At 36.2% G+C, this 72,089-nt stretch overlaps 1 protein-coding gene across 2 annotated transcripts; it reads right to left on the bottom strand.

Moving 5' to 3' along the window:
* Window positions 1-33,753: 33,753 nt before the first annotated feature.
* LOC131031051 (alpha-soluble NSF attachment protein 2) lies at window positions 33,754-65,581 on the bottom strand. Of its 2 annotated transcripts, none has more exons than XM_057962065.2 (10): window positions 65,424-65,581; window positions 62,549-62,703; window positions 54,888-54,937; window positions 54,716-54,788; window positions 48,138-48,217; window positions 47,711-47,862; window positions 42,920-43,079; window positions 42,732-42,779; window positions 42,475-42,555; window positions 33,754-34,183 (listed from the first exon to the last, which is right to left on the bottom strand). In XM_057962065.2, exons 2-10 carry the CDS (start codon window positions 62,691-62,693, stop codon window positions 34,103-34,105), a joined length of 870 nt encoding a protein of 289 aa, XP_057818048.1. In that variant the 5' UTR covers window positions 62,694-62,703; window positions 65,424-65,581; the 3' UTR covers window positions 33,754-34,102. The 2 variants fall into 2 exon arrangements, with proteins under 2 accessions (XP_057818048.1, XP_057818047.1); XM_057962064.2 differs by having other exon boundaries at window positions 65,419-65,580.
* Between the last annotated feature and the right edge of the window lie 6,508 nt (window positions 65,582-72,089).

Here is a 72,089-nt window from a genome sequence, read left to right as displayed (position 1 = left end):
ATGAATACTTTGTTTTGGTTTTTTGGATTTTATGATGTTTCTTTGACAAGAAAACAAAGCAAGCACACAAACATAAGAATGTTGCCTCAAAAGGCACAAGTAAGTATGGGTCTAGATCAACCCAATCTTTTGAACTTTTTATGACCCTTTCCTTCAAATGTATTTTAGGTGTCTTCCAAAGCTTGAAGTCGGCTCAATTTGCACTGGTCTTGACTCAAAACGAAAACACTTCAAACACTTTTTATCCCTAAGGTCAAATGGCTAGTTGCGATAAGTTCAGCCCACATCTTGATATTTCTTCGACTTTGGTACTACATACCTTATGAATCCCGTCGTGGCAGGTAAGGATGTGATATACTAAGTCTTGCACGAGCATAACAAATAGATGATCCCTATGATGGGGGAGTCATCACTTTCATCAAGCCACGAGTGACTTTTCAAAAAGCTATGTTTCTACTCAAGGAAATATGTATGGTGAGTATCTTGGGAGCAAAACCATCTATGCTCTTGCACTGAATTTATCACAGATATCCTCAATCAATAGAACGGGTAGGCTTCTACTTAAAGGTGTTTAGTAATTTTCGATGTCTTTGGACATAAGTTCATTCTGTAGTGACTCACTTAAGAGCCTTGTAACTTGTGGTGGGGCCCATTTGTCCTTTCGACAAGTTACACTGTAAGAACAGCTATACCCAAGGCTACAGCTTTTGCTCTCACCTGATTTCTATAGTGGCTCGAAGGATTTACCGCGTGAGGTCGTTCCCAAGAGTGATGTGTCTCTTGGCAGGCCTCTCTTAAAAATATAAAACTTGAGTGTTACTAACACTTTTCTCTTGCACCTAGGACCACGAAAGCCAAGGGAGAGGATAGTGTGTGTTAGAAGTAGGACCACTCGACCAACTCTTTTTGCACAAGTGTGCCAAACACAAAATACACTTGTTCTTTTTAACTTATCATTGCAATGATTTTCTATCTAATTGGAGATGTTGCTCCAACAACCATGATGTTCTTTTTAACTTCAAAGGCAAAATGTTGAGTAACTAGAATTTAAAATCCTGGTCAACTTAATGAAAAAAACACGTTTTGCATGAAGTACATCATTTTTCCAAAATGAAACAAATTGATTGTTCTTTTTATTTGCCCAAAAATGAAAGTGTGGATTGTGATTTTTAAGTCCGGATTTGATGCAAGGAAATCAAATTTGTGTTTGTTTTGTTTTAAGCACCAAAATAGAGTGTATCCCTAACTTGCAATGAAAGCAAATTTGTGTTGTTGATTTTTAGAGCACCAAATGAAAATTGGAATCCTAACTTGCAAGAAATGAAATTTTGTTTTTTGTGATTTTTAAAGCACCAAAGAAGTGTTTTAGTACAAAAAGAGATTAGTTCAAACCCTGCACATGAAACGATCAGTTAGAAAAATCCGAAAACATGGTGGGCTCCCACAAGCCTAAAGAAAATTTTATTGGTTACAAGAACTGTCTTTTACAACGTTCTGTTACAATAGCGCTATTCTGTGTAAAAACAGAAGCGCTACTTAACACAAACACGCGAAAGTATAGACAAAAGCGCTAAAAAAGGATATTAATGCAGAAGGACAAAAGCGCTAAAACCTAAACAAAAGCGCTAAAACCTAAACAAAAGCGCTAGACTATAAATAAAAGTGTTGAGCTTTGGACAATAGTGCTATTGTAGAAACAAAAGCGCTATACTACTAAATGACAATAGCGCTAAAGCGCGACCTGTGTGGCAATTTAAACAAAAAAAAGTTAGTAGTTTGTAGAAAAATCTTGTGTTGGGTTCACATCGGGTTCACCAAATGATGCTTTGCAAAATGGACAAGGTTAGACTAAAACCTGTATTCGTATAACACACAAAAACAAAGAAACAAAGGCAAACATTAGTGTTAATCAACCAAAAACTAGTCTAAGCAGGCATACCAAAAGAGACAACTAAAAACAAAGTAAATCATTTAACTATGAATGTAAATGCAAGAAGACATCTCCAAATACCTTCTACCATGCTCTTAGCTCCTTCTCTCTTGTTCCTCTCCTCTCCAAGTTCCAAATTAGTGTAGCTCTCAGCAGCTTTTTGCACTATGGATGCTTATGAAGATTCAAGATTGTAGATGATTATGACTTATATTATGCAAGTGCAAATAAAAATTGAAATAAGAGATTTATCTAATTAACTAATTGATTTTGAACCAAAAGAGTGAATATGATGCTAAATGCTCTCTAGAAATGCCTATAGATTAGATGCATACAAGTTTTTCAAGATCTGGATTATGAAGAAATGGGCTCTATTTATAGGAAAAATAGAGCAATGGACGGTTGAGATTGAGTAATCTCAACAAGGGTCAGGATTGAATGATATCCAATCCATGTGAGGAATTTCAACCTAATCCCAAGATGACAAGTGTCAATGTGAGATAGGTTGAGAGGAGAGGGAATATGCATTAAATGCTTGACATGATCTGAGAGTTAACTTGGGAGTTAAGGTCAAGGTTGGGTTGAGTGAATAAATTCTTTATTCAAAGAATAAATCCTTTATCCAATGGATAAACTCTTATGCAAGGGTAAAAGGGATGACCATGGTCAAATCAATAAATGCTTGAGGAGACACATGATTCACATGAGGGTTGAGTTAGGGGTTAACCATAAATGGTCATGTAAGAGCCATAAGTGGTTTGGAAGACTTTTAGAGGTTAAATTGTTGAACACGCAAAGCATTAAATGCTTTTTAAATACTTTGAAGTCTTTGAGAAGTGACTCCAAGTTGCTTAGGAATGTGACAATAATTAGGGGATGGATTAAGTTGATTAGGAAGGGTTTAGAAGAATCTAGAAGGGGGTTTAGGAGTGCAAATGGATTTGGTGGGTGAGGGAAAATAGGATTTTAATTAAAATAAAATTAATTTATTTCAACTTGTGGTTGCAACTTGCATTTGTAGGAAAATGCAAGTGGGGGGGGGGGGGAATAATGATTTAAATAAATATTTTATTTAATTTATTTAAAAGAGGAAAGAGGATTAAATTGAATAAATAGAATTTATTCATTTAATTGATTGGGAATTTGGTTGAATTAATTAATTAAAATAAATTGAAAAATTTATTTAATTAATAGGAGAATGTTTGAAGATGAATTAATTAAATATTAATTTAATTAACTGATGGCTAGTGGGTTTTTAATCAAATAAATACGAAATATTCATTTAATTAAAATGGACAGATTTATGTGACTACAATACCCATCCTCACATTATACTTAACCGATCTCCCCAGACCCTCTGCCAGAAGGATAAATAAGTACAAGGAAAGAGGGTCCCCCTATCGAAGACCTCTGGAAGCACCAAACAACTCAGTATGATCTCTATTGATTAGCACAGAGAAAGAGATAGATGAAACACAACTCATTGCCCATTGGATCCATTCAGCAACAAAACCAAAGGCTCGAAGAATCTTCTGGAGGAAGAACCATCGAACTCTATCATAAGCCTTTGCCATGTCTAGCTTGATAAACATAGCTTTTTCTTTAGAAGCAGCCATAGAATGAATGATCTCAGTAGCAATGACCACTCCATCCAAGATTTGACGACCCTCCACAAAACCACTCTGCTCCTCAGAAATAAGTCCCCCAAGCCATTTCTTCAACCTTTCAGCTATTAGCTTGGAGATTATCTTGTAAATCACATTACAGAGAGATATAGAGCGGAATTGACTTAACCAATCAGACCCATCACACTTGGGGATGAGTGCAATGAAAGTCGCGTTCAAAGATCGAAGCATCTGTTTATCCTCTGGGACTCTTGGACCACCTCCAATAAATCTAATTTGATAATATCCCAGAATTCTTGATAGAATTTGATCGGCAAACCATCTGGTCCAAGAGTTTTCCCCTTCTTCATTTGGAAAACAATCCTCTCGAGTTCATCCAACAAAATAGGTACCATAAGATTCTCATTCATCTCCCTAGTAACTAGAGAAGGAATACACGCAAGAACCTAAGTTTCCTCTTCATATTCCCCCTCAAAATCTTCACTAAATAAGGATTGAAAGTACTGCATAGACTCCCTAGAAATCTCTTGCAAAAATAAATACTTCTCGCCTCTATCATTAACAAGAATAGGGATAGAGTTACCATGTCTTCTATCTTTTACCGAATTGAAGAAGAAAGCAGTATTCTTATCCCCTTCTTGAAGCCAATCAATCTGAGCTCTCTATTTCCAGTAGATCTCCTCCCTAAGCTCCCACTCCTCTAGATCCTTAACTACCCCAGCTTCCTCCCTAAGAAAGGCTTCCAACAACCCATACTCCCTTATCTCTCTCGTAATGCCATCCAACTCTATTTGAGCAACAACCTTAGCATGAAAAATATTACCAAAGAACTAACAATTCCATTGTTTAAGTTGAAGCTTAACAAATTGCAACTATTTGGAAAAAGTGTACATAGCAGTGTCATAGGCTAGCCTCCCTTTCTTCCACCAATCCGCAACATGTTCCTGCAAAGAAGAGTCTCGCAACCACATAAGATAGAATTTGAATGGAGGATCTCGATAAACCCGAGTAGAAGAGGACACTAATTTAATGGGTCAGTGATCCGATCCTCTCCAATCTAAGATCTTAGAGATAGTTGAGCACCCCCCACCAACCCAAAATCCAAAAACTAGAAAGCGATCTAGTCTCTCTGCAATCCAATTTTCCCCTATCCTCCAGTTGTTCCAAGTGAATAAGCCATTATTGGGCTTAATGTCAACAATATTCAAGGCTAAGATTGTATCACGTAGAAGGATGGAAGAAGGCTTCAACCACATAATACCACCCTTCTTCTCACACAGCTCCAAGATAGCATTGAAATCACCAGCCATAATCCATGGATGGAAAGGAAACAAACTACGCAAAAAAGCAATATGAGACCACAATTGTTGCTTACCATGAAGATCAATAGGGGCATAAATATTAGTAAGCAAGATATATTCCCCAGTCTCAAGACTAGAAGCAATCCTGGATAAGGATGATTTGGCGAAAACCCACCATATAAGACGAATCCTCAAGGGTTTCCATAGGCAAGCCACACCTCCAGAGGAACCATAAGCCCCAATACACTAGCCTTCGCCTCTCCCCCACAACTTTGGCAACAAACCAAACATACTCTCCATAGATAATTTAGTTTCCTGCAAGAAAATGACATCAAACGAATGACTACTTATCAACTCCCGAACAACTTTTTGTCGAGGGTCATTGTTCAAGCCCCTAACATTCCATGAGAGAATAATCATTTCAAGGGATTAGAAAAATGAGAATCCAAAGTCTACTGACCCTGACTCAACTAAATTCTCCCCCATCAAATTGATCTTATCTAAGTCCTTTCTGCCAGCCTTAGATATCTTCTCCGCTGGTCCTTTTTTTATGTCTTTCTGAAGAAGGCCCAGATGTGAAGAAATCTTATTACTTTTCACCCCAGTAGAGCCCAATTTTTGTACTGCAGGAGAAAATTCCCCATCAACCATCTTCACTTCAGCACTAGAGAGGGGCCCCTCCTGAGCCACTAACTACTGATCTGTATCCATTTGTTGGCTCCCAATCTCCTGTTGGGCCTGGGTAGTATCCAAGTTCACACTATCAGGTGCCAACCCCACCACACTTTGTTCCAAAAGAAGCATTCTCTAATTCACCTCCTATTGGCTGAGATCATCCAAAGCTTCAAATCTATTAAAGGTATCCTCCTCTTGTCTCTCCTTCAAATTCCTCTTTTGACCTTGATTCCTATTTTGTGTCTTAACTGAAACGAAACCATCTGCACCCACAACCTCTCTAGACATGGAAGTGTTTCCTTTATCATCCCCAACAAGGTTACAAGAGGACTATTGAGGGTGATGCTCAACTGGTTTAGACCTAGGGCATTTTCGTTGCAAATTACATACTCATGACATAGGCGACACCGGAAGGGTAAAGTCTCATAATCAAGTTGTTGGACCCAAGAATAACAGCCCGCACACATATCTATAGCATTTGGCAAAGACTTACTAAGATCAATTTCAACACAAATGCGGGCAAAAGTCATTACCTTTCTCCCCATGGTTTGCATCAAAGACCCAACAGGTTTCCCAAGCAATGAAGCTAGCATGCGCAGGACATCCTCCCGACACATTCCACTGGTAGCCGAGGTAACTGAACCCACACCGGAACACAGTTCAGAAGCTCTTCAAAAGGGTTAAATCCTGCATGCCAAGGCTTGATGAACAACCCCACCTGATTGTAAAAATACGGGCCACCCTCAAAAACCATGTGGTGATCAGCCATGCAGTTAAATGTAACCATGAAATAATTGTTCACCAACACCATAATATCCATTTCTCCCTCTGGCACCCAAGTCCGTCGATCCCAAGTCTCCAGAAACTGCAAAGAAACCCTCATTCCCAGAAATTTGCAATACAACGAATGCTTGGAAAAGTATTCAACGTCCTCAGTAATCATCTCCGGTGGTATATCCAATTTGGGCCTCTCTTTGCATCGCTCAAGGCACCCATTAATCTTCATAATATGTGACCCATTGAGCATATTTGCACCAGTGGGCCCCAATTCTGAAACAAATAGATCATTTTCGAAAGACTTGATACCTTGGCTCGGCGGTTTTGAACCCAAAGCTGCACAAAAATCCATAACGTGGTATACCCCCGAGGTCTCCCCTTGAGGAGATGACATCACTCGCTACTGCTAAAACCACTCCCCAAGTGGTGTAGGGCACTGAGACCCCACTCCCCAAAACCCTACCTGCCACACACTCCTCCCAAACTCTTCCAAAGAGAGATTACGGGCCTCAGCCCTCCTCACCCCACAAGCTCCTCTTGTCGTTTTTGCTAACCCTTGACTCTGTGCATGCCCCACTCCAACACTTCCACCCACACTACACCACACAGCCACCAACCACCGGTCACCCCTGCAAATACCGCCCCTCCCTGCGAAAACTACTAACAACCCCAATTTCTATATGTTTGAATCATTCATATATAATTGAGATTTTTTTCATATTTAAAAATATTTAGGCTATCACAAAATAAATCTATTGACTTCTCTATATTTCTCCAATAACATATAATTTTAAAATAACTTTAAAATAAAAAATTATTTAAAAAAAAGCTAATACCTAACATTTCAAGTTTATGAAACAGTTTCTTTAGAAATTACTTTTATTTATGTCAAATTATGTTGGTCTTACACATGCATGATATGAACCTAAAAAGGTGACTTTTGAATAAATAGAAAAAAAAAATGATACATAATAAAAAAAATATATATGTACGAAAATATCATCTTTAATATCATTGTTCAACCCAAAATATTAATTCCCCTTTCCCCATAGCTATCGACATACCCAATCTATTCATTATACCCACCATTCTACTAATAATAATTACAAAAAATATACAAGTAATTTAAAGTCGTATCCCAGAATTGCAAAGAATGTCAATTCAAATTCAAAAAATTGATAAAATGCCTACTATCCTAAGCTTTTTGCTTTTTCTTCCTTGCCTGCTCTACCTAGTAATCTCCTTTTGTGAATTTGACCTGCTCCCTAACTGGATCTTGATTAGACCATGTCTGCTCTGATCATTACTTCTCCCAGTAGTTGTACTCCTTCATAAATCTCCACTCCACTCGCGCCTTTGCTCTTCTATCCTCTTTGTCAATTCCAGCCCTCCATAGTAAAAAAAAACATTTAAAGGAGGGGTATACTTTGCCACTTGCAACCAATCTCCCCCAGGTGCTTTGAAACCCTCCCCTGCTATGACAAACGCAAGAAATGCCTCTAATCCATAACACCATTCACCTTTGACTACCACATACATAATCCAATGAGTATCTTCTTTGCTACTGAGCTTGAGACACTGTACTGGGAACAAAGAAGCAATATCCATGTTCGTGCAATATTGATATTTTGCCTCCATGTATTCCTCTCCCAACATCATCTTAACGATCTAGAAGAACATAGGGTCATCAAACAAGAAGATTTTCCTTAAGCAGTCGTCTGTTATCTTACCTAGAAACGCCAATTGTTGCTTCTTTGTTCACAAGGTAAAAGTTGGCTTCCATCTTTCTTCTTCAAACATCGAAACTCAAACCAATATTCATTCAAAATGAAATTTGTTTCAATGTAATTGCCTCCATAAAATGTGTCACATATGCTTCAGATGTCTCATAATGCACATTACATTCAATGGTATTCATTCACCTTGCTTGGTGTCTGCACTTTGTACTACAAGCTCCTCAAACTACACCTCAAAAATCCTCCCACCATATTTCATCATTCCCTACATTGAATGAGTTCACCCATTTCGATAAGGTGTATGCCACCTTATTACTCTCTCGCCTAATATGAGATATTTTGAAATCTAAAAATAAATTTTATTTTGATCTTGTGATTTTAATGAGTTTATTTAATTTCCAATTCTAAGTTTCGCCCTTGATCATTGTATTTACAATTGTTTAAGAATCTCTTTTCAAGTGTAACTTTAATACTGATAATTTGCTCACCAAATTGACAAGAAGCAAAGTTGTCTTGGCTAATGCTTCATTATTTGTCTCGTCCATCAGCTTCTGATCTCCTATAGCCAAAATATTCCTTGTCCAATCCCGGGCCACACATCTTGGTCTTGATGGACACAAAATTCCTTCATCTGGTTTGGTCCACTCTACTATCTCTTTCTACTACAAAGATGGATTAACCCACGAAGGCCCATTAACAAACATAAATAGAAAAAATGTAGAATCATAAAAAAAAATTGCATATTTGAAAAAATAGTCCTTTTTTATTATTATTGTGTTAAAATGTGCAATGTGGTTGCTATGCGAGGCTACAGATAGTAGGGTTTCTTGCAACAATTTCGTTGGAAAATCTAGGAACCATCTTCCTTCACGTTGTAGGCGACATTCGGCGCCCTTCGCTCATGATGCCTTTCCTTCCTCAACTTGAGATATGTTGTGACCTTTTTCACACATCAACCCATTGAGAATGGGTACCCTCCTTGCTTTTTCTTTTTAGGGTTTTGTTAGAGTCTTGCAACCTTCCCGCATCAATTTTATCAGTTTTGAAAGGCCTAAGTTTTGAAAAGTCATGTCAGTTTGTGCAAACCATGGTCAGATCAGAGTCTCGACGTTGTCAGTGTGCCTAGAAAGTCCAAAGGATGAAGATTGCAATTGATTTGGGTTAATTTGGACAACTTTCTATTTTTGAAAGTTTTGCTTTTGCTTTTTTTCCTATTTTTTTAGGAAGTTTCATTTTTGGAACTTTGAGCACCATCCCTAAAATGGCTATTTTTAGAAAGTTTTTCCTATTTTTTAGGGAACCTTGTTTTTCCTATTTTTTAGGGAACCTTGTTTTTCTTATTTTTTATGGAACCTTTCTTTTTCTATTTTTTGTAAAGGGGATCTAGGGTTTGTACTTATGACTCTGAGTTATATTGAAAATGATCAAGAATTTCACCCAAAATTCAAATTTTGTCTGAAAAATCCAAGTTCCTAAATTTGTGGAGACCAGAGGAATCCAAAGGCATAATGGTGTGCGGTTTCAAAATTTCAAGATGATCTAAGTAAAATTGGATAAGATATACAAGTTTCAAATCTGGCTTTCATGGAGAACAACCCTCTCCAAGTCTTCCCAGCAAGGATGGTCTCGATGCCCACATGTCAAGGTATCAATGAACTCCGTCTTGGAGAAGATTTAGCGTGGTCATGGTCCTAATCAAGTCCGCCCACCCTAGGAATACCTTCTATGAAGTCCACTTGGCATGGTGCATAACTTTGATCAAGTTCGATTGAGAAGAAATTCTATGAAGTTCGCTCCCATGGCATGAGAAGAGGGAGGGAAGCAAGTGAAGTCTGCCTTAAAGAGATATACATGGTGCAAGGGTGACATCAAGTCTAGCCAAGGGCTAAGAAAATAACAAGCAAAGAAGTGCAAAGTGTTAATGAAGCCCGCCCTACAATAGCACTTCATCAACTTGGCACAAGGAATGAAATCTATGAAGTCCACCCTCATTAGGGAGTGAATGTGACCAAATCCGCTCTCTCACTTGTAATATGGAATGAAAAGCATAAAGTCCACTCAAGTTACAAGGGAATGAGAACTACGAAGTCTGCCCAATGAAACATACTAAAGTTTGAAGTGAAAGAATATTCTCATGAAATATGCCTTGTTGTCAAAAGATTTGTCCAAGTTCAAACTAGGAAATCATCTTAGAAAGTTTTCAAATTGGAAGAAATTGAAGATTGAGTTTGATTCATGAATCAAATTAGAAACTTTCTGATTAGACTAAAATTCATTATCAGAACTTTCCTAAAGGATTTCAACTCAACTAAAACTGAAAATAGTAACTTTCTTTTGGAATTTGAAGACTGAAGCAAAATTGGAAACAAAACAAGTTCAAACTTGGAATGATTTACTATGTTTCTAAATTGAAAATTCGAACTTCTTGAGGTTTTGTACAAATAATCTTTCATTCTCTCATTTTATTCATAATGAAGTTCGAACTTGAGAGAGAATTTGGAGAAGTTTTGAAGAGTTTTATACAGGTTTTAAAGGTTTTCAACAAGGTTTTGAAGAGTTTCACACAAATTTGAATAGGATTTTGAAGGTTTTGAAGAGTATTTCAACAATATTTCAAGTACAATCACAAATTTTCTAAGACAAACAACACCTTCTTTCTTCGTTCTTGTCTTATTTTTGAAGATTTGGATGACCTCGGGAGTCGGATCATCAAGAAAAGTTCAGATGAAGTTCCAAGTAGACAAGGATTCCCCTCTGGAATCCAAGATGAGCTCAAAGTGGAAGCAGGTTGGAGACACCACCAGCCTTGGACATATCAACCTCCATGAATTCAAGAAGAGAATGCATGGTAGAGACTCACAATTACCCACTTCAATTACTCGAAGAATGATGAGGAACAAAATTGTGCAAGATGTTGGTTTTCTTCCAACAATCCAGTGTAATGAGTTGATCGCTCAGTGTTCCAAACACTACAACTCCGTGGAGAGAGAGATCGTAGCTCCTGATGGAAGAGTGTTGGATAATATAGGAGAAGTAGCAATAAGAGAAGCCTTATATATCCCCAAGTACCACAACATAGTCTATATGACTATAATGTCCCCTACCTAATCTATTAAAATATATTAAAATTGATAGATTTTCTTCAATAAGTTATAAACAAGTGCTTGTCTATTTTTGTAATAACCCACCAAAATTGATTCCACAAAAATTGAGTATTTTTTTTTTTCATTATGTTTTATTCAATTGCATACTCTGGGCATCCATCCAATTAGGATTAGGCATTCATCCATCCGGGATGAGCTTCCAACCATACGGGTTAGGCAATTGTCCATACGAGACGTAAAATTCCATCTATCCAATACGGGATAGGCATCTACCCATACGGGGTAGGCATCCATCCAAACGGGATAGGAGATGCTCTGGCTAGAGACTTAGACTCATCGGGACCGTTCGGGTCCTGAGCCACTCACTAAGTACTACACTCTTCTAACAAGAATGCACCGAGGTCGCCGTCCTTAGGAGTAATTAAAAAATAATACAAGCTTGAATTCCGCCTATATATATATATATATATATATATATATATATATATATATATATATATATATATATATATATATATATATATATATATATACAGAGTGTTTAAAAACCATCGCATGAGAAATTATGATTGCAACGCAGTACGTAGAAGTACCGTGACTGGTTGCATGGGACTTCGGCCGCAGGCGGAGTTAATAGCTCTGCAGGGGGGAGCGGTACCGTTACGGTACCCTCCACTAACCTGCGGTCACTGCTACGGCAGTGGCCGCAGGGTAGTGGAGGGGACCGTGGGGTCCCCCCCTCCCACTAAATGCTCTGGGCACACAATACCACGACCTTCATATTTCAAATCCCTTTTTTTTTTTATGGAATTTAATTGTTAATAGTTGGTAATAAAGTTTTAGTTGTTAATAATTGATAAACTTTAGATCATTTTTTTTATATAGTTATTAATTAGTAATAATTATTAATAACTTATTAATAATTATTATTAATGTAATTGGTAATAATTATTAATAAATTATTGATAATTATTATTAATAGTGAAGTAAATTTGGAAAAATTGAATAATTAATAGAGATTATCGTATGGTAGATTATTGTAAAAGAATGGGACCTCCCAATCCATTGAGGATCTAATTGATTCTTGGGCGATAAATTTAAGCTTACTTAAATCTTTAAGTCTTATGATTAATCCCAAAAGTGTAAACTAATTGCTAGTAACTCTATATTTAATTGTTCTTACAATAAGAGTAAACACTTCTTCATTTTGTATGCAATGACATTATTTTACCTTGCTTTTATTCCGCATTCATTATCTACATGCAATTGCTCATAAGTTCACAATTATCATGCCAATTGTAGAATAACGATATTTCTCTTTTTTCAATAGTATTTAAAGTTTAAATTGTGTACATCCATTTCATAATTATATTTTCAAGCATGATGTTAGTTTAGAAAACTAAACAAAGGAAGTTGGAAAACCAAAACTAGCAGCGTTCGGTATATACGGTGCCTCTAGGTCACACTTACGGGTAATGCCGTCGTGTTGAACTACTGCACTTAACGCCTAATAAAGCTGCATTAACGACGTCTGTGGCATCGTCCCTATAAATCGTCGGGGAGTAATAAGGGACATTTGGAAGTTAAAATCCAAGGGGCGGGTAATCCCCCTTGGATCGATAATTTAATAAGATAACTTTTAAATGATTTTCACATCCATTGAGATAAACCATAGTAAACCCCTTTTTAGGGATGGTCAAGTTAAAAGCTCTCATGAAATTGATTTCTTTTTTTGAAGGGATATTGGCGTTTTGCAATTGGGTGACGTTCATGATAAGTATTAGGATCTAGTTATTTTCTTTTTTTTTAGGCCACAAGCAATAGGCCATCTTGAGCCTTCGCTTAAGTGCTACCATCGTGGGTAGCAACCGCAGAGAAACTGTCTGGGACACTGACCCTAGAAAGGGTTGCGTACCCACAAATCAGTTTACATCAAACCATAGATTAGAAAATAGAACTACATACTTTACGCCTTGATCTCGTGCCGAAGCGGGTATGTAGGCAGTCTTGGGACGGAGTTGTCCCTCGCACTCAGGCATTCGTGGGTGGGGTCTAGGCTTGGTTGAGTAAGAATCCTAATTGAAAGATAAGATAATCAATTTAATTCAATGCATACTCGGAAGGAATCCCGTATGGATTCGCTTGACTTCCCGAGGCTTTAAGCCAAATTCCGAGGCGGAATTCAAGCTTGTATTATTTTTTAATTACTCCTAAGGACGGCAACCTCGGTGCATTCTTGTTAGAAGAGTGTAGTACTTAGTGAGTGGCTCAGGACCCGAACGGTCCCGATGAGTCTAAGTCTCTGGCCAGAGCATCTCCTATCCCGTTTGGATGGATGCCTACCCCGTATGGGTAGATGCCTATCCCGTATTGGATAGATGGAATTTTACGTCCCGTATGGACAATTGCCTAACCCGTATGGTTGGAAGCTCATCCTGGATGGATGAATGCCTAATCCTAATTGGATGGATGCCCAAAGTATGCAATTGAATAAAACATAATGAAAAAAAAAATAATACTCAATTTTTGTGGAATCAATTTTGGTGGGTTATTACAATTTTCCTCATTAGCTGATTAATTTTATTATTCATAGTTCTTAATATAGATATCAAACCCTGCTACTACTTCATTTTAAGGAGAGAAGGGTTTACATATGTTACCAAAGCGCTTAGAGACCAACTACACTTGGTTCCCTCAAAGTTTACAGATCCAAGCCCTTACCTATCTTGGGTCTATACCCTCAAAGCTTATGGGTCGCTGATCCCCACCCTATCTTGGGACTTAACCTATTGCTTGGATTTAGACTGCCCCTCTTTGGAACATCCCAATCCCATCTTCTTAAATATGGAAAGTAATAACACGATTTAGACTATAAGTATATATGTTTCTTATGTATTATGAATATATATATGAAATTAAGTATGACTGACATACATATTGCAGTCCATATTAGTATTACTATTAATTATGCATAAGAACATTATTGGGCTTCATATATTAAGCATACTTATTAAACACATCTCCATGCATACCACCAAGAACAAGGATGTTACTGCATGTAACTTAATAACAGTTCTAATCTTATATGATCCATGGTGATCTTACTAGATGCTTTTGATTCCTTTCCTTTATATCTCTCAATGTGAGGGAGAGGTCACACCTCTTCATCATGTATGTCCTTTGGCAAGAGACACACCCTTTCACCATTAGCACCCTTTGAAAGAGTGCAACTCTTCATTATTTTTGCCCTTTGAAAGGGACACAACCTCTAATAATCAAATCTACACTTATTATTTAAATCAGATCTGCACTTCTCATTTCCAAATTATTCCCCCTCTCAAATGAGGTTCTCTTCTCCCTTTTATATCTTATTGTTGAGGGAGTCACAACTTTTCCTTTCATGTCTTTTGACTTTTCATTAACTTAATTAATTTTTAATTAATCATATTTAATTATATTATTTTATATTTTAATTTTATTATTTATTATTAAATTTTATTTCAAAGTGAAGACATTACAATGACAAGGTAGGAGGCTACTAAATTATATGAGGACAACACTGAAGAGTACGAAGCTAACATCAACCATTCATGGTTGAAGAAGCCAAGGAATAGTGTGTCAAAAATGCCTAAGACCCTTCTCAAACACTACTTCAAGGAAGACTATGACGATCTAATTATTTTTCTTAATAGAGTTATGGGCAGCCATCAGGGTGCTTCATTTGAGCCATGAATGTACTACTTTATCCATGAGATTACAGTAGGCATGAAAATGATCAACTAGGCTAAGATCATCAATGATAATCTCGATGATCAACTTTGAAACCTAGAGAGGAATAGGAACTTTTACATGAGCTCCTACCTAATATATTCCTTGGCTAGAACATATAGATACAAAGGCCTAGTTTGCAAAGGAGAAGTGGGGAACAAGGAGAACTAGTTCAATGCATATGACTATTACCCACAGTTGCACCTAGAAGAGATATTTCACTTCAAAAGGGTCAATGACGCCACTAATACATTTGGACTAGATTTCCGACTGAGGTTTCTGACGGAGAAGGTATATTGTGGCCAAATTTGATTTTTTTTTGAAAAAATGCTCGCATTCATCGTAATTCCGACGGCAATTTGCCATTTGGTTTCGACGAAGAAGGCATTAGCAATGAGAATTTTCTTTTTTTCAAAAAAGTGCTCGAGTTCATCGTAATTCCGACGACAACGCCCATTACTTAAAAAAAAGAAGAGGGAAATTCATTTGTGCATTGCAATCCCGTGTAGGTGTCTATGGCGACTTCAACCCCCAAGAACATCAAACCAATGTCGAAGGCATTTGTGGCATTGCTTGCAATCCCACGCAAGAGATAGATTCAAATTGCCCTAGTTTTTAATTTCATGTTGCAAAAAATATACATGTGGTGGTTAATTGCCCTAGTTTAATCTTGTAAAACCATAGAACTGTGATTGAGGAGTGAGCGTTCAATTTTGTAGCAGCAATCCCTTCCTCCCATATACATGTGTGTTGATTGTTCACATGAGATCACATCTCTTTGCGGCATTGTATCAAACAATTCACGAGCCTTGTCCATGTTTCCGTATTTTGCATTCATGTCAAGCAAGGCATTTGCAAGTACAACACCTAACAAAATTCCTCTATCCGTTATGCTTTGATGGATGTCCATACCCTATTCCAAAGCTCCCATTATTGCACAGGCAGGGAGGATGCTGGCAAAGGTTGTGGAATTTGGCTTTATGCCTTCCAATTTCATTTGCTTGAAAGTGTCTAAAGCCTTTTCGACAAATCCATTTTGTGCATATCCATCAATCGTTGCAGTCCACGAGACAACATTTCTTTCAGGCATTCTATCAAATAGTTCGTGTGCCTTGTCTATGCTTCCACATTTTGCATACATGTCTACCAGGGCAATTGCAACTACAACATATGACAAAATTCCTCTATCCTTTATGCTTCGATGAATGTCCATACCATGTTCCAAATCTCCCATTTTAGCACAAGCAGGGAGAATAGTAGCAATGGTCGTGGAATTTGGCTTTACACCTGCCGATTGCATTTGCTTGAAAGTTTCTAAAGCCTTCTCAACAAATCCATTTTGTGCATATCCAGTAATCATTGCAGTCCAGGAAACCACATTTCTTTGAGGCAATCTGTCAAACATTTCCCGTGCCTTGTCTATGCTTCCACATTTTGCATACATACTAACAGAGCAGTTGCAACTACATCTGACAAAATTCCTCTATCTTTTATGCTTTGATGGATGTCCATACCCTGTTCCAAAGCTCCCATTTTGGCACAAGCTGGGAGTACGCTGGCAAACGTAACTAAAGAAATGCAATGATCAGCTCCAAAGACATCAAACCACTACTAACAAAACCGAGAGTCTAAAATATGATAGGAAATAGTGTGAGCTGTCCTGAAATAAAATATTTTATTTTCAATTTCAACTAAAACATAATTACTCAACTATTTAATGTTATTAATAAGTGTTTAATTTATGAAAGAGATAAATGGTTGGCCACAAGTACATGAGTTACTAAATGCACACAAATAAGTGAATTTTATATTCAAAACTATCTACAATGAATTCAATTCTTGTCCATTAGTCATTTATGTTTGCAATAAGCATCTTTCTTTGTTTTTCTTAATCTTTATTCATAGTTATGTGCATATTTCACATTCTATAATTAGGATATCAATTGCTATGGCTGAACACTAGCATGATGTTTGTGTTGTGGTATAGATGCGTGGAAACATAATTATGGGATTGTTATATTATAGAGATCATAAATCTAGATATCGCATATTAGTTCTAGCTCTTCTTGGATTGAGTCTAAAGTTGACATACAGTCATAAAGCCATTATTAGCAGATCTATCCATTTCTAGTAAAGACAATTGAGAAAGTCATTTTGATATTGAGAGTTTCTTATTTGTTTACCTATTGATCATTATTAAGCCATAATATTTAGGTCTATTTATCCCTCTTGCAAAACCTCTGTAAGTGTCCTAGATTGTCCCTACTACTCACTCTTCAATGAAATAGTGGAGTTCTAAAGATTTGTTGCACAAGATGGTGTTGAACGTATCAACAAGGCTAGCATGGAAGGCATGTTCAAGCTTCCACTTGTACAACTTACAACAAATGATTTATTGATAGAAGAAATTATTGAAATAGGGATACAATCAAAAGACAAGTAAGTACATGCAAACCTCCTCAGTTGAAAGTAAAATCTGTGTATAAAAAGAGTACATTGAATCCCAATCCATAAACACAATAGAGATATCGATGGAGACTTAATTGGATGTAGCATGTCGCACCAAAGTTGTTAGAGTATGCTAAGATAGTACATAATGTTTCCTAAAGCCACATTAGTATTTTACCCAGATCATTATCTACCAAAACTAACTATAGTAATCCTTTTGAGGATTCATTTCATGGTGCTAGATCTTCATTTAGTTCCACTTCTTGTTGGAGAAAAGAACAGTTATTTATCGAGGTAGATGAATATCCCATCAACAAAGGACAAGACCCTTTCTAGAATATAACAAATTCTACTCCAACAAAAGATCATGGGGGTTTCACTAGAGATATTGAATAAGAGATAGACTTGTACTACTACATTAAAAGCATTGGCATATTCTTCATTTATTGATGTAAACTCTTTGTGACGCCACCACAACCAATAAAGGTGTAAAAAGTTGTTTGCGATGCATGGATTTTTAGGATTGTCCTTTGAGAAAATAGAATTAAAGTATGGAAGCAGGATCTGCCAGCTCCTGAGGGAATCTTGATGAAAAATAACTGTAAAATATTTGGGCGAGCTTATATGCAAAAACTCATGCTTCCTGATGGGTTTATGTACAAAAATAAGCACGAATTAAGTGGTAAAGGGGCTTCTGGAAACAAGAGGGACAGAGAGGCAGTGGAAGTGAAAACTTCTGGTGTTGTGTCTGCTCCATCTCAGAATGGGAAGGGCGAAGGTGTTGTAAGAGGAGCTGAGAAGGGTGTTGGAAGAAGTGGGGGTGTTTACATTCCCCCATTTAAGCTGGCTCAAATGATGAAAGATGTGGAAGACAAGAGCAGTGTGGAATACCAGCGCATGACATGGGATGCTCTTCGGAAGAGTATCAATGTGTTAGTAAACAAGGTAAATGCATCTAACATCAAGAACATCATTCCAGGGTTGTTTGCAGAGAATCTCATCCGTGGAAGGGGTCTATTTTGTAGGTCTTGTATGAAATCCCAAATGGCATCCCCTAGATTTACAGATGTTTTTGTTGCTTTGGTTGCTGTGGTAAATACAAAATTTCCTGAAGTTGGCAATCTGCTTTTGCGAAGAATTATTTTGCAGCTTAAGAGGGCATACAAACACAATGATAAGCACATGTTGATAGCAGCAGCCAAATTCATAGCTCATTTAGTGAATCAACAAGTTGCACATGAGATCATTGCCTTGGAACTTCTCACCCTTTTACTAGAAAACCCCACAGATGACAGTGTAGAGGTTGTTGTTGGGTTCGTGAAAGAATGTGGTTCTTTGTTGCAAGACCTTTCACCCAAAGGTCTCTATGGGATTTTTGAAAGATTTAGAGGTATTCTCCATGAGGGGGAAATTGAAAAATGAGTACAGTTTTTAATTGAAGGCCTTTTTGCAATTCGCAAAGCTAAGTTCGAGGGTCATCCAGCTATGCATCCAGATCAGTTAACACATGAAGTTTTCCTAGAAGATGAACTTGATCAAGAAGTTGATTTGGATGTTTTCAAGCCAGATCCTGATTTCTTAGAGCATGAGGCAACCTATGAAGAAATGAAGAAAGATATCCTTGGAAATGATTCTTCAGATGAAGCAGAAGGGGAGAATGATTCAGGTGATGATTCAGATGATGATGATGATGATGATGATGATGATGATGATGATGATGATGACGATGATGATGATGATGATGATGATGATGAAGAGGAAGGTGAGGAAGCACTGAGAATATTAATAAATTGCAAACGTTTTTTTTTATCAAACAATGCAAGCAAAATTCACAGTACCAAGCAAAAATGCAGGGCTCTAAATTCAATAGAGCGCCCACAGAAGATGACAAGAGAATTGCCTACCAGCAAGGCTATTCAGTTGTGGTTGATCGGCTACGAGAATTGAGTGGGCATACACAACATTCAAGTGCATCCGTCACACAGGTAAATATGCTAAATGGAAGTTGTTTCAAATTGAATACTTTACCAATAATCTAATTGATGTTGAGTTCCAACATAAAGTGACTATATTTGTTTTAAATAAGCAAGCAATGATAACAATGTGCATGTCATTGGAATGTAGCCTGCTAATTGTGAAACACCACCTGCACATGAAGGCCCGGATGTGCATCCCAGTAGTGGAGGTATTCATTTGCTATTCAAATTTATTTATTTAGCTATTAATACAATTAAACATCTTAATTTGTAATTAGAGTAGTAATTAATGTAACCTTTTTTGTTAATATTTTAGAGCATGTAGTCGGTGGTGAGCAAGTGGAGCATGATCTGGGTACACAAGATCAAGAACGTGATGTTCCCCACTCAGGTAAAGAGGACCATTGTTATTGCTTTAAGCAAATATAATTGCAATTGGTGTTCAGCATTAATTTAGTATTTCAACTCCAGATGATCTAGAGGGTGTTCAACATGTTGAGGTTGAGGCTACACAAAATGATGTGGCCCCATCAAGTAAAGAGCACAACAATTATGTTCTCTAAATTAATGAAATACTTGTAACAATAATAATTTATTTTTTTGAATTTAACCCATTTCTTTGTTATTGCAGAGGACCCCCCTTCGCTTCAGTGTCCTCGTCCTCAGTATAGGACTAGGCATACATCGAGATCATGAGCAGTTGGCGGAACATCTACAGAGGGGGGAAATGATGAAGAAACCGATGTTCCACTTAGTCTTTTCATAGCTTCAAAGAAAAAACAAAGAAAGAAATAATTGTAATCTAACTTATTTGATAATGACTGATTTTTATGTGTTAGTGAATGTAATTATGAGCTAATTAATGGTTATGGATGATATGTGTTAATTAATATTGATGAATGTTGTGTGTTAATTAATGTTAATCAATGTTATGTGTTAATGAATGTTATGTGATATTAATGAATGAATGCTATATTTTATTAATGGTAGAAAGAATGAATGAATGAATGTTATAAGATGTTAACGGGGAATTTAGAGTGATGTTGGGGTGGGGGGGGGGGGGGGGGGAGGGGCCAAATGAGCTTCCACCTTCACGTGGTTGGCCCTGTTAAGTAGAGAATATTAAACTATTCTCGAAACCAAGCGAAGCTCAACAAGATAACACACTTCAATATTTCATTATGTTGCACAGTTAATCTTATTGAATAATGTATATTGAATCTTAATTGCAGGGTCCAACAGAGGCAACACGAACAACAACACCACAAGTTGCTGGGTATAATGAACTCCCATATTGTCTTGTCTGTACACGAACAATATGAGTTGATTCTAGTGTTGATATCCAAGGTGGGACTGCAAAAGTTATGAATATGCCTCATCCTTGTAAAAAAATTTATTACTTGTAAGTAATGAATATGCCTCATACTTGTAAGTTTTTTTATTACTTGTAAGTCATGAATATTGCTCTTTAGTTGATTAAAATTAAATGAAAATCTTTAATGAATACACAAAACTATATACATATGCAGGCGCACCATGGTTGAGATGGTCCAACTCCCTACGACTAAACTCATGCCATATCTAAATCAAAGACATCTCAAATACATTGTCAGTGGAAAGCTGCAAAATGCCATTTTCATACATAAGCAAGACATACACAATTGGGCACAATCTCCAAGAGAATGGTAAAAAGTGTGTTTGAGATTGTATCATGGATGCTTTTAAGGATTGTATCATGGATGTAAAAAATCTCTTCATTAATCCTTGACTCATGATTGCTATAATACTTCTTTAGACTTCTCATGTCATTTTTTGCACTTCTTCACTATTTTGGACTGAGTTTCAACCATGTATTTGCCTTGACTTATGACTGTACCTAGCTTTGTCCTATCTTTGTAAGCTTCCTCTTTGAATTGTGGTTGTAGCTTTGATAATACCTTTTTAATGTTGCACTATTTGTAAGGAGGACAACTCCTAATGCATGTTGCAAATTATGTTCTAGTGACTAAGACTAACCTTTTTGTACTTGATGTTTTTTACTAGTTGTCATAACCTCAAACTTTGATGCTTGTGCCTTAATAGAACTAGATGTTTCTTGTATGCATACTTGGTCAAGGACTGCATTATGATGCTATAGGGCTACAAACTCAGATTATTTATTGTATTGAGTTGCCCTATGACTGCTATGCCTCTTGAGGTTATAAGGTGTTGTTCTTGTCAAGTTTTGACAATGTTGCAACAATAATGTGTTATTTGTTGTTAAGGTTTGAAAAGACCTTTTAGAAACTTATACCTTGCTCTTTTTCACTTAGTAGACTTGATTACTGTCATTTTATTTGGTACTAGGTATGACTGCCTACTGGCTTTAATGTAGACTGCAATCTCTCTAGACTGTATTTTCTTAGTGTTGTTGTTCTATACTTGACCATCTATTAGGAAAACATAGCTTGAATTGTCCAAAACAATTAATGAATGACTGCACTATCACCAATCTATCTTGAAGATTTGACTACTCTTTAGATTATGATTATGACTGTCATGATATTTCATGAGACTGCTCTATCCCCATATGAAACCCTTTGTTCCCACAAATCAATGCTTCGAACTTGACTACAACTTTATAGTGATCACTGTCTTTGTACAGTAAGCTTGCTACTTTCTCAACTTTTGATATATTGGAGGCTCCTAGGATGGTTTCTATCTTATACTCACAATACCTTGCTATAATTTGCATTTCAAATCACTGCTCAATGATCATATGATGTCTTTGTCTTTTGAATTTGACTCTCGAGCTTGCTCTATTTCTTGAGCTTTTGAATAATTTTGGGCCACTATTCATTACTTTTATTACTCTATATGTAAAAGACCTTGCTCACTGCTTCCCGTACTTGATCTTTATCTGGTTTGTGTCAATCCTACTATTGCACCTTTTCTATTTATGATTGAGATTGGTTTTGGGATTAAAAACTCTTGATGATTTCACTAAATGACTTTTGCATGACTGTACTTTCTAAGCTATCCTAGGGAACAAAAGAGACCTAGGGATTTGCTCACTTCAAGGAAAAAGAAAATCTAGCAAGACAATCAACCCTTTTAAATAATATGTGGAACCCTTATGGTGAGCAAGAAAGCATTGACAAACTTATAGATGTTGTCATAACACAAAGTTGAAACTATATTTTTTTTATAGATAATCAGATTTCTCCTTTAACCCGACTTTTGCTTGAATCATTACTGTAGGCATATCCAATGCATGATTTAAACAATAAGTTACTAAAAATTATAAAATAGGGTTCTGAAAACCCTACCTCCAAATGTGGATATCTACTGTTATGACTATGACAATTTCTCTCCAAAAGCTTTGATGCTAACTTCTATCACGCCTAAACTCTGCATGTGGTTTGCATGGTGTTGGCATGAGGTGCTTTGTAAATGTCCTTATGGATTCTCTTCATATTTTTATGAAACTCCTTCATCAAAGAGGCAAACCTCTCATTCAAACTTTGAAGTAACCCTTTTACTATTGCATGCAGTCCTTTTCTTATAAACCTTCCTCCTTGCGGTGACGTGCTAGGACATAAACTGAAAGTGTAGCTTGTGGAACCCTAGCATAACTTCTAAAAACCGGCTATAAATGGTTCTTTTCATTTGAAACAGAATTCAAACCCTAAAATCACATGAAAGCTTATACTTTTAGCTTTCTATTTCCCTCCAAGCTATGCATGAAATTGATTTTCTTGATAATCACGTGGAAGGAGGCCTTTAGAAAACTTTTATAAATAAATAAAGAATTTTATTTGTCTTTACATCTTTTGAATTAAAATGCCTTTTCAAGTGAATTATTTTCCCTCCAAACCTTGCATTGTGAAATCTCATCCTTTTAAATAATCTCAACCTTATAGATACCTTCAAGGTATTTAATAAATCCTTTCTCTAAACTTTCCTAAATTCATGATAAGACATGAGGTATATAATAATTCTATTTTTTATCTCTTGAAGTCAAAAAATTGGTAACAAAGTCACGCCTTCAAACCTTAATTTTTAGATAGTTAAATGTCCATTTTACATTTCTAAAAAAATTGGAGGTCTTATGATATTCCACATGATGGCTACATGTTGACAAAGTTACCCCTCACAACTACTGGTCCCTCTCCCTAATAGGGTATTTGCATGAAAGCCCAAGTCCAACTATGTCAAACCCGAGTTTGACTCCTTCAGACTCAAGTTAATCATTGGTCACATGTAGAACATGCATTTGAAGACTTGAATGACCTTCCCTCCAAAGTATTTTCTTTTGGAAAAAACTTTTTCTTTCATGAAGTCACATGAATGTGCTTCTTTTCTAAAGTTTTTACAATATAATCATAAGAATATAGCCCTTCTTTTCATTTATAAGGTACATTTGAAACCTTTTGGAGCCTTTTAATGAGATTTCCAAAACAAGAAGGACCTAGGACCTTAGAAAAGACTGGAATAAGCTTCAGGATATTAAAATTTAGACTCAAAGCATGAAGATCCTAACAACAAAAAAACCCCTATTAAATGCAATTGACATATAAATGAAAATTGGATAACAAAAATAAATAGGGATATAAAATTAGGTATTATAATAATATCATATGTGAAAACAACCAATAATAAAATCAAACCAAATGATATATAGGATTTGGTCATATATGTATATGTAGATATATAGATATATACATAATATGTATATGTATATGTAGATATATAGATATATACATAATATGTATATGTATATGATGCTCTGCAAAAAGAAGGATAGTTAGAAAAACCTGTTTGATTGCTACACACACAAAGAGAAGCACAAGAAACAAATGTTAGTCATTAGGGTTAGCAAGTCAAAGATTAAACACTATCCTAATCAAGCATATCAAGAAAGACACTACACAACAAATAAAAAGCTTAATGAATCTAAGAAAAGTTGAACTTTGTGGTCTAGCTACCAGAGATAGCAAGAAACTCTCCAACCAAAGCAGGGGAGACAAAACCAACAATCTCTGCTTAGGGAGGAGCACTAGACCCCAAATCTGAAGAAAGAAACAGAGCTAAAGTAAGTGAATTGGATAACAACAAGAATGTAAAGTGCACCCCTGATTTGCTAACCAAAATGCTCAAAATTAAATGAAAATCTTTAATGAATACACAAAACTATATACATATGCAGGCGCACCATGGTTGAGATGGTCCAACTCCCTAGTCACACTCTATGACTAAGTTCATGCCATATCTAAATCAAAGACATCTCAAATACATTGTCGGTGGAAAGCTGCAAAATGCCATTTTCATACATAAGCAAGACATACACAATTGGGCACAATCACCAAGAGAAGAAAGTGTGTTTGAGATCATTGTCCTAATTGTGGTGTGGTCATGAAGAGGTTGACAAATTTACGGTGATCTCTTCGTGACCACACCACAATTAGGACAATGATCTCAAACACACTTTTTACCGTTCTCTTGGTGATTGTGCCCAATTGTGTATGTCTTGCTTATGTATGAAAATGGCATTTTGCAGCTTTCCACCGACGATGTATTTGAGATGTCTTTGATTTAGATATGGCATGAGCTTAGTCGTAGAGTGAGACTAGGGAGTTGGACCATCTCAACCATGGTGCGCCTGATCATATTAGCTTGAAACAGTGCGCCTCATATTAGCCTCAAACCTATGCCCCTACTAGTAGGTGGTGAGGATAGAATATCATTCGTTGTACATATCAATGACTGGATAATAATATTTTTTTTTGGATAAAAATTATCATCGTCGGAATTACAACGAATACCAAGCTTTCAACCGATGATGTAATCGGCAGACATACAGCGTTCTCATTGATGAAATGTTCTGGAGTCGTCGCACTTCCGACTCAAACCACACAAACATCCGACGAGGATGTTGTACGTGTGACGACACTTCGTAGTCAGACGGTCGTCGATGTCTCCGAATGGACTAACGACACAAGCGTTGGACTAACATCATCACCGTCAGTGCAAAGTTCCAAATCGTTGTTGGCTTTGCGACAAAATCTACTGATTCTGACGACTTCTTTGACCGTCGGCAAAGTCCATTGGATTGTCGTATTTCCAACGGGCATGGCATCGTCGACCAATCCGACGTCGAATTTTCGACGGCTGATTTTGTCAGCACTTCGACGAAAATTAGTCGCAAATCCGACAAACGGCCATCGGAAATCAGCTCCAAATGTACTAGTGCGCCTTTCTTATGCACATCATCGGGACCCTTCAGGGAGGCATTCGTAAGAGACTCTCTTAGGAGTCCAAGGATTTGATTAGCGAATTCGGATATTGGTATATCCAATACCCCAAATTTACATATTTCTGAATCCAAGGATTCGTTGGAGCCCCATACAAGCTTCCCATGTTTCCCACAAACAGGATGATTTTGCTCAAAGTGATAAGGCAATTGGAAACTTTCATGGTTGTGCAGAGAGGAAAGAAGAAGACAAGAGCATCTTTTCCCCTCAATATTGGAAAAGGTTTGGATTCTTGTTCATCCGCTCAGGTTGCCACACATGCAGATAAAGAGATTTAGTGGTACCCATTCCTATAGTATCAAGCAAGGGGCTATTTTGATCCTTTTCACCAAATGAGAATCGTGAATGGAGTGAAGTTTGAGCATAGGTCGGACCTTGAAGACTAGTGGGCCAACGTTGTGGACAACTTCAATGTGAGAAGGAGACTGTGGTCCAAAATTCCACTCAGTTTGATCAGGTCATCTGAAGTCTTCTGTATAGCAAATCAACTTGAGAAAGATAATGAATATGAGCAACCACATTATGCCAACCTGAAGGACGAGCCTCTTTCCCTAGTGGACTAGACAGATTCTGAGAGATCCAACTTGGGTGATTTAATGAGACCTGTGATTGAATACTCTAAGTGGTGGGCAGCATAGAAGACAAAGGAGCTCAAAGCAAGGAATATGTCCTTCACTTACAATCTTATGGTGATTGATGAATCCTTATCTTCTAATCATGGTGTGACATCCAGCAATCCAAGGAACCCAGAAAGTGTTGGATCGAGGAAAAGGAAGGAACCCACTGAGAATTCAGTAGGGGTAAAGGGAAAGAAAGTCACTGGAGAGGAAGATGTAAGCAGGTGGCAGAAGTCCAATGAAGGCCATTCAACTATTAGTGTTTCATCCACAACTCCAGTCAGCATTTTGATTGATGAACAGGAACTAGACAATGAAATGGGAGGCAATGAGATGGAGATCCCTTCTCCCATCATTGAGGAACGAATTCAAGAGTCCATCCCCACTAAAGTTGTAGAGGTAGAGAATCCTGAACCTGAAGGAGGATTCCTAGATGGTATAATTTTTGCACTAAAAGGAATTGAGGATGATTTTCATGATAGTGGCATGGAGCAGTCAACCATCCCTAATTGGTTGAAAGAAAGGATGAAAGTTAAGGTTCCTCAAGAGGTTCTTCAAGAAGATAATACAACAACACTCTTGGCCGAGTTGAATAAGCCAAATGAAAACAAACCATCTAAGCTAGCCAAGAAGTTTTCTTTGAACCAAAGGAATGGTGTGGGATTCAGGTTTGTCTAAGTGGCAGTTCCTAAAGTAGATAAAGCTCGGGATAGCATCACTCTTGAGGAATATGATATCACCACCATAAGCTTGGGTAAGACTACCAAAATTCAGGAAGTCCATGAGTTCGATGATTCCTGCAACACCCTCAAGATGAGATTGAACAAGGAAGTTGAGAAGAGAAAGAAGTTGGAAGCAAAAAATGAGCAGTGGAAGAGATAATGTCTAGCATTTGACAAACCCCATTCATCGCGAGAAGGTAGAAATTACTCCACCCTTTCCCCTTCCATAGGAGTCCATGAAAGATTACGAGGACATGAGAACAACTTTCAAAGAAGTCAAAGGATGGAGTTCTGATGCAATAGAGTGTGTCGATATACTTGTTGAGAATTTAGTATCAGCATATGACTCCACCTCATCCCTCTTGAGAAAAATCCAGGATATATATGAAGCTTGGGAGGATACTAAAGACATTTGAAATAGAATAATCTTTTGCTTGAAAGCCATCAAAGAGCTTCCCCGATAAGATTTAATTGATGGAAAGGTTATTTAGCCTAGTGACGTATATGACTTCAACACTTGGTACTTTGGCTTGACCACTAGGGTTGAATCTCTGAAGAAATTAGAAGCTAAGTGTGTGGAGATACAGAAGATTATCCGAGGTATTCAGGACAAGGTCTTCCTTGTAGCAGCTGAGGTATTGAGGCAGGATGAGTTGCACGAAAAGCATTTACTTGTAGAGAATCTGAAGGCCAGATTCAGGGAAATTTCTTTTAACTTCACGGGACCGATTCTCAAAGATGATCTCACTAGAGTTTCAAGCTTCTTTCTCATTGATGAGAACTTCTTAACACAAGCCACTAACTAGGAAGGAACTCTCGCCACATGTACCGATGACATGGATATGATTGATTATCAAATTGGCAGCTTGCCACATGTCACCATGGAGGAGGTTCAGCCACTCACATCCAAATACATTGAATTTGCAGCTTCCAGAAGAGAAAGTGGACGCTCACTTCCTTGAAAATAGCAACTTGTGCCACTTGTCTTGTTCTCTTTTTTTTGAACTAGTTGAGTTTTGGGAAACCCTAAGTAGGATTTTGTTTATTCGATCTGGGCCCTTGATCAATATTTGATCTCAGTCGTTCAAAAAATTTGTGTGCCTATATAAGGTCTCCTCCTCTCATTTCAAGAGTGTGAGGTTTTTGATAAATTGTTGCAAGAGGTCATTTTGCATAATAAATTGCTTGTGTGCTTCTAGGCTTTGTAATCTCTATTATCTAAGTGATTGGCATGGTTTACAATTTCTTCAACACAATAGATTAGAATTTGCTTTAAGTTATTAAATGGAATGCGGGATTTGATAAGTGTTGATTCAAGGTAAAGCTATTTGCTCATACTTTTGAAGAGTGGATGATTTTCATTCATCGTGCAAAGTTAGCATGAGCTTGTCTATCTGGATGCTTAACTTCTATCTAAGTATATATTGTTCAAATTGATGATATTTACTTTAGATGTGAAAATTACAAACATAAACCCTTGAAGATTGCACCCTGCTTTGTCTAGTTGATTTGGCAAACCAAAGTAAGGTTTCCTTTGCCTTAATCAACATCGTCTCTCAAATTTCCTAGAAGTGGAATAAAATCTATAAAACCCTTATCCTTTTTATCCTTTTTGAGGAAGTCTAAATCTGAAAACCAAAAAAAAAAGAGCAATTATTTTTAAATCTGTCTAAGTCCAAGCTTGTGAATGATATTCTTGAGCATAAGTCCCCCTTGTATTTCAGCATACATAACCAAGGAAGCTACCCAACACAGTCGCTTGTTCACATATATAAAACTTGGAGTCATCATGTGGTCTTTCTCGTGAAACCTTTGAATGATATTCTTGAGCGTAAGTCCCCCTTGTATTTCAACATACATAACCAAGGAAGCTACCCAACACAATCGCTTGTTCACATATATAAAACTTGGAGTCGTCTTGTGGTCTTTCTTGTGAAATCTTGGCATACATAGTGATTTTGATCAAGAGGGTAGAATGTCCTTGACATTTTATTCTAATGTTCGATGAATGATAAAGCGTACACCAACAAGATACCAAAACTTTACAAGTGATTCATGGGATCCTCTAATGACACCCTTGTAGGACAGTTTGGTTAGGGTTCGCCTTAGCAAAGGGAAGAGGAATGGCAATGTGCTTTTGCCTTCTTCCAGGGCAGAGTTTAGTGTGGGTGGTGTAAGGCCTTCTCAAGGCTGACTGTGAGATTTTTAATGGAGGATGTGAATCATAATGTCCCAAAAGGAGTCTCAACACCCTCTCTGTTTCACGTGTCGCTGCAAACTGCTCAATCCCTTCTGAAAGTGGATTTAGGAAAGGATATATTGCTTGAGGTATTGGAAAATGAGGCTTTTTTGCTAAGGAAGGCATGATTGGTAGGTCCAAAGGGTTTTGTTTGAGCCTCTTTGAGCTTCACCAATGGATCTTACACACGTGCCTATTTTAGAGTGTGACATTCAAATTTATCCCTATGCACATGGTTTCTTATTTGATGATATTAGGGATTGGCGTACAATTCTCTATGATTATCAGTGGGATTTCAATGAGCACCTAATTATACTAAAATTGTGGCACCCCTCCTTCAATCCATTTTTTGAATCTTTCTCAACAATTCCTATTTGGGTAAACTCTTGAATCTTCCGTTGCAGTTTTGGTTTGATGCCTATTTTAAAGCAATTGGCAACTCTTTGGGGAAATTTATGGAGGTTGATGAGAGGTCTTCAAACTATCTACATACAACTTACACGCACATTTTGGTTGAAATTGATATCACCAAGGATCTTGTTGCGGAGCTCTCCCTAAACACCACAAGAAAATGGTGGAACCAGATTGTAGATTATGAAGGTATTCCCTTTCATTGTCGTAGATGTTATAGCATTGGTTACCCATTATTCCAAGCTACCTAGTGGATGGATGTCTTTCCCCATCACTATACAGTGGAGGAGTATATGGAGGATTCATGTCAAAAGGAGAATACTACTAATAGTTTGGCTAACAATGTTGGCTCTCAGAAGATTCCTTCAAAGAGCAATGTGGATCCACCATCCCCACCGAAGGTTACCTTATCGAGGGATAAATTTGGGATACTGTATGTTGGAAAGGACGACATGGTTTTCGAGCTTCCTTCCCCATTGATGGAGTTGGAAAGGAATTCTAAGTTTCCTTTTGGTGTGCCCCTTGGGCCTTAGGGGTGGGGTTTCTCCAAATGAATTGATCGTTGGAGATGGTGGAGAAAATTGGACATTGGTGCAACAAAAAAAAGAAGAAAAATGAGACCTCGTTCAATATGCTTCTCCACTCTCAAGCCAAATTCGGTGCAAAATTTAGCATTGTTGTTTGCATTGTAGTTTGATACCTTGTTAATGGGGTCCCCTCTCCAAGTTTTTGGTACTTAGATTTGAAGTTAGTTAGAGTAAAGCTCAAGGTTGGGGTTTTTGACAAGTAGTAGCATTATGTAATTTGGTTAGTTGTCGAAGCCTGTTTATGGGCTCAACCATGTTCTAATGTACAACTTTTTCTTTGATATTTGATATAATACACAGGGGCTACCCTTAACAGCTATTTAATGATAAAAAAAATTTGCATATTTGAAAACTCGAAATCATCTATAATGAATTTTATTTTCATTAAAAAATTATTTAAAAAGGTCATTGGCCATATTGCTAAAGCCACATTTTCCTTCTTGTTAACATGGCCTTGTACTTGTTGGTCTAAGGCTAAGGGTTGGATTACCATTACTTTTTTTGGCCAAAAACGAAACAAAAAATATATATTTTTTCAGTTTCAAACTTTTCAGAATGAGTGCCCAATTTAAAATTATTTCCAATGCAAAACCTTTATTCACCACTCATCTCACATCACCATCTTGGGTGATACACTTTATAAAAGGAACTTTGGTGGAACCTTTTTATTGTGCTTAGATGTAGAAGAAGCTAAAGTGGTTTTATGTGAGGTGCATGAAAGTATATTTGGTACACACTTTAGTGGTCTTACCCTTGCTAAGAAGCTTCTCAGAATGAGATATTCCTAGTAAAAAACGGAACAAGAAGCGTATCACTTTGTAAAGAAATGTCTATTATGTTAGGCATCATGATGATTTCATACATGCACATTCTAAAGAATTGCAGCCCATCATTACTCCTTGGCCCCTTTCACAATGGGGGCTTGACCTTATTGGCAAAATTCACCCATCATCCTTAAATGGTCATAAATTAATAATTACCACTATCAAATACTTCACAAAGCGGGTTGAAGCTATTCCCCTCACATACATCAAAGGTAGGCAAATAATAGAGTTCATCCTCCACTACTGCATGTCACTATGGCATCCCACTTTCCATTCTCATAAACAATGGCAAACCTTTTAAAAATTAGGATGTTCATACGCTTTGCCAACAATTTCATATCCAACATTGCCTCTCCACACCTTTATTTACTCCAAAGTAATGGTCAAGAATAGGCTTCAAATAAAACTATCCTATAAATAAACAAAAAAGACTTCAATGAAGTTGGTTGTGATTGGCACCTAAAACTCAACCTTGCCCCATGGGCTTATCGCACTAGTATCTAAACACGTATTGGAGCTACACCTTACTAGTCTTTGGCTTCAAAGTCGTCTTTCCAATGAAGGTTAAACTCCCATCACTTGAAACATCTCTATAGCATCTTCACATTGAAGAAGAGCATCAAGTTGCATGAATACGAGTTACAATTATTAGATGAAAGACACCTTAATGCCTTGAATCATCTTAGTGCATATCAAAAATCACCCTTGTCGCAATTGCAACGAGAGAATAAAAACCCATCAGTTTGATGTTGCAGATTTGATACCTAAAAAAGTCAAAAGAATTTTCCATACATTCTTATGGTGACTCATTCAAAGATAATTCTTTAAAGTTTATTTCTACCTCAAATTTCTCATTTTACCTTATTGTTCATTTTTTACCGAATTGGGATTAACCTAGTTCAATCCCAAATTGCATGGAAATGATCTAAAATTTTGAATTCAAAGAAAAAAACTTTTCAACCCCCTTCTATTAAACTTTTTAAACCTTTAAAACCGACTTATGTTATTGAAGATGCAAAAATCAAGCTTGAGCTCTTATGGGAGAATATCCAAATGATTCAACATCAAACAATGAAGTACCTGCGTGAAAACAATACATGCAAAGCAAAACAAACAATATGCTCACACATGCATTTAACAGGAATTTGCCTCCATTGCACTCTTATCTATCAAGGTCTTGTGTTTGAAATGGATGCTTATGGAAGCACTACACAAGATGCTATGAAGAACGGAGATTTGAAAAATGGATAAAACTTAATATATTAATGAATATTAATGAATTAATGGAGAATAATCAAATATATGGATTTAATGAATAACGATGAAATATAATAATATTATGAATATTATAAAATAACGGATAACATGGATATTATAATGAAAAATAAGATTATTACACAATGGATCCACCTAATGATTAAAAACTTTAAGATTGAATGCGAGGACGATTTTAATGAAAATTTTTGTGTCTACAGTTAAAATTTGTATTATATGTGACATGAACTTAATTTCATAGAGCTGAAAAAGAGATCAAGGAGAATTTATTAGGATACACTTTGATTTCTATAAAGAAAACGAATAGATTCACAAAATAATCATATATGTCATCCACGGCCATTGTCTAAATCAATTAGCATCATTAATCTAACCATCCAATGGAATTTGACCTAAGAGAACCCATTCACCTATCAAGTCAACAAACTCCCACCTCAACAAATTCACTTACTAGAAAAATGAAGGTGAATAGTGTTCCAAAGGCATCTTTTGACTATCAATCTTGGCCATCGCCTACCATATCCATGCATTATCAATCTTGTCCATCGCCTACCATATCCATGCATTAGATAGAGCCTACATTTCTTGAGATCAATCCCTTGGCACTCAAATCTAAACCACAAAGATTTGAGGTCACACAAATTTTGAGACAACCATCAAACCAGTAGCATTCCTTCATTATTAATTCTAGAGCTGGTATGCCTAACCCTTCATTAGTTTTAGATTTTGTACTGGTCTAGAATATAATATAAAGGCCTCTCAAAATCTGTGGATCAAGCTCATAAAAATGAGCAGCGATACAAGTGAAAATTGCAAAAAAAAGCTTTTGCTACATGGTTCTGGATCTGACTGCATAGCATGTTCAATTTCTGACATCTCAGGTCTCTCTGCTGCACTCACTGTGACGGTAAAAGTTAAGAAGCCAATGCTTACATCCAGCGACCAAACCACCACTCTCAAAGCGAAAATCAGATGTTCATAAATCAATTACTGGATAAATAACACTACATGCATATATATCAAGCACTACAACATACCACATTTTCATTCATTAATCTTATATGTTGAAGAGATCATCCATATTAACACCTCAATCCAGTGTTGCAATAGAAAATACTACCCTCTCTAGATTTATGTACCCTCAAGGTTTAGGTCCAATGTGATATTTGTGTTATTGCTCAAAATTAATTGTTTGACTAAAAAAAATTAATGCAACCAAAAAAATATTGAAAACATATCAAGGATTTAAAGCTAGTATCATTGAGGACGGTAAGTGTTAGAACAAGAGGCAAATGAAAATCGTATCCAATCGGGGAAAACGCATGGCATCTCTTTTCCTTCCAATTGTATTCAGTCTCTCAAGTCCAAGGAGTCAAATTAACATAAAAGTATATTTGAGCTTAAAAATTAACTCGAGAATATTAAATGTGCTTGAATAACTCAGCTTGAGAATACTCTTGCAACTATGATTAGTGGCAAAAGCCTTTTGAACAATACAGAATCCATTATTTCTCACATTAATCTGGGTTTACAATATTATGCACACAGCATGCAGAATCGTTGCATTTATCGCCAAAAACATTATCCACACAAGTTCAAAAAGTAAACATCTTCAATAAATGTGCTGCCCTGAATCGCCTTCCTCGACGGGGTAAATAGGATTAAAAGGTATTAATCTTTGCATTACCAAAAACCAAACCACATATAATATACAATCCAAGTGACCGTTCATTTACAATAAAGGAAAGAAGTCTATTTCCACAACACCTCACACAAATACTAGGGACTGCTGATTTAAGTAAGGTCATCCTCTTCAACTTCCTTGGCTTTCAAGGCATTCTTTGCCCGAAGCAAAAGAGTCGTTTTCCATTGGTCCTGTTCATAAAACAAACATATGAATTAGTTTGTATAACACGTAAGAAATTATTGTCAATTCGTTTAAATTGTTTTAGTTCCATGAAAGCTACCGAAACTTATATGTAAAATTCCTTAATCTTTCTATCCACAAAAGGCTGGCAACTCGAGTGATCATTTTCAGTCTAATAAAAATCCAAGTCAATCGTAAATTTTACGGTAATTGTCAAAGACCTGTCCAATTTATAGAATATTAATTGCAGCTTAGATGGATATGTTAATGATCAGTCCCTGTAATTGATATTTGCTAGCCCTTTAACTAGCTATTATTAACCATACTTCCCACCAATCAAAAGTGACTTTTCTTTATCTACTTTGTTATTTATGAAGTTCAAAAAGTAAAAGATGCACATTTTTTAATTAAGAGTAACAAAAATGCTATTGGATGTAAAGTTTGGGATCTTATTACTCCCTACGTGTAACTTGAAGTAAAAATTATTAATTTATGACAGCGAAGTAGAAAAGTGACAAGCGCTAACCTATCATTTACAGCATCTTTAAAATTATTAAAGGAATTGTACAATTATTATTTATATATGAATATATACTAGAATATATTCTTATAAATATCTAGAATATATATAGAAAAGAATATCATTATGTTCTTATACATATAATGAGTTAAATTTTGAAAATAAAATTTTCTTAATATATATTATAGTATAATTAATATACAACTGCTAGTTTAATTGATATTCTTATACATATAATATTTAAAAAGATGCATATTTTTAATAAAGAATGGCAAAAACCTAACTTATGTCAAATGCTATTAGTATGGTGTTGGATGAAAAGTTTGGGATCTTATGCTTCAATAAGTAGTAATTATCAATTTATGACAAGGCACTAGAAAAATGACAAGTGTCTAGCATATTATTTTCAACGTCTTTAAAATAAATATATTATAATTACTACTTATATTAATTAATCTTGTCTTTAAATATTTGCTTTCCACTTGATAAATTCTTTTAACTGGAGCTATGAACCAAAAGACAATTTTGAAAGCACCCCGAAACCTTGTACATCAAGAAAGGCAACAACAACATAAAACTACAACAAACAACGAAACAGGCCTTAAAACCACAAGAGCCCCTGACAAACAAACAACAAAACTACAACACAGGTACAACCATAACAACAATCAAGGAGCTTTGAATCCAAACCTCACCAAAGAGCTCTGAAGTGGAGTTAAAGCCTGACCAATTTGGGTCGTCCTGCCTTTTTTCAAATATGAATCAGTCACAACCAAAGGACACATGATTACAGCTTCTGGTTTTCTTTTTTTCTTAAAGGGGGGCCCTTTCACGTCCCCAACAAGACCCACAACTGCAATGCCCAACTCCTTTCAGTAAGGCACAACCAAAGGGCACAGTCTTGTCCTTAAAGGAAGACCCTGATATTTTCCTGCAGGGCCTCACACTTATTAAGCCCAAATCCTTTCCTTCGTCTCTAATTATGCAGTGCAACTCTTTCCCATGATCAGGAGAAGAAATGGTCCTTTTTTTACTAAACATGGAATTTCTCTTTGATATCTTGGCAAGAATGAGAGAAGTGCCCAGTACTCAAAAAGAGATTTTCTGCTCCCAGACACCAAACTTGGAGCTCAATTCAATAGTATTTGGCAGCACCTTATCAATATCAACTTATACACAAAATCTAGCAAAAACAAACATTTCATAAATTTTGTGACATTGTCAATATCTAAAACGAGACCAAGAGCATTAGCAGTACCTCATATGATCTCTTTGTCCCAGTATTCTAAAGGAAGCCCTAGTAGCCTACCCAAATAGAGACCCTCTTAAAAAAATTCTCAATAGCACCAAAGCCAATAGACCATCTTTTCAAAAAAAGATCAGATTCACCAAGGAATCAAGGACCACCTTGCAAGATTCTCGCGCTTCCTTCAAGGGCTTGGAAAGAGAAAAAGAAAATTTCATTCGTCATGGCAGCCACATGAAACTGAGCAGACATGCACCATTTTTTAATAGCCCAGCTACAGACAACATCAATATTCAGGCGAAAGCCCAAGAACCTCCCAATGAGGGCATTCCCCATGCAAGCAAAAGCTCTATCAACAACAGCATCAGGCATCCTTAGCATGGTATATGAACCATCCAAAGCAAATGACACTTCTCCCTGACAAAGAACAAGCACATTCATGGTAGAACCACCAGTCACCAGTTGAACTAAAGAAACCTCTACCTAGGCATCAATCACAGGCCAAACATCACACTCCTCCATTGCCAAACCGTGGCACGAATAAAAGCATATGTTCAGATTAGAAGCCTGTGAGGAAACAATTAGAGGAAGACCCGAAGTCCCTTTAACACCAGTACCAAGGAAATGCACTACCTCTATTAACAGAGGTAAAACCCTCACCATCATCTCTCTGTATGATTCCCACGTGCAATGATAGATCAGATACTTTGGACTCCATTGCAACCCAAGTAGGGTTACCACCACCATTACTCACATCCTCATCCTTTGCCTCAACTAGAAGAATAGCACGGGCAATCATCAAGGAAAGAAACCCCTACAAAGGCCCAAATCACAGTAACCACTTGAAACAACATTGAGGTTTGCCATAGGGGATGCAAGTTGCAGATGTTCCACCTTTAGGTTCTGGTTCGTTGTGTGTGGATGCCCCTACCTCTCACTCAGCGTCTCTTTCCTATGCTAAGGTGGCTAGGTCTTCTAGTGGTTATCCTTCTTCTGCTCTTGCTCACCTCTCTCATAAGGGTAAACCCTTGCATTGTTCTTCTTCCTCCCTTTCTGTTATTTGTGGGCAGGAGGTGTTAGAAAAAGAAGAGTACTTCTCTCGTGTTGCTCTTATCTGTAGGTTCAATGGTTTGTGGCCTTCCCTTCTAGATTTGAGCAAATGAGTTTTAGATTCTTGGAGGCACATTCTTGATGATAGGATTGAACTTTATCCTACTGCTTGGGGTTTTTTTGTGGCAGTCTTTCAATCTAAAAACTTCTAGGGCTCAAGTGCTGGAAGGTGGTGTTTGGTTGTGGGGTAACCATTCACTTTCTCTCAAGCCTTAGTCCACTTCATTCAACAATCTTTCTGAATCTATTAGTGTTTTTCCTACTTGGGTAGAACTTCCTAATCCGCCTCTCTAGTATTGGAATAAGTCTTGCTTTGAATCTATTAAAAATGCTATTGATATGTTTGTTATGGCTAATGCTTCTTCTCTAATCTATGAGCATCCTACTTTGCCCACATTCTTGTGGATATTGATACCTCAAAAAAATTGTGTGGAGAGGTCATCTTTTTTTTTGGGGAATAGCCAGTGGTCCCAGATTCTTGATTACGAGGGTCTCCCTTTTCATTGCAAGAGATGTTTTGCTACTGGTCACCTGGTTGCATATTGTCAGAAATCTCGTCGTAATGATGCAACGTGGTGGAAAAATGTTCTTCGTCAGCATCTCCTGAGGGAGAATTTTTTAATCTTGAAGATGATTCTAGAGATGAGAAAGTGATTTCAAAAGTTGCAGCTACTTTAGAGATTCCTGCTGGCCCTATTGAACAGCATGTGAATTTGACTTAACCTATAGAGCCTATTGTGGCTTGCCTACATTCTCTCTTCCTTCAGAACCTTTGGCGGCTTGTCCTCCTGCTTCTCATTGCTCTATAAATTCAAAGGATGATATTTCTCGGGTGGTTGTGCAACATAGGAAGAGGTCTTTCTAAGCATAACCATGCTTCTGTATCCCTGGTTAAGGGTGCTCGTGGTGGTCAGAAGGTTCCAAAGGTGGTTTAGTTTACATTTTTTTGTTCTCTTTCTTACTGCAGTCCCTTTGTTGGTGAGTTGTTGTTCAACTCTTTGTAAAGGGTTTCAGGAGCCCTTCAAAAGTTGCTTGTGCCTAGCTGACTGTTGGTTTCCAGAATTTGGCTTTCTGTTGTATGGCTGATAGTTGTTTGGTATAGCTTATCTTTTACATCAGCTTTTCATTTCTGTAAAGGGTTTCGGGGTCCCTTCAAAACCTACATTTTACCCTTAATCAAAAACAATTTGATCCACTACTCACCATTGAATTGCATATTGAATACCACGTTCTCAAAAAAAGGACTCAAACATAGTACAACTTAAGAGGCCAATGGTATGCACTGGTGCCTTTGAGACAATTAATACCCTAATTGTAACATCAAAATCAAATATATAGACAACAATTATATTACCAGCTCTAAAGAAACCAGATATTGACCACTCATTTCAAAAAGATGACTCGAAAATGGTAACAAGACCCAATATGATATCTAGAACAGACCATGTCTCATTTCTAGCCATTTAAAACAGCATCAGCTTTCAGAGAGAGTTTTTGACCATTTCTCTTAAATGTTCCTTGTTTCTGATTATTTTTTATTTCAATCAACCTATTTTTGCAGCCCAATAAGGGCCAAATCTCCTAAACAAAGCTCCATTTCAACAAAAAACACTTTGCATTTTGTTGTTGCTTCATCTTTCTGGTTTCTTGTGACTATGCATGTCCCCTTCCAATGCTAAGAAACAATTACTTGATAGCAAGAAGAAAGAATGAAAGGTCTTTGGTTTCAAAGGAACTTTCCTTTTACCAAAGACTTCATAGAGAAATTGGTGACCAAAAAGTCTCTGCAGTCTTTAGTGTGTCAACATTGACTGAAAGCAAGCAAAATCTTTAAGCTTTAAAGTCTCGTGAATTTTATTTCCAATGCCACTGCTTCTTATCTTATCAAAGGCTGTATAAAGAAAAATGTTCTCTTACCTAAGGCAAGTAAAAGAACATACTCAATATATAATAATATTTCACTTGTGACAAATAACAAGCACATCAACTACCTTTTCAGAAGTGTCATTGGAAGAAGCTTCTTTTAAAGGCCTCTCAGATCAAAAGTTATGGCCTCCAGAAATTGGGCCTTCCACATTAATAATTGAAGAACATCTAGGACAAATAAAATAACTTTTAAGAGGGAGTTACACTTATTGACCAACTTATGATGCATGTTGTGATGTGTCATAAGGCATCTTTGAGTGAAGATAATAAAGGTAAAATGGAATACCCAAGTTCCACCTGCCATCTCCCGTGATTGACCTATCAAAGATTACTCCACAAATAATTTGAGGATGGCCATCTATACATCCTAATGACTGAATAGATATCATCTATTTTTTTTCCAATTATTTAGCCAAGGGTCCATAACATGGACCCAACCCCTTACACTCAACCTCACAAGGTAATGCTTTAACTAACACTCAATCAATGGAGGTATCGCTGTTGTATGATTCAACTAGTGGGTATAACACTTTCACACAATTTCTACTAGCAAGGATACTGCTTGTCTTACAATATTGCCAAATGAAATTCCACTTTCTTACAATTCCATCTACAGTCCTCCAGCTTGAACAATGCTCATATTTCTCACCTCCTCTTGCAATCCTCCAACATGCTCCTCCAATTCAAATGTTTTTTCCTCTAAGATGCTCCTCTAGCTTGATCTTTGTATTGGGCGAAATGATGCTTTTAGGGTTTTCAGATGGAAAAAAAAAAGTCTTTTTTTGTCACTTTTTGGCACTCAACCCTTTGGGTACACCTGGTACATACCCTGGGCATATTCAGACGCCTGGGTACGTACCCAGGGCATACCCCTGGGTGAACCCACACCCAAACGTACGGGAGGCCTTAAGGGTCGTACAGGAGGCCTTAAGGGTCTACCCAGTAACAAAGCTTATAATATCTATACAAGACAAATGTGAGGATTAAAAATATATCTAATAGAGATTCTTTAAAGAGCTGACCTCAAAAAACCATATCTTTATTGAAAGTTAATCATAAATTGAAAAATACAAAACATAAAATTATAAATATCTTAGTAACATAATTTACCTTGTCTATAACTCTCTCTTACCATATCCCTTCAATATGTGTGTCCTACTAATTTAAATGGTCCTATCAAATGAAGATGGAGTACATTAATTCATACTACAATTATAAATTTCATTGTCATACAAGCTACCCAATAACAAGCATAATTACTTCTACTCCACAAGCAATTGCATATCCTATCTAGCAATCACTTAACTGAGCACATCACACAGTCATCATCACGCTCGTCATATTTGCAAGGCAAAAGACCAACAATGCCAATTCCACATAGATGCTTGTAATATGTCATTGTGACCCAATAGTCTTAAATTTGTTATATTTGTAACTACATTTCTTAACATGCCAATTATGGAGACCTAAAGCTGACCATTGGTGCATGAAACAGAGTCTCAATCAGCTTGAACTTATTCTACCTATCTCCAAATCTCAGTCATACAAACATGTTACCTAGTTACAAAGAAAGGTGTGTTATTGAGAGTAACTAGGAAAGAATCTTTTTTGCAATTTTTGGTGACAAAATTGGGAGTAATCAGGAAGCACTCGGCAAAAGCTCATTTGGCACGTTTTTTAAGAAAAGGGCAATTTTTACAGGGAAAAAATTGGGATCCGAGGCAAGTCATGATTTATCGCAATGAAATACCAAATATTTCTTCATTGCTTCCAAATATGGAAGAATTTCATAAGAATTTGAATCAAAAAACAAATCCCTAGTTGCTGTCCACAGAGAATTGGTTTACTAGTACTAACCAGAGAAAAGTAAGATTGGTCAGAAATACTTCTTTTAAATATATGTTAAGCATATTGTCAAATCTGTGAAATTAGGACAATCTACAAGAGATCATAGCAAATGAGGGGGGAAAAGAAATAAAAATGCATCAGTGCTCACTGTTCAGCATCCATTGTACTCGGCTAATCATGTCAATATATAACTAGCACACCTATCTTCAGAGGAATATAGGTAAAATACTAAATTACCGAATCATGGGAAAATAAGGCCGATTCCAGGTACGAAACGTCTCAGAATCGGAGGCGGCTTGGAATCCGTGAAAATACGACCAGGATTCATTGATTCAGTTTTACCCACTTTGAGACCTCTGAAAACCCTAAACAGAAATTTTTTTTCTCCCAAAAATAATAAATGCATTTCCCAAACTCAAGTCCAAGGGCATGACAGCTATTTCCATATGCTAGCTCAGTTCAATGCCAGGGAATTTTTCATGGAAAGCTCTTTGCAGGTCGGGGGAGAGAGGAGCAGCGGCCGTCATGATAGCTTTAAGCTGCAAGCAACTAAGATCATATTCCTCATCGATGGGATTCTTCACCAAGGCCATAATAACAGTCATGGAAGCCATGAATTCCAGGTTGCAGAGCTTATAAAAACAGAGGAAACAGTGTCGAGGAATTTCGCCAGATAGCTGATTCCAGATAGCTGCGTCCAAACTATATTCTCTGCATGAACAAAAAATGTTTTAGACGAATATAGTCTGCCTGAACGATAATGTTTCAGACCGAAATTATGACCATGACAAAATCCAGGATGCGTCACGAAGCTTCACAGTTAATAATGGAATATATAAGATAGATTTTTAAAAGGTATTGTACATTAAATTAATAAATTGTCTGGTAAACTATATATATTAATAGTTATATCATAAGATTACAAATTTAAAATAATATAGAATTAATAAGATATATATTTAATATTTAATTTATAATTCATATATTTAATTTTTAATGAGATATATTATATGTAAAATAGTTTATTTTAAAATTATTATACATTATTTTAATATATTGTTCGTAAAACTATATCTTAATAGTTATATAATAAAATTAAAAGTTTAAAATAATATAAAATTTATAAGGTATATAATTAATATATGAAATTTTTTTTTTGCTCGGTAATATATGAAATTTTTAATATTTATAAATATATTTTTTAATTTATAATTAATATATTTAAATTTTAAAATACATATTTATGATTTTTAAATGTTTTTTATACAGACGTACCCAAATGTACCCAACCCCCTCAAAAACAATTTGCCATACCCACGTACCCGATTCCGATTCCGATTCGGTAACTTAGGTAAAATATGTCAAAAATATCATATTTGCTCATTATTCCACTTAAAAAATTGTCTATACCTTAGGTAAAGTATGTCGAAGATATAATATTTGTTCATTATTCCATTTAAAAAATTCTATTAGGCAGACACAGATTCTCAAATTGAAAGAATATTAGTAAACATTTTCCCTCCAGTACACACAAGCTATCGTATATAAATGCTTTGAAGCATCAGCATGGTTTTTCAATTCAAACACATAAAATAGCACTAAATCAACAATTGATATGATTATTAAAAGTAAGCAAGGTAAAAGCATACCAGTCGAGTCATACTGTCAAACTCCTTGACAACGTCAGTAAATTTTACTACATCCTCCTCATCAATTGAACCAGCTAAATCCTGAACAGGAAAACAACAACCTTTCAGTTTTGGAACCAATATGCAGTATTGATAATCTTTCAGTATTACACTACCAATAAGGGACTCAAAACACACTGATTGCTTCCCTATGCAAATAAGTTTGATTTCAATGCCCTCTCATAAAAGCCATAAGACAGAATAAGAAAAAAACTTACAGAAAGGAATCTGCACTCTCGGGTACCTGAAAATGTAGGATCAAGTTCCTGTACATCCATTCATGTCACATTAGTAGGGTTTCCACATATCTTCTCTTAAATCCACAAGCACATGAAAGATTTCAAATCATAACAACCAGTAATAATAATAAATGTACATTAAAATGGTTAGTTAACATATGCTTAACCTGATATTTCTCTAGTGCATTGTTTATCGCCACAGTGTCACCTTTGCAAATGAGACAGAGGCCAGCACATAAAAGATAACCCTTAACACTATACTTCAGAAGATTGTTATTCATTGACTGTCTCGCAACATCTTCAAAAATTTGTATGGCCTTTGGGTACCTGCAATATTGCAAATATAAAGATCAATTTCTGTAAATGATCAGAGAGGAGATGCAGCACACTTTAGGTCTTTGCAGCTAGACAATTACTAATATTATGAAAATGAGAGCTGAGAACTTCCTCAATAATAGATTTAACACAATTAGATCCCAAAAGTTTGACTGGTATGCACATTTGTGAAATGATCTTGGGCATCTATCACTTGATAAACAACATGCATGAAAAGAGTACCCCAGAAGCATATATCTCCTTTGAGAAATAGAGTTTTTATTATTATAAAAATTGTGAACTGATCTCTTAAAAAAAGCATATTTGGTGTCTTGGGTTCATAAATCTTAAAGAGCCTCTATGTTACCTAGAGAATAGAATAACTAAAGCTTTGAGATTTCCAAAGGTAAACATTTTCCAATTCATATATGGAAACAACTGTGCTTCATAATATTTTATTCCAGATACATATATGCAAAGGCAAAATATTTTTGTCGTAAACCGGTAAGATATCTTTGATAAAAACCAACACCAATGGAAGCACCTAATTGACTGTAAACAAACTACCAGCAGATAGCATTTCAATACGTGGTAAATGTCATGCCCCACAAATAAATGCAGCAGACCACAGATTTTATGAGGAGAAATCGCAGCCTCTAGCAAATAAAATGCAGCCCCTTTTAAATTAAGCCTTGGCAGTAGGAATATTAGGAGGCTGACCAAATCAAATAATCGATTAATAGGAGAAGGCCAACCTTGATGAAATTAATGGGATCAAAATAAATAAATAATTATGATATTCTTATATTAAATCTTTTGAGTGGACATTAGAACAACAATTCATGGAACGCCATTTCTAATTTCTGAGTTTAGAGCGGTTATAAAGGGAGGCATCATATAGGAAAAGGGAAAAGGGCAAGGAGAGTAGACCAATCAAGCAGCAGCAGCTACAAGAGCAGATCGACCCCTCGCATATATATAAGCAATCAGATCAATAAATCATTGTTTATTGCAGGCTGTAGCATACTGTTCAATTGTGGTATGCATAAATATGTGTTGTGCATGTTTGTAATATGGGCTATAATATATGTGTAATAATGAATTTGATGAATAATCCTTAATAAATTAATTTAGGCAATTATGTGAAATGACTAGATTTACAATCTTTGTCAATTTGCTGCAACCAACCATAGGTAAGGAAAGGAGTACAAGGAAGGAGAAATAATTATGAGGTCCTCTTCTAAGCATGCCACCTCATGGTGGTGATGGATAGTCCCATTAGGACAAGGGGGTGCAAGGAGTGTCCCACCCTTGGGCTTAGAAGGGAAGGACGCTCCTAACACCCCACTGTGACTTCCCCACCAACCTCAAGAATGGTTGATTATTGGAATGGATTCAATGGGATCTCAATCATAGACGGTGAATAAGGTTGCACTAGTAGGGAGAGCAAATACAAGTGCCCTCACTAGATACACCACCTCATGAAGGATGATTGGCGGAAGGCTGCATGAAGCCAAAAGGGATGGTATATCCACTCTTGAGCCTAGGGTTGAGAGTCACTTCAGGCACCCTACCATGATTCCTAAGATGATTATGAATGTATGTTCTCTAACCTTAGTAGTAATAATTGATATTATGTATCGTATTGCCTAACATGATTGCAGGATCTCAACCAGGACATTACAGTAAACTTTTACACACATATCACCAAATGTTTTTCTTGAACATGCAACTTTAGCAGATGAAGAATTATTTGACTACTCAATCCTGACAAGGATATTACAACAGTACTATCAGACTAAGTCACAAGGTTCGAATTCGACAGCCATGAAATTCGGATGAAATTCGACAAGGGAAAAATTCCGAAAAAAATTCGGATAAAATTCGCCTTCTATAATTTTGTTTATTTTTAAATATATGTATACTTCTAATAAATTATCAGAATAGCAACCCTTGTTGGAGAAAATCCGAGGGCGACCCAGCAGTTGCAGACACCCATGACCCAATACATACAAAGCATATACAAAGAATACCCACGACCAGCTGAGTTGTGTTTAGAGGCGGATAGCAGTGCTTTATAGAGGAAATTCGATTAAATTCGATTTTTTTTATAGAAGTTTGAAATTCGATTAAATTCGAACCTCATCCATGAAAATAGCCGTATCCTGTGACTTAGCTATTAGACACCACTAGGTTCTGTTCACAACAGAGCGATGAAGAATTGTTTGAGTAACAGAGTTCTCTATAGATAGGTGTGGAAAGACCTTTTAAAGTAGGTGACTGAGTTGATAAATGACTCCATAAGCTGTGAATTGAAATGCAATTTGATACCAAGAAAATGAAACATGTGCAAGATTTATAAATTACCAAAGATGTAAAAACCTGTGGTCCTACTCAGTCTTATTGTAGACCAAATCAACTCACCAACCTCCAATACTGGCAAATTATTTTTTACTAAAAAGTTTGAACCACTGGTGGTTGATTGCATGTCCTTCATCAAGGATTTCACTGCTTTTGCCAATAACAGTGTTACAAGGGGTTGCTGAACAGGGAGAGCATGGAAATGTGTATGGACGTGATTTCTGGGACAGCATAAAAAATACTGAATTTTGGGTTTGATAGGGAGCAGCAGCTTAAATAACTTCAACAAACTAAAAGCAGCTAATATTTTAAAATGTAAATGCAGTGTGCTTAATCTGCAATGACAATCCATTCAAGTCTCCACATGGGAACACATCCCAATGGAACACTGGTTCATACCATTTCAAGACATTAGACCAGGAGATAGACATTTCAGTCAGTTTTAATAATGTTTCACTCTACAGTAAGATCACTTTAGATGAGGCCATTAAGGTCATCAAGAATGTTGTGGATAGTGAGACTGGTAAATAAGAAGAATCCCACTGAAGGTGTGTTTCAATTTCATAGAGAGATTTATGAGCAACAGGATCTGGTAGCCATAGGCTTTTTGTTTCCACAATTATGGCAAATTCATTCATAGAGAAATTTGAAAAGAATGTGACTGAATCCTCTCATCTGAAAATAAATTGATGGTGGTGTTTCCTAGCTGACACGGATTTTAAATGACCTTGTGGAAGAGATGCTAGAAAAGTATTTGTCACCTTAATGCACAGTCGAATGAAATTCAATTCACAATGGCAATATAAGAAAACAATTGTCTCCTATTTCTTGACATCATTGCTAGCCATAAAGTGCATGTTTCACTCTCTTAACAAGTTTAAACAAAAAAGATAGACGTTAAAGTTAGAGCCAGTTCCCACCATCACAGAACCAGAATATGGTTTGTTTGCTAGAGTTCTTAGAATCTTAAACACTGCATAACTACGGAATAATGAAAAACACCTCACTAAGACCTTTAGTAAAAATATTAAGACATGAAAATAAGGAGAGCCTATTATATGTTTTAAAATAAAAAGTAAAAGGATTTACAAGACCAACACTGACAAAAGAAGAAGCAGCAGTATTTCCTAACACTAAAGCTAGTATAGAGAAACTTGACAGAATTTTAAGAAAGGCATTCCTCAGACCTTACAAAACTACCCTAACTCCAAACTCAAAAAAAATTGTTCATTACATTTCATGTTCATGTAGTATTCCCTCCATCAGTAGGACTGGGAGATCTTTTCAATCAAAAATCAAGGAATAAAACACGCATAATTATCACAGAAGCTAGAAAAATCAGCATTAGTCGAACACAATGAGAATACCAAGATTCTTGCTTTGAATGATAGGTGGAAGAAAAGAGGAATTAAGGAACCTATAGAGTTTGAGAAATAACTTAGAAATCCGAACAGGGGCAATGTATGGAAGTCTAATCATACCTAGATGATTAGAAACCTTTATTTCATGGAACAAAGCACGGATAGTTATCACAGCAGTTTGATGCAAGCAGGCATCAGTTGAGCACATTCAGAATATCAAGAATCTTACTTTTAAGTATAGCTGGAAGGAAACAGTAACTAGAGAAGCTATAGAGATCAAGAAACAACCCAGAAATATCAAATATCTTAATAGCAACAATGCCTTGAAGCTTAGCTATACCAAAACTGTTAGGAACCCTTAACCCACAAACTTGGCAAAATTTTGAATCAGATGGTTCTTGAGTTTTTAATATAAGTAAATATTTAATTAACCAATCAAGTAATTGATTTCTTAATTGGCTAGTGTAATTCTAAAGTAATTATTCATACTAGAAATTACCACAACCAACATCTCCCCACCCTTTTCTCCCTATTTATGGGAAATTAATCACATCTCTTGGTTCAAATACTGATTTGATGCTTTTCCGTGATGATGGGTTCAATAGTGAGACAAAAAACATCAGACTTAAATTTATTATGCAGATTTATCCAGACAGCTTGATTTCAGAACTTGGAATATTGGAATTATTTTTCAAACTAATTGTAAAAAAGCAATCAGATTTGCAATCTGTTCCCATCAAATAGAGATTTATAAATCCGGAAATTACTACATTTGAACTGGAAATAATAAATCTGCAAATCAAACCCCACAAAAATATCCAATTATACATAGCCACTATCCTGTGGCCATTTGATAGGCCAAAAGTGAAAATACGTGATCCCAAAAAATTTTTACAAATATTTTCTTTCATATTAACTTACTGCTCAAGCTGGGCTGCAAACTGTGCAACTTTAAGTTGGCACTGGTTAGCTGTACTAGTAACTTCTTCACCTCGAAAGAGCTCCGCAGCTCGCTCGAAATATTCCAAAGCCAATTCCAAATTTTCTTCAGATTCATATATTTCACCAATCTCCTGTAGAAAACAATATTTTGAATTCCAATAAAAGATCCCTATCTGAAACAAATAGGTACATTTACTCAAAATCTGATCATCATGAAGATAGATATTCACAAAATGACCATTCAACTCCTGCAATGAATGTCTATATACATCCAAACAAAGAAATTTGTAATCTTGACAACAAATCAAGCATATTATCATAAGAATAAGAATCTTTAAACTAGTTCACAGTCAAGCATTGCCAACCTCAAAAGATTAGGTCACACCCAGTTCAAACATTGATTTACCTTGCAGTGTTTTGCAGCCATCGACAATCTTCCTATCTCCATGAAGAGATTAATAGCCAAACCTAAACACCTAACAGCTTCTGCGCAACATAAACATTAAATCAAGACCATTTCCCATCCAACAATAATAAATGACACCTAGCATTCCCACAATCTAATATAACCTGAAGAGAAATTCTACCACACAGCAGAAGAGAGAGATTCTAGACTAATATCATGATTACACAAAGGAGATGAAGGCACTTGATTGTAGACAAAAGGAAAATGTGAAATATAATTCTTCTCTCTACAATCTATCAAGCCTAATATAAGAAATTATACACTGCTGAATGTTTTTGGTGGAAATGAACAGTAGTTTTCTCAATTATTCAATTCTATAATCAAGAACATTTAATTAGAAGTAAAATAACACCAGTTTCCCACGTATAAGCTACACAATAATGTACAAAAATATCACTTACAGAATTTGAACAATATTCAAGGCATAAAAGAGAACCTCAACAGCTATGAGAATGCTGTCTGTCAGTAACTCAATAACAGCAATAAAAAACTGTCACCCAGTTGATATGCATTCCCCTCCAAAATAATTCTTGTGTCAGATTGAAAAAGTCACTCAAATGCATAGACTTCCCCTCCAAGATATTTTGAGTCGGATTAAAAAACTGTCACTCAAATAAACTACAAGATCAGCCATGAGACGATCGTCTGTGCTTTGCGCAGACATGAAATGATCACTCACATATTCAAGGATCCTTGAGACTTTTCTTCCTGTCAAAAAAATGATTAAAGTACTACATTCGTCGCAATAATAGAGTGGGTAAATCCCAGAAGGCAAACATGAACTCTTCAGTTGCAACAGAATGTACAAATTAAATTTTTCTATTGATTACCTACCGAATATCCTACAAATGAAATCAAACAAGAAATGGTTATTGCAAAATCGATGACCTGAATTGAATTTTCATGAGTTAAAAAGGTTGAATGAAAAATGCACATATTTATTTGTAGGGTAATACTAATATCTGACCAACATTAACGCGTAAGCAAAAATTTTGAGAAAAAGATACAGGTGGAAAAGGAGATGGAGCAGATGCACACAGCTGTCATGAATTTTGGCATGAATGAGCAGAAATTTCTTGAGGAAAAGAGGCTGTCGACAAAATATGAGACTCTTTTGGCAAGGCAGGAGACCTTCTAGAGGCAAAAGTCTAGAGACGTTTGGATCATGGAAGGGGATAGGAATACAAAGTTTTTCCATAACAGCACCAAGGTCAGGAGATTCATGAACAAAATATCGAAATTGTCAAAAAAAGATGGGCAGATAACAGAAGATATTAAAGAGATAAGGCGCAATGAGGTTAGTTACTCCCAAGAGCTGCTAAACAACTGGAGGGGTTCAGATTTAGTAGCACAAAACAGAATGTTGAGAAACATTTCTTCTTAATCATGGAGAACCAAAATAGAATGCTGTTGGAGAATTTCAGAGTGAAATCAAGACAGCACTGTTTCAACTTAACCTGGACAAGGCACCCAAGCCATATGGCTTTACTGCTTCCTTTTTCTACAAATGTTGGGATATCATTGGCAAAGATATCTTTGAGGCATTGGAAGATTCAAGGGCTTCAGGTAAGGCTTTGAAAGAACTTTGTAACACCTTTTTAGCAATCATTCCCAAAAAAGACAATGCCTTATCATTAGATGATTTCAGACCTATTTCTCTTTGCAATACTTTGTATAAAATCCTTGCAAAGGCAGTTGCAAATAGGATTAAGAAGATCTTGTCAGATATTATATCGGAGGAAGAAACCGGCTTTATGCTGGGGAGATCCATCTTTGATGGAGTCACAATAGCTCAAGAAGCTATACATTCGATTCAGAATACAAGACGGGCAGCAATGATGATTAAGCTTGACATTAAGGCTTACAACAAGGTGGATTGGAGGTTTCTATTCAAGATTGTGGAGGCATTTGGTTTTTCAAAGATTTGGCTCAATTGGATATTTGAGTGGACTCCTAGTCCTAGATTTGTTTTGATCAATGGAACACCTGAGGAATTTTTTGGGGTATCAAGGGGAATAAGACAAGGTAATCCATTATCACCTTTCTTATTCATCATTATGGCAGAGGCTCCTGGTAGAACCATCAACAAAGCAAGAGAGAGGAGCAGCCTTTAAGGCATTGAAATTACAAGTTGTCTTCCACCTATCACACACCAGCAGTTTGCTGATGATACTTTGCTGCTAGGGGCTGCAAAGAGACAGGAGGCAAGAGTTGTGAAGAACATTCTCAAGCAATATTCAGCTGCCATAGGGCAGGAATTGGGGATAAACAAATCTTAAGTTTTTCTCTTTGCTACATCACCAAGGAAAGAACAGGAGATCTTACGTGTGCTGGGCTTCAAGAAAGGTAGTCTCCCATGTGGTTACCTTGGGATCCCCTTGGATAAAGGCATAGGATGCATAGACTTTGGGATGGTCTTTGCAAAAGGATCTTTGGAAGAGTAACAACATGGAAAGGTCATTGGTTATCTTGGGCAAGTCAAATTACAATGGTGAAGACTGTCCTTGCTGCTGTTCCTATCTACTTGTTGTATTGTTTATCCCTCTCTGCTGGAGCTAATCATAAACTAAATCCAATATTCAGGAAATTCTTTTTGGCAAGGAAGTAACAGTAACAATAAGTTAATGACGATTGGTTGGGACAAAATCTGCAAATCTAAATATAAAGGAGCTGGAATAAAGCAGCAAAAACTACAAATTTTGGCTTTAGGAGCAAAGCTCAATTGAAGAATGCATAAAGAACCAGAAAAGAAGTGGGCGAAAATTCTTCAGCACAAATATTTAGGGTCTGATGAGGTAAAAATATTCTCAATACATATGGGGCTCCGAAAGGCTCAAGGGTTTGGAATTTTATGCAAGAGTGCAGGCCACTCATTTCAGAGCATCTTACTTGGGACATCCACAATGGGCACTCTGCCATGTTTTGGGAAGATTCGTGGTGTGGATAACCCATCATTGACAATGTTTTGAGATCTGATTTCCTGAAGGACTTCCTTAAGCAGCATTGGGGTCCTCTACTCTGCAACTATTTCATAATAGAAGTTAAGGAATGGTTCGAACTCGGGTAATTATACTGCAAAAGAGGGATATTCTATTCTTGAAAGAAATCAACAATTAGATGAGGTGAAAATCCCAATTGGGCTTTGCTGGCATAAATTATGTTTACCAAAAGCCGGAACCTGAATTACAAAATAAAGTATTGACAGCAGACAAATTCAGGAAAATGGCTTATGAAGGTCCTTCCAGATGTGAGATGTGTAGAGGGGATGAAGAAACAGGGAAACATTTGTTTTTGGAGTGCCCCATCGCCCAAGAATGTTGGTCATGGTTATGTGCTAGGCTTGGATGGCGTGGAGCCTTGCCAAGAGATATATCTACCCTCTTTGAGTCATGGCCCATCATCAATAGGAATGCTGCATTTAAGTGTCTGTGGGCAATCTGCCCATCTATTCTAGTCTAGGAGTTGTGGAAAGAGCGCAACAGAAACAGTTTTCAGGATAAGGAAATGAAGATTGTTTCCTTTCTGAATAAAGTACAAGCAGTTATGGTGGAGGTGGTCAACAACAGGATAAGGAAATTCCCCAATTCCAAAGCCAGATTCAGTGAGTGGGATGCTTTGGTGAAAAAGAATTGGTTTAACAGTGAGTGGGATGCTTTGGTGAAAAAGAATTGGTTTAATCTCAAGAATCCACTGGTGATCAGGAGACTCAGAAGTGCAGGGCAGAAGAAAAATGGTTGGCTCCACAGATGGGTTGGGTAAAATTAAACTTTGACAGGGCTTCAAAGGAAAATCCTGGTCGGTCTGCTGCAGGATGTATCATCAGGGATAGCACCGGTAATGTATTGATCAATATTACTCACCCTATTCCAGATGGGACAAATAACATCACAGAATTCAAAGCCTTAATTTTGGGTCTAAGGAAGTGTTTGGAGTAGAATTTGGGACGAGTAGAGATTGAGGGAGACTCGACCGTAGTAATAAATGCACTGAGGAAGGGTTCTACCCAAAACTAGGTCCTTCATGCTCATTTGGAGGAGGCTTTTGAGTTAATGGGAAACCTGGTTTCATTCACAACCAATCATATACACCGGGAAGCTAATATAGAGGCTGATCGACTTGCTAATATGGCGGCAGAGGGTGTTGTTCTATCTTAAGTCAGCTATCTTTATGTTGGGCATTGGGAATCAGACAATCTGAGAAGTAGGCCTTTGAAACATTGCTGCTAATGAAGTTGTGGTTTTCAAAAACAGAAATGGGCACATGACTACTAAGGCAGTCCAATTTACTTTTCACAGGTTTGATCTTCCAAGTAATACTTTATATGCTTGTAAGATCAGTATGAAGCATTTATTGAATGGCAGAGGTGCCTTCCCAAGCATTCGAGAAAGGGTATGATGCTCAATATAAAGGCTTGTCTGCAAGGTCTTTGTGCAATTTCACTGGTTCTATCATTAACATAATATAGTCTTCTACTTGGAAGCAAGAGACAGATGGCTTTTATTGGTTATGTATCGAATGCAAGAATTGGTTCTATCTTCAAGATTCAGGTGTTCTAGAAACACAAGCAGTGCATTTAGTTCTTGGTTGGGAATTTCTGAGTTCTACAGAAAGATATAGGGTTAATACGGATGTGGCTTCCCATTTCATCGTGGCATTACTGGATATCAACATTCCAAAGGCAAAAATACTCACAATGGCAAGACTATTGATAAAGACATACCTGGGAGGTGTGGAGGACATTCCGGTGTGTGCTGAGCCGGGTGTTGAAATCCCTCGACCTAGAGAGATGTATAAGGTCCTAGAGGCGAATGCTAGGGTTGAATGCTTGCCTTTCATCATGTACATTGCAGGAGCCGATCTGGAATGGCATAGGTTCAAAGCAAGGAATGCATGTTCCTTTCTGAAGATGCAGTATTACATGGTGCCCATTCCGAACGAGAACTGGCTTGGTGAGTTCATAGATTTCATTCAGTCTGTTAAGGTGGGTTGAGAGAAGTGTGACCTAATTTTTTGGTCCAAGCAGTCAAGGTGCTTCATAAAGCTTCATCAAGATATGCTTTGCCCGTGCTCTGATTCTTGTTGAATTTTTTGGGAGCTCGTTGTTTGGTTCTCTTCTTCCTCAATCAGGTTTGGCTCTCAGAACTTCCCCTTTTGATGGACGGGTCAGAGTTTTTTGCCTTTGAAGATATGGGCTTGGTGATCTCAGTTTGCCCTAGGTGCTTGGCCGGCACTTTAGGGTTTTTGGGGCGGGTGTTTTAGCTTCAGACAGAAGCTCTGTCACTACTGAGTCACTGACAATGGTTGGATCCTTTTTGAGCAGTTGTGTGCAATGTCCGTAGCTGCGCTAGTTTGAGCATTTTGGCCATTTGGTTGGGCTTTGTCTCTGCCCATAGGAGACTGATGCAGATAGAAGCAATGGTGTGTCTGATTTTTTGGTTCTGGGCTTCACATTGTAATGGCAGTGCCCTAGTGGCTATCTACTTTTTCTGTAATGGGAGATTCTGAATGCATTCTTTCAAGATGCTTCCTTTACTTGACAATGTAAACATTTTGAGAATTAATTAAATATTTTCTTACGTATCAAAAAAAAAACATTAACTCGTAAGCATGTAACTGAAACCATCTTCAGGTAAAAGTTTTACTTATCATTGCAACAGAAATCCACTAGTAAGAGTTTTTAAAAAATACTACAAACAAATCAAAATATAGAAAAAGAGAGGGCATTAGATGGCTATATATTAAGCAGTTTCTAAAACCATAGAAATTTGTACAGCAAAGTGGCATAACAATTCACTACGTCATAGCTAGGCTTTCATGTTCACACCCACAGAGGTCATATGGTGCGGACTCATAACACAACTAACCGAAATGTTGGTTATGTTATGTATATTATACATGTTCTACACCCCATCATACCTAGTGGAGCTCATGGTTTATACCAATTGTTTTGTACTACTGCTTAGTGTTTTTCTATGGTGATGAGCATATAAATACTCAAACAGGGATCAGGGCTAAACACAAACAAGAATTATCTTAATAGACTTGTATTGTGAAAAGTTAAGTTAATACAGTGAATGTTGGTTTTGTTGGCTTTTCTACTGAAATAGTTTCCTAGGGTAAATCATTGTATTATATTATGAGTGTGCCATATGCCATCGTGTTTTTTCTATTGCATTTAAGAATCTCTAAGCACAACTTTTCTTGCATAGGTTTATCAGTGTTATTTCTGTTCACAAAATACATACAAACAAAAAAATAGTTTATCAGTGTAAAGGATAGCAGTTACTTAACAGTATTAACTATTAAGTAGTTTATTTAGAGTCCAAATCTTGCAGAATCCTACCAGGCCTTTTCCTAGTTGATGGGTCTTGCATTTTAATGCTACCTTTTCCTATGGTTACTTCATAATTGTTGCATAGTAAAGCTTTATCTTTTTGGTTGAGGGAGAGGATCTCTTATTAAATCATTATTTTCCTTTCCAACAAAAAATCAATGGAACAAAGAATTTAGAAATGAACCTTGGCTGTTAGTCTTTTTATAGCAATTCGCTGCGTCCACATATGCCGATGCTGCCTCGTGCTTACTTTCAAGCTGTAACAAGTAGATGCACTATAAACACGTTAGATACCAACATTTGTTTGGAACTTTCCACATACCAAACAAACATCTTATACATTTTGCTCAGCAAACCTTTAAATGGCAGCTAGCAAGCTTGATATAAGCAGATGCCGCTTTATCCCCTGTACCATACAAACAGTTCTCTGCATTAGGATTCATTCAAGTCCATAAACTTAATACAGCTTCTAGTTTAAGTAGATTATTCACAAATTGTGTGAGCTATTGTGTTCTTTAAAAACTAATAAAGATGCATGAAAATATATTCATAAGATGGCGTTGTGGAACAATATTGGCAAAAAGATAAAGGAGATGAATAACAAAGACAACATCCTAGGTGGTGATTTTAACTTGATTCTAGACCTTCGCAAAAAAAGTGGGATGCAAGGTTAACAAAGTCATCTTGGACTTTAGGAATTTTGTTGAGAGCTCAGATCTGATTGACTGTGTCCCAAAGAACCATCAGTATACCTGGACAAACCGCAGAGAAGACTTTACTAATATAACTGAACGGCTGGATAGATTTTTGCTCGGACAAGATTGGATGGTCGCCATCGACATATTCAGTAACAATTCCCAGATTCTGCCCATTGTTGTCTCAGACCATTTCCCAGTTTCATTAGACATTCAAATGACTAAGCGTCCTATGAAATCATATTTAAATTAAAGAATATGTGGTGGAGGGTAATAGCTTGGTGGAAAAATTAGAAGAATGGTGCAGGGAAGGCAAAATAGCAGCAGAAACAATCATTTTCAAGTTTGTTAGAAGACTGAACTTCATTAAGAACAAGTTGAAAAAATGGAACAGAGAGCGTTTTAAGAACATCTCCACAGAAAAGAAAAAGTAGAGAAGGAATTAGAAAGTTTAAATGAGAAGGTCATAAAATATGGCATGTTTCGAGACAACTATATAAAAGAGGGGGGAATTAAAGGAATGGCACAGTAAATTATTGAAAAGAGAAGAAATCTACTGGAGAAGCTGGCAAAACTTGGCTCAAGGCGTGAGACGCCAAAACAAAAAAAATTCATGCCTCTACAAGAGATCGAAGGGCCACGAACAGAGAAGATGAAATTAAGCTGGAGGGCAGGACGATTACTAATGACAAGCAACACATCAAAGAGGAGGTTGTGAGGTTTTGTGATGTCCCCTTGTTGATATAGGATTTATTAATGAATAATGATAATAGAAAAAAAATATAAAAGAATATAAATAAAATTTAGTTAAGTTTAATGAATGGTCAAAAGGCATGAAATGAAAAGTTGCGACTCCCTCAAACATTTGTTATAAAAGGGAGAGAAGAGAACTTCATTTGGGGAGGAAAGGGATAAGGAAGAAAGAAGGGAGCAAAGGAATTAAGAAAGCATTAACGAGAAGAAGATAAGGAAGTGACTCTTTCAAAGGATGAAGGGTTGTGACCCTTTTGAAGGGTGGTAATTGTGAAAGGTTGTGACCAATATGAAGAGGTGTGACTCTCCCTCACATTGGAGGATATAAAGAGAAGTTTTCATTTGAGGAGGACATAAACAAGGGGAGGTCAATTTGGGGAATAATATATTATTCTCAAGGGCAAACAATGAAAAGTGGTGACTCACTTCTTATGAAAGGTGGTGACCCTTCCACCAACAAAGTATAAAGGAGAATTCATTCCAAGCATTGAAGGGGAATTATCAATCAATGGAGGAAATCAATATAATTAACATCAATTCTCCTAAGAAAGCAAAGAATCTTCAACAGTCAAATGCAGATTGAACCATTCAGCAATAGCACTCATCGAAGAGAGCAGCATTCAGCTTTCAAAGAGGGAAACAACATCGAATCGAATCTGTCCAAATTACCACAGCAGACTGAAAATACATAACCTGCAATAATTCTACAAGTATAGTGAGCAAGATTTAGTATCCTCTCAAAAGGGGACATTACAGGTTTTTTTGGGAACTCTTAGCCACTAGGATAGATCACGGTGGTTGCAACAATGAGTTTCTCTCATGCATCCCAGAGGTTGCAGGAGAGAAAGAAAACAAAATGTTGAACTCCACCTTCTCGCAAGAAGAAATCAGACATGCTACATTCCAATAAAACCCGAAAAAATCACCAGGGCTGGATGAGTTCCTGGCTGAATTCTATCAAGTTTGTTGGGCATTTATTGGTGAGGATGTTTGGAGATTAGCAGAGAAGATAAGGAAAAAGAGGAAATTTGTTGAAGATATCAATAATACGATGATTGAATTAAGCCCAAAAAAGGAATGTACTACATTTCCAGATTTTAGGCCGATATCATTATATGATACCATTTACAAAATTGTGGCGAAGGCTCTAGCAAATAGGTTGAAAGGCATATCAGGGACACTCATTTCGGAGTAGAAGAACAGTTTCACTCCAAGGAGGGAGATCATAGACAGCATTATTGTCCCTGCAGAGACTCTACACAGTACACACCATTGTCATGGAAAGGACAAAAGGCATGTTGATTAAACTTGATATAAGTAAGGCATACGATAGGGTACATTGGGATTTTCATATGGCGGTTATGACAAAATTTGGATTCAATAAATTGTGGTTGGAAGTCATATATGCCTGTATTTCTTCCCCTCATTTTTCTATTAGAGTCAATGGGTCATTATGTGGTTTCTTTGAGGCTACCAACAGCCTTCAACAAGGAGATCCATTATCTCCATTCTTGTTTGTCATTATGGTTGAGGCAATGGGCAGATTTTTCAAAAAGTTGGTGGCAGCTAATTTATGGAAAGCTATCAGAGTCACAGAGGAAATTGAGGCAAAAACAAATGTACAATTCTCAGATGACACTATATTATTTGGCGAGGCCACAATAAGAGAGGCCAAAACTATTAAGATGGCTCTGGAAAAATACTCTACAAATTTCAGTCAGATTTTGAATAAAGATAAAACAGAAATTTTCTTCTTTAAAATCAAGAAGGTCATGCAAAGGAGAATTGCCAAATTGCTCAGGTTTTATCTCTACTCTCCTCTCCAAACATTTGGGGGCTCCTTTATTCACGGGGATGTCCAGAATTTACACTGGGAAGACACTCTTAACAACTGCAAAACCAAATCGGCTGCATGGAGAAGCAAGTGATTATCACTGGCTAGAAGGATCCAGATTATTAAATAGGTTCTCTCAACTGTACTGATATATGTGATGTCTTTGCCTAAAATTTACAAATAAAGCCAATGCAGACTTGGGGAGTTATCTGAAAAAGTTTTTATGGTTACAATCTAAGGAGGAAAACAGAATACCATTAATACATTGGGATCAAGCATACCTACCAAAGGAAGATAAGGGAGCATGTTTACATATGATGGAGATGAAAAATTTGGCCCTTGGCACAAAACTAACTTGGAAGATGTACAGAGAACCTGGAATATTATGGTGCAGAATAATGCAGAAATATTTGGATGATATAGATCCATGCACAATTTTAACTATAGCAAACACGCATGGTGGATCAACAGTCTAAAATTTTTTATAGGAGAGCAAGAAAATCATCACAAACCATCTGACTTGGCAAATTTATAATGGCAAGAGAGCAGATTTTTGGTATGACTCCTAAAATGGTCATATAGCCATCAAAGAAGGGTTAGGTCTGATTGAATGGACTGACAACATCATTGAACGGTGTGGTCGATTTGTGGCAATTATGTGAAAAAAGTCGTGGACGGGGTGGGAGAAGCTTATGAATGGATTGATTTCTCTACTCTCCCGATCCCCAATGAAGACAAAAGTATGCTGACAGAGCTACTGAATCAAAGCAAAGTCATGTTATTAAGAGTGAGGATGAGTTGACTTGGAGTGGATCCAAATTGGACAAGCACTCTATCAAAACAGGCTACACAATCTAGAAGGCACAGAGGATGGGCTGGCCAGCAAAATTGTGTTGGCAGAAAGGCATTGTACCAAAGGTGGGCGCCTTCCTTTGGACAGCACTACATAAGAGGATTATGACTGGTGACAGACTAAGCAGACTGGGCTTCTATGGTCTGAACACGTGCCCTGTGTGTCTTAACAATGAAGAATCAATCAATCAATTTATTGTTGAATTGCCCATTTGCTTCTAGTTGTTGGGATTGGCTAATGCAAGTGTTGGGAAGGGAGACTCCGAGGCAAGGGAATTTATTGGAGTTCCTACAAGGCTGGCCAATCAGGAAAAGTATGTGATGGGGGGTAACATTTGGTTGGCGGCTCCCTCAATGTTAGTGTGGCAGGTTTGGAAGGAAATAAACTATAGAGTCTTCCATGAACAGAGCTTGAGCTTAGAGCTAGTCATTGGTAAGATCGAAGAGGGAATATGTGAAGTAGTTAGTGCAAATTGTCAAATTGGGCACAATACCCTATTCACTACATGGGACAATGAGATACAGAAGAAGTGTTGAAAGCTAAGAGTGTCAACAGGAGATATAACAAAATAGACGAAAGAAAAAACGAGATCTAAGTGGAAGGCACCAAGTAAAGGAAAGGTTAACTTGAATTTCAATGGGGTGGCCAACGGCAATCGAGGGTCTGCTAGTGCAGGATGCACTATTAGAGATGAAAATAAAGAGTGCATTTGGGCACTCTCAAGAAGACTGGGGTAACAACTAACAATGAGATCGAAATGGAAGTGTTGGCACGAGGTCTTTGGCTATGTGTGGAGAAAAGTGTTAATTGAAGGTGATTCACAAATCTGTATTAACATGGTAAGCAAAATATTAAATAAGTATTCAAAATTAGAAGTTGAAGATATGGCTGACTAAGATATGGGAATGTTTGGACGAGCTACAAAATTTCTCTATAACGCATGTCTATAGAGAAGCTAACTCAGCAGCAGACTATTTGGCCAACTTCGGTGTTGCCTACGATAACATGGAGGAAATAAGAAATGATCCAAATCGTTGGTAAGAGCTAGAAGGGATCATGACAAGGGACAAGGATTTGATGGGAACTAGGTTTGTCACATATATGACCGAAACATCATATAACAATGACATAAGGATGGATAAATGGTGTGACCTGTATGTTGGTCACGGTTAGTTTTCTCTGAGCATCTTTAATTCAGAAGATCTAATTATCGATCCCCGGACCAAGTCTCTTTAAAGGAATATCATTGTGGGGATCGATAATGTCCAATGTCAGCCTTAGGATCTGATGACTGTATATCAGAAGATCTTATTATCGATCATCGGTCCAAGTCTCTTTAAAGGAATATCTTTGTGGAGATCAAGAGAATGTCCAATGTCAGCCTTAGCATCTGATGACTGTATAGCGATTTATCAATGGGTTTAGGTGGCAATTTAAGAGGCGTCTGATCTGAGGACCAGATAGTCATGAGAAAGCCCTGGGAAATACAACTAAGACTTCTCAGAGGTGGGGAACTTTGGATATACGATGCTGATATAATAAAAATATGAGACGGCAGACTTCATCAGAAGACAGGATAAGTTTTAATGATAAAAGAGTTTAAATATGGGATGGTAGTGCCTAAACAGCATAAACGATGGCATAGCATTTCGGAGCAAAGTATAGATGTGAGGAAGAGACATTCGATCAACAAATCACAAGGCCCTTTAGGTTGCAAGAAGAGAAGGCTAGGGAGTTGGTGTTGAATGTGATCAGGAATCAGCTGTGGAGAGGACATGTCCTTGATGGTATTGTTTATGAGGCATTTTTCACTGCGTTCATCCAAACTCTAGGTGATACATTATGGAGTATTAGATTTGGCCAATTCATAATTGCGAGAGAGAACTGGATTCCAGGCAGAGACATCATATACAACATAAATCTGCAGCCATTATCTGGTGTCTTGTCTGAAATCTTCTATCTAAATGCTAAGGGGAAGAAGTTGAAAATGAGGAAAGCATGGGGGCTGTTCAAAAAGGGTGTGAACCAAAACAATATGGCAGAGATGAGAGCTTTTCTGGAAGAGGATGAGGTTCTTATTTCTCCAGTGCAAATTGTAAGAATGTAGGAAATTAATGCAGGGATATCTTTCATCCTACACCAGCACTGGTGCAGGAGCACCTAGTTTTGACCTAGTTTTGAGTCCAACTTCTTCATTTTGGTGTGTTTGTTCATAGGTTGGTTTGGAGTGGTGAATAAGAGTCTTCTCTTAGGAGTTAGGTCTTAATATGTTTTTGTAATGCTTTGGTAGGTTGAATGTCCTTAGGACAATGCATTTGCTCAATTTTGGCTTGTAAGCCCTTGTAAGCCTAAAATGGCAAAATCTTGCATTTTGTTGACAAATGCCTAGAATAGCCTTGTTTGGCATTGGGACATGTTAATGTAATGGTTGTTAGTCATCCTAGATGGTTTGGAGGAGAAAACAAAGCATGTAAGGCAAAAATGCACTTTTTGGCAAAAGTTGTCAAAGTTGTTTGACAACTTTTTGCAATGTTGAGCGACTTTTTGCATTTTTGTGCAAAGGGTTGGTTAGGGAACCGATGGAGACTTAATTAGGCCAACAATGGCATATAAAAGCTTTGAGAATCAATGTAATGAGGTTGTTGAACGCCTGGAGTTGATTGGAATACATTTTGTGACCATTTTTTGAAGTTTTACATTGCATTTTTCGAGAATTAGAACAGCCATCCGTACTTAATGGATTGATTGCATTGTTGTACCTTGCTTGTTGTTTTGCACATGTTCTTGTAGTGCTCAAGAAGCAATTTAAATAGTTTATTTGTAGGTTTGAATTGAGTTTTCAATTTTGCAAGCTCTCGGCCTGAGTAAGGGTTTGAGAGGCCCAAACATGGTTCCAGCTTGAAGTCCTTTGAGTTCTTCTCAATAGCCCTTGGGACTCGAGCCATGGAAACTTTGTACAGTGTATATAGCTTTTATTTTCCTTTGGAGGTCATTGAAAGGCCAATGAGCATCATTTCCTAGGCGAGCTCAGTCATAGCCTGGTTTGGAAATGAATGAGATTATGTAATCTCTTATTTTTAGTTTAATATAGGGAGCTACCCCCTCTGGTAACAGAACATCTACTTCTTGGCATTTTCTCATCATCAATCTATCTGAGTTCTAGTTGGAAACCAGGTTGACCAGAATATATACTTCAATAAGTCTAGCGATTAGAACTATTTCAATCATATTCAATGAACTAACACTTGGTGAATGCTATTCTGCTAAATATGAAAACCATGATATGATCAACCAAAAGTAATACACTTTGTTCAAGTACGCCTAAAAGAAAATGATAAAAGATTAAATGCAGTAAGTGTTTTCATACATAAGGTTAAATGGAATGTTATCCAATAGATTTCTCCAATACTCTGTCTATTTAACTGTCTAAATCCAAATGTGAAATGGCCAACTAAGAAGATAATTGCTTTTCGTATTCATATTCTCTTCCTCGAACTTAATCATCTCCAGTTTTCCTCAGCATTTGCTATTTGGGGATCTCATTCCCCCTTCTTGGCTATATATACTAGTTTCTTGACTACTTAAATGGATGGTCCCTTCTTGTTTTGTATTTCTTTGCTTTTGTTCTTCCCCTTTGTAAACCTTTCTAGAACTTCTATTGTAAACTGCCGTACTGTTGATTCCCATTGACCCTCTTTTGGTAATCTGTTGATATTAATATGATTTCTTTCTTGCATCCAAACGAAGGAGTAGAAAATGTAATAGGCCTCTTCTCATTCTATACTAAAAATACACAGATTTTAGACAGAAAAGAATTTTTCAGATGCCTGCTTGATTTTAAAGTGCCCCATATAGACAGTTATAAGGTAAAGTGCACCTTACAGGATTTTGCAATCTTATATGAGTTGCCAGCCTTGTCATACAGTTCTGCAGCATCATCATATTTAGAACCAAAAATAGTCCATCCTTGGATCTTTTTATCAGCCTTCTTTTCAAATTCATATCCCTTAGCTTCTTGATCTGCCATCTCCTAAATCCTACAAACAAAAAATAAATGTACTTTGAGAACTGCATCTTTAATCAGACAATACAAATGACTGAAGACTTCAAGCCCTTATGAGATTACAATCTAACACGCAAACTCATTACCAATTTTCATCTCCAAAAGAACAAATCTCTGATAAATAATAACACGAGCGAAAAAAATCTCCACCAACCACAGGACTTGCAAAACATTGAAATGTCAAATTGTAAAATCCAATACAGCAAATGCCAAACTAAATACAAATCTTGATTGCAGAGAAAGAGATTATTTGTGTTCATATGTTTCAAGGAATATGAATGCGAAAGCACCCCCCAATGATGCAGGAGCATCTCAGAGGTTTGGCAATCAGCATCAACCAAAAAAAAAATCTCTTTATTTGCGTTCATGAATAAGGACTTTAGGATCCTATAGTACAAATAATCTTGAAGGACTTTAGGATCCTACAGTACAAATAATCTTGAAGATTTCATTTTTTAACATTTTCAAATATTATTTCTCATGTAATTTGAGGCATCCCACTTGGTGGGAAACTTGGATATTTGCTCTTGCCACTTGCAAATTGATTCTTGGCAAGTTATGAGGCCTCTTCAATGAAAGGGTTACATATGACAGCAACTATGACATGTCATAGCTTAGTTACAAGCAAATGGCATCTTTGACTTGACCAAATTCATCCTTAAGCATCGAATGCTCCAACTGGCTAATTAAGTAAAGTGTAAGAGAGATCAATGAAGAGTGTGACCCCCCTGGCTATTTTTAGCTGATGGATGAGATTCCCTTTGGTGGAAGGGGTTTACACTTTGAAAGTGCATGCAATTTCAAATTTAGTTCCCAACTGGAGAGGAAAATTACAAATAATGCTTGGAAATTGAGGGAGAGCTAGCTTGTAAAGAAAGGATGGGCAGGTAGCAAAGAAAGCAGAATTCTTCTTCTGTTTGCAGGCTGACAAGAAGCTCAATAATGGAGACCAAAGGTTGTCAGCATGTGGTTTTTGTTGGATTTGTTGGAAAATTAGCCTGGTGTTGAACATGTGAAGGCTATTTTGCAGGTTAAAATGACATGTTTACAAAGGAAGACTGTAAAAAATTTCTCAGAATCTTAGGTGCATGTTGTTGAGTAAAACTCTAAAGTGTTGCAGTGAAAATGTTTGTAATGGCTTATGTTATTTGATCACAGAAAAAAAGGTTCTAACATCTTCTTTATGTTCAGTGTTCATAGAAGTAGGTTCTGTTGTAATCTCTAGGGCAGGCTGTCAATTTTTCTGCAGAATCCATAAATGTATGTCTATCTTATGTATTGAATCAAATCAGATCTATTGGTAAGAAAATATTTGTGTCAACATGAATCTGAGTTGTTGCATGTGTTAATATTGGGTTGTTGAATCTTCTGTCTTTGGTGTTGGCTGCAAGGACAAGGTTGCCATTCATCTGTCCCCTATCCTTGACTGTATCAAATGTTATTAGAGCCAGTTCAGTTTCTATGAAAGTGGGTATATGAGCTGTCGGAGCAAGTGTGTCCTAAATTTGGTGTGTGAAGATCCTCCAACAAAAGATTACAAGGTAGAGGGTACAGAGAAGAGAATCAACATTCTCCACCACAGGGATAGCAGGTAGAGGGTGTTTAGAGAATTCATAAGCTTTGTGAATTGGGAAAGAAGCTCAAAAATACTTGTGTTAGCATAAATTTTAGTTGTTGTATGTATTAGTATTGGGATGTTGAATCTCTTGTGGGTGTGTCTTTGGTGTTAGCTAAAAGGACAAAGCTGCCATTCGTTTGGCCCCTACCCTTGACCGAATCAACTCCAAACAGTTTAAAACCAGCATATAAATTACCTTGAAGTACAATTACCTGACTCTGCAAGGAAAACAAAGAAATGTATTGCTAATCCCATGATAGCCCCAACAACTGAACAATTCAAGCAAACAAATAAATAAAACAACTGATTCCAACTTGCTGGTATGGCATATAAAAATATAGGTAATGTATCGGCTCTACCTCGCTGGATATAGCATACCAAACAAACAAGGAAGAGATGCGCCTCAGTCATTGCATCCATAGTATAGGTTACCCAGCAAGGAGTCTCAAGAGAAATTGACAGAATAATAATGAACAATTATTTTTTTTAAACTATGTAAACTGTCTAACATAGGAGAGATGTCATTATATTATAAAAAGAAAAAAAAGAATAGTACAGATGAAATTCGATCATTAACTACTGTTTTATTATTAAAACATGTATCCCTATGTTAACCTTATGCCACAGCAGAAATCCAATCAAGTTACCAAAAACAAGATGAAATCCCGTCTTAAAAAAACCTGATGATGGGAAATTCCAATTGATTGCAGAAGAAAACAAATTCCTCCCATAAAACGATCATTAGATTATTCCTTTTCTTTATTTTTATTTTGACAACCCATTCTCAATTCACTTACAATGCCTGCATAAGGGTTTGCAGATCTAATTTGGACTCTACCAAACGCAATGGCATCTAATTTTTCTGACATGATTGATCAAAAGAAGACCCAAATTGCTTCAACATTTCCCACATTTTGTTCGATCATTCCCTAAACTTATTCGAGTGCCACCATTGCGTGAACACCGATCTCTCGCTTAGTTCGTCTATTTTTCCACAAGTTTTTTTTGGGGAAAAAACTACACATAATTTCTATAATTTCTGTAATCTTATTAAAAGAAACAAAAACTTACTGAACTGATCGATTCGAGCAGATCCCTCGTAATTCCAATAAAAAATATATGCAGATGCAAACGGGCCTACAAAAATTTTTCACAAAATGACGGGAATGTAGGTACGCAAATTTATTTTTTCGTGTGTTCTGTTTGAACTTTGTTTTTTCGTTTTAAATCGAAGGGAAGGGCTGTGGTGGGTTGATCTAGAGATGAACTCCCTGGCATACGACACGTAAGGTTACCATCGAGAAAGTAAAACTTCTTGTTGCTTTCCAGTCGGCTACCGTTGGATGGGCTGATCGGACGGTGGGATAAAATGTCAGACAAAAGGTGGGGCTAACTGCTAATTGAATGAAGTAGACGCGCTTTCGGCGAGCGTGTATTCCAAATTTCCACTGAAATATTTGTACTGATATAATTTATTTTTTTTTGGGGGGGGGGATACAAGTATATTCCTCCAAAATAGCAAGGAATATACGCAAGAACTCAATTTTACATTAATACATCTTGGGTATAATTGAAAAGGAAATATAATTAAAAAATTATTACACTTGGGCAATAATCAGCGTGGATTAAATTGAGCTGGTAATGAGGGTTGAAAAATTAAATGTTAAAGGAGATTAATTGTACTTCATTCACTAATTGAAAAATGATATGAACAAGAGACACAAAGCGTCAAGTTTCTCTAATGTGTGGTAAGTTGGAGTAGATGAAAGTAGAGAGGAAGAGGGAGATAAATAGATAAAATAGATTTATGTAACTTATATGTGTCAGATTCAAGGATACAAGTTTATGGAGACTAAAAAAAGATAAATTATTACATAAGAAATATGTGAATAAATGTGTCATGCCCACAATTTATGCTAGCAAAAGAGAACAGTAATATGAAATATATTGTAACAGTATCACTAACAAAGGATTTCACGTCATGTGGACTACAAGGACCGTAAGGTATCCACAAAATGGATATATATTAAAAATATTGTAGGAAAATTGAAGCAAATACTATTTGTAGATGAAAGCCAAATGAATGTGAAATCATAGGGATGTCCATAAAATGGATATATATTAAAAATATTATAGGAAAATTGAAGCAAATACTATTTGTAGATAAAAGCCAAATGAATGTGAAATCATAGGCTATAATAAGTGTAAGTTATAAAGAGTGGATTTCCTAACAAACTTTTAGAAACTTTCAAGCAAACATATTTGATAGATGCAAAGAAAAAAATCCACAACCTTCATCATGTCCTTATTTTGTATTATTGGAGATTTGGAACAAGGTGTGTACGTCCATCAAAGCATAATATAATATGAAGATGAATTTTCTCAAATGTTATGTTTGCATATACCCCTTTTGAAATCTATGCAAAATGTGGGAGATAAAGAAAGCATTGAACTATTTGACACAATTCCTCAAGATGCTATGATTTAATGGAATGCATTCTAATTAGAAAAGTTACATTATTACCATGATAACAATTTCTTAATTTGTTTGTCTATCATGTTGTAGCCAATTTGAAAACATGTGTGATACATTAATTTCAATGACCACGATGTTTTTTAGTAATTGATCATTTTAGATTTATTTTACAACTTTATAATATTTACCAAAATGATCAATTTTTGATGAAATCATAAAACATACCATCAAAACAAAAAATATCAAAATTACAAACTCTGCTTATTTTTTAAAATAATTAATAATCAAATTTAAATAATTAAATCTATTAATGGTAAATATTATTTCACTTAATGAATAATATTATACTATTGTGAAATAATTTTTCAAATATATTTTTTTTAATTTCAAATTTTATATAAGAAAATCTTAATCCTTAACTCTCCTTTACCTCATAATTTGAACGAATTTTATTTTAATCCAATGACAAAATATATTACATAGGTGTCTAATATATATTAAAAAAATCAATAATAATAACCTTTTGTAAAAAGGCAAATATAGAAAGTACATACGAACTAAGCTATCCAATTATATTATATTCCTCAATAGGACCCAAAAAGTAACTTTTTAACATCATAAATATTACTTAAAAACACAAATTACATTGGCAATATTTAAAAAACAAAGACTAAAATTATATTAAAATATTCAACTCTTAAAATTAAATATTAAAAAAAAAAAAAAAAAAACAATTCAAGTAGCAAGTAATTAGTAAATCTTATTCTAATATTCATTAAAAAAAACATGAAATATTATTTAATCAAAGTGGTGGAGTTTGATACATTTAATTTAAGGGTCAAAATCTCATCTTTGAAATTAATAAAAACTTTAAAAAGTAGAACAACAACATGGTGGGGCCATTCACTAAACCAAAATTAGAAAAAAGTGAAGAGTTAGTTAACACGTTTTGAATAAAAATATAGACTTTATAGCGATGTAGCCTCAATTCCTCTCGTGTGGAGAAAGGATTTAATCATATTTACCCGCTACATTTAATCGGTACATTGAATTCCAAATGAGAAATGTAATTCTCTACCTATATAGAAAATTTGTTTAGGGCTACTTTATTGGATATACAAAAGAGAAAATATTTTAATGCTTTTCCAAACAAAAAAGAGACCTAGTGTTCCCATTCAACGGTGCGCATCAAAATTATTGCCGAGATTTACTCTGCGTGCGAATAAAAATTATGACGGATGACGTATAAGCCTGGCTGCCATTGTATGTTACGCCTCTCGACGTAATTAAATTAATACTAGCAATTGCATCTTAGTGTGCAATGGGTACGTCGAAGAGGTATTGAAATTCAATTAAGAAAAAAATTGGGTTAGTTTTTGCATATATTTGTGTATTACAAGAGGCTAATGGATAGTAAATTTAGCAAAAAATAATAATTTTTGAACAACAAAGGTGTCAATGGATAAGTGATAGTTTCCAATCAACCATGCATCCACTCACATAGATTCAAACATGACTAAAACAAAACCTTTAAATCGGGAAGATAATTAGGTTCCATTATTGAAAGGCTTGTGTTATGTTTGCAATAGGGAGAGATGGAGATGGATATGCTCATGTTATCTTTGCAATAGGGAGAGATGGAGAGAGAGATATGTATAGGAATAGAAAGTGGGAGAGATAGAGGGGGGAAGAGCAATATAGAGGGGTGTAGAGATAAGGATAGAGATAGAGATGTAGGAGAGGGATATGGTGAGGAAAGAGGGATACAAGAGAGAATGAAAGATATAGACATATATAAGAAGTGATGTATAGAGAGAGGGAATGATATAGGAGTAAAGAGAGGTGGAGATATAACAAGATAAAAATAGAGGGAGAGATGGATGAAGAGGTATATGGAGAGAGATAGAGAAGTAAAGAGATACAGATATAAAGGTCTACAAAAGGGTGAGGGAGAGAGAGGGAGAGTGATTGTTGAAATAGACCAAGTCCATTGATCTTGATAAGGCCATTTATTCAAGTGCCCAACATAAAATATCTAAACAAAATTTGAAATATTTTATTATCTAGTTGGGACACATGATAGTTGGATTGAAATAGACTTACTTGTGAGAATTAATTGGCATTCAAAAAAAACATATGAAAATCAAATTAATTAATTAATTAATAAATAACTATAATAAATTTAAAATATTATAAATTAAATACAAAATTATAATACATCAAAATCCAAAAACTAATAGAAATAATAATTTAAACGATAATTATAAATAACCAATTTATTAAATAAATAAAAAGAAAGTAAAACAAAAATTTTAAGTTAATATTAAATTAATAAAAATAAAAGTTAAACATGGGAAAAAGAACAAGAAGGTATATAAAATGTGTCATATTTAGTTAGTGCCTATATTTCCAGCGGTCCCAGTTAGCATTGAGGTAGCGCCATTGGCTGAACTGTGACCGAAGACATTTCATGTTACGAATGCCTTTGGCGAAATATATTTAATGCCCCTCTGTCTAGTCTATACTGACAATTTATTTATTTTTAAAATTATTTTATTGTTTTCTTTGTCATTTCAATGACATGTCATTTATTAAATGTAAAAAAATGAGTTGTTTTTTTTCGAAAATTGAATTTTCTACCTACTATTTTTAATATGCTCCAATGAGAGTAAAGAAAAATGATATTTTTGTAATTACATAAATATAAAATAAATATGAACTATAGACTTGTTTAAAATTCTTAAATTTGATCGGTGAGCTAAAAAAAAAATGACCCAGGTGAATGCATAAGTATCCTGCCTATGGTAAGAACTAATAATAGGTTGAAAAATTAAATGTTAAAGGAGCTTAATTGTAAAGAAGGGTGATACTTCATTCACTAATTGAAGAATGATATTAATAATAGTAGTAACAAGGGACGGAATGCATGAGTTATTTCAATAGTGTGGTTAGTTTAGAGTAGTTAGTTTAGAGTAGATAAAAGTAAAGATGAAGATAGAGGGAAAGAGGAAGAGAGAGAAATAGATGGAGAGATGGAGAGAGGTAGAGGGAGATAGAGATAAAGAGAGAGAGATAGAGATAGACAAAAAGAGATAAACAGATAGGTAAATATATAAGAAGAGGGAGAGATAGAGAGGAAGAGATACATAGATATAGTGGGAGAGGGAGACATAGCAATATATGTGGCACAATGATAGAGATGTGAGGAGATAGATAGAGGAGGAGAGGTAGAGTGAGAGATATAGGTAGAGAGAGAGGAAATGCAATGCGTCAAGAGTGATAACTTCAAATGAACTATGCACCCAATTATAGAGATTCAAACACAACTAAAAGAAAATCTCTAGATCGAAAAGATAATCAAGTCAAGGAAGTGCGAGGGATAGATAGAGGAGGAGAAAGAGAGAGAGAGAGATGGAGAGAGAGAGGGGGGGAGTTTGGGTGTAAGGAGATAGAGATAGAGAGTTCCTAATGGGTCATGGTGCTAAGATCATGGATTTGTGTGTATTTGAACGTAGATATTTTCTATTGACTTTTGGAAGTTTTGAAATGGGTATTTAAACATTTGATCTTCTTTAAATTGGAGGATACTTGATCATTTGAATATTTACAAATTGAAACTAAGTTTGGAGCACTTTTGATCAATATTACCCCATAAAAATAAAAAATATAATGTAGTAAATATAAATATATAGTTAAAGCATGAGAGAAAGTCAACATTTCCCCACAAACATTAAAAATATAACACAATAGTGAATATAAATATATAATTTTATAATATAAATATTATTTTTAAAACATACTTAATAATTTATATTATGTTAATTTAAAATATAATATATAATAATAATTAAGTATGTGAAAGGTGGTGAACATAGGTTATGAGTATTAAAAAACAATTAAAGCTCTGCCTTCACGAAATTCGCTCTGCTTTGTCTTCACGAAATTTGTTCCCGTGAATACTACATTAGAGGGATTTTGTTCCCATGAATACTACATTAGAGGGATTTCTTACTTCAAAACAAGATAACTACGAGTAGATCAGGGGAATTCTCTTTATGTTGTTTTGAGATGTTTTCCATTTCCATTGTTTTCTAGGGCTTCTTTTACAAAGGTTCTTTCTAGCGTTTTTCTATTTTTCTAACTTAATCCTTAGATAGGAGTTACTTTGTATTTGATAGCAAACATAGGAATTCAAGCATCCTAACATTTATTGTTGTTTTTTGTTTTGTGTATAAATTGTAGACACCTAAAATTGTCTTAGCTTAATTAAAAAAATATTTTATTTATTTAATTATTTTATCTCAATTCTTCTATTAATTAAATAAATTTTTATTTATTTAATTAATTCATTTAGCCTCTTCTAGTCATTTCCTCATCTAAATAAATATTTTTTATTTATTTAAATTATCTTTTGTATTAAGTATCATAAAATATCGCTACAAAATTCAGAAGTCTTGGCTAGAGAACACACAACTAGCTAGCATTTAGATCTCATAGTGCCAATAAAACCATGTCAGGAAGGTCAGTGGGCCATATTATGAGGCCATATACACAGGATGCAGCTGAAATACAAAATTACAGAGTTGGATGTCCCATAAACAAAATATAACATAGAGGATTGTCAACTAACTAAATAGGAAGGAGGAGTCAGGATCAATATTGTCTCCCACAGGGGGGAGCCACGCAGTTCATCCTAGCTCACCCTCACACCATACCAATACATTTCCTTTGGCAAACTGGTCTCTAAAGGGGTGGGAAGCCAAACCTTCCAGTTCCAACTCAATAAAATCCTCTCTTTGTTGTCTTGCCTCCATCTCCTGCATAAATCTCATTAGCGCCTGCTCAAAGTGTGTCTTGTTGCTTCCCATACGGTCCCAGGTGAAGCCATGAGACAGTTCTCAGATGAAGACAAGAGTTGTTCCATCATTCAACCATCGGTCAAATTTGTCCTCGTCCAGTCGTAGAACCACAGTGACCTGCATAGCAACAAGATAACGAATGAGCCTCCTAAGAGACTCAACGAGGTATCTACCCTTTCCAATAAACACATCATCATTCCTAGATTTCCAAATGATCCAAAGAATTTCCAAGGAGAGAACAGACCAAAAAAGATTAGCACATTTCTTGCCACCTTTAACATAACCAAGTACCACCTATTCAATAGAAAGACATTTATTATCAACTGAGATGCCAAACAATTTCCATACCTCTTTGGCAAAATGACATTCAAAGAAAATATGAAGCACAAACTCAGGGAGACGACAGA

This window comes from Cryptomeria japonica, chromosome 5 (assembly GCF_030272615.1).
Source record: "Cryptomeria japonica chromosome 5, Sugi_1.0, whole genome shotgun sequence".
NCBI classification, from domain to species: domain Eukaryota; kingdom Viridiplantae; phylum Streptophyta; class Pinopsida; order Cupressales; family Cupressaceae; genus Cryptomeria; species Cryptomeria japonica.
This window is presented reverse-complemented; position numbering and strand designations above follow the sequence as displayed.

Coding starts and splice junctions, on each gene's coding strand:
- LOC131031051 (XM_057962065.2), bottom strand. CDS start 62,693: ATGGCAGATCAAGAAGCTAAGGGATATGAATTTGAAAAGAAGGCTGAT. Junction 54,789..54,887: donor TTGCTAGCTGCCATTTAAAG/GTTTGCTGAGCA, acceptor TACTTGTTACAG/CTTGAAAGTAAGCACGAGGC. Junction 43,080..47,710: donor TTTGCAGCCCAGCTTGAGCA/GTAAGTTAATAT, acceptor GCAATATTGCAG/GTACCCAAAGGCCATACAAA.